Raw genomic sequence first — 60,948 nt, forward strand, 5'->3', positions numbered from 1 at the left:
TCTTTCACCTGCTTCTTAAGGCCTTGCAGTTCCAGTCCTACATGCTTGATCGTGTTCATCTGTTCGTTTTGTTCTCTCACATCCGTGGGAAAACAAAAATGTTGCTCTTTTTGTAATTCCAGATGATACTCCTTATGGACTCTTCTGAATTGTGTGTGTGTTCTACTATCTCTCATTTGATATTGTCTCATCTGGTACCCTTGGGCTCCAGTACCGTCTCCCCTGTGGTGCACGGTTCAGTCCTTCGATTCTAAGATCCTTCTTCTGGTTGTTTTTTCAGCCTGCAAGATGTTTACTAATTTAATTATGGCTCCATGATTTTTTTGTAATACATCTCTTGCATCCCATCTCACTTCTTAACACGTCTTAGAAACAAAGAAAGGTAACTTGACAATAGTAGGTGTAAAATGAAAATGATAAAATTGCAGTTGGGAAATTTTAATTAAAAAAATTACATTCGCTCTTAAAAGTTATTTGTGTCAGGTCCTTAAGATGTCAAATGCTGGACTTGGTCCTGAACTAGAACAACATAAAAACAAAACTTTAAATGCTGTGTTTCTAAGTTGTTTGAGTTTAAATTTGGTGATTTTTTTCATGTGCATGACGACAACATTTTCCTTCATAAATGCCATATACTGTATGATACAGAATGATATATAAAGTGTTCGGATAATGCTTGGAGGACAAAAAGCTCAGAGCCTCTGGAAAACATGATGGTGTATCCATCTTAACAAGATCATTATGTAGAGGCAACAAATAAACTGCTTGTGATGATGAACACACTGTCATATCTCTGTACCCGAGCCAGAGGGCAACACACTCGCGCACATCCATCTTCTTTAACTAACGCTGCTTATGATGCACGTTTACTGAACACACCGGCATGTCGGCATCCACACCAACAAGCACACTATGGTAATATTGCTAACCTCCTGTTCACATGCTCACCAAATCTTTCTTGTGTGTAACACAATGGTGTGGTACCCTCCACCCTCCGGGTGAGGCAGAAGTCATAATCAGAAGTGTGCTTAACAGTCGGCGTGACAGACGAATGCTGCTTCAGTGTAAGTAAAGAACATGTAAATAAGCGAGTGAATTATTCAAGACGGAGACCAGCTTGCACATGCTGCTTGCCCTCACTTGCTCAGCTACAGTCACGCTGGGATAATCTCAGAAAACAGGAAGGAGCAGAGGGAGAGAAACATCTCCCCTCAAGGTGTAAGCAAGCCAAACTCATCCAAAAAACAAGCTGGAGATTCACTTCTGGACGAATGAGGATGTTTTATGAGGCTGTCAATTTGGATGAAATATATCATGTTCACAGCCTGTGTTTTTGAATAAGGATGTCAAACTCCCCACATCCTGGTCTGACCTAATCTAAAACAGTAACTAATGTCCCAAACAAAGATTGGACTCTCACTTAAAAGGTGGAGCTGCTGTTGTGTGGTTACAATTATACAAACATTACAGCAAGATATGTACTGTTTTGTTTCAGTCTGGAAAGCTTTTGGCCATGACCTGTTTTGATCTCAACTGAGGTGGCTAAATGTAAGGTAAGGTAAGGTAAAACTTTATTGATCCTAAAACATATTTTGTATCAACATTTTTTTTTTCACAACCCTCTTAAATATTGGCTACTAATTGAATAGTAAGTTATTATCTCTCTGACAGCCTCAAGTGGTTTGTTTTTCTGTGACTAAGACACAGGAAGTGGAAGTTGACTGATATGGACATATCCAGAGGTGACTCATGGTGACGTCTTATTAACTTAGTTGCGCAATGTCGGGTTCATCTGAAGATGACAACTGAATGAGGATCAGGATTTACAGGAAATGTTTTATTAATGAACATGTTTTCCTCAAACTGTGTACCTTTTAATAAATTCATTAATACGATCAAAATTCAGCCTTAAATGCCCAGCAATTGTTTAACCACTCGTACTTCATATATTTTCTTTGTCCAAACAATAAAGTTTAAATAATTGTATTTATTTATTATTGCATAATATTGCTTTAAATAAACATAAATACGTAACATATGAATAGCAATATGAAGACATAAAACATATATACTATACATACATATATATATATATATATATAAAACAAATACCAATAAAAGTTTAATTATACTACATACATATTATAGTAATATAATATATAATAATATAATATAATATAAGTATAGTATTATAGTACATACTTATAAAAGTAAATGTAATATTTCACAATATTACATAATATAACATGATATAGTAGATAGATATGTACAGTATATACTGAGCATCTATTTGTACGTATATATATACTCATACACATATACACACTACAACATAGTCCCTGTAAATATGAATGCTCTACCATATACTGCTATAACTCATCACACTTTTTCTACCATATGCTTGTTTAGAAACATTTCTTCACCTTTTTTTAAACATATGTGTTTTTGTACTGTGACCTTTCTGTATGTTCTCCCTTTGTTGCGTGAGTTTACTCCGGGAACTCCGTTTCCTCCCACAAAGGTTGACTGGGAGTTTGGGGAAATTGTCCGTGAGTATGATTGTGTGTGTGATGGTTGTCTGTCTTTGTGTGTCCTGCAACAGACTAGCGTCCTGTCCAGGGTGTCCCCCTCCTCACGCCTGAAGAAACTGGGATAGGCTCTGTCCCCCCACGACCTCTATAAGGGAATAAGCAGCATTTGAGACTGTTCCACCAAGTCACTGTTCAGCTCTATAAACACATGCTTTTCATATGTATCCAAACCTTTGTCTTTTTTAATTTATTCTTTCCTTTCCATTGACATTCCCTCTATTTTTTTGGCAATAGATTATTTCCTAATTTTTAATGTGAACAGATCCATAAACGGGGTTTATGTGATATCTGTATCCTTTATTGTTTATGTGCTCTTGACTGTATTGTGCATATCTGTTACAAAGTGTTTTAAGGTTTTTACCCAGACCTGTGTTTTTCAGAAAGAACTTAATAGATTAATAGGTTTTCCGTGGATTTCCCCTGCCACTGCACCAGATGAGATAAAGGGGGAATCATTAATGTTCACAGACACTATTGGTAAAAAGATAAGGAAGGATTTTTCTTTTTATGTGGGCGTGTTTTAAGGTAGACTAACCTGAAATGAAATAGTTTGATCCGTCCTGTCTTTCCCTTGCCCTTGCTGCTGTTTGAGCTACTACAGATACAGGAACAGAAACACACCACCTCATTAAGTAAACTCAAAGGTGTACCAGAGTTGGACATTATTTATCTGTGTGTTGCCGGAGTTTACTGTCTGTGGCGACAGCATTGATTAGATACAATAAAAACATTAACGCAAGAAGATGTAAATCTTCCTGCTGACATTGGATTTCATTTTATCATGCGATGTTCGTGCGATGCGATCTGTGCTGTTTAATGTCCTTGCAGGTTTTAATCTGTTCTACCTATTTGGGGTGTTCTTCTCCCTTGAGGCTGCTAGAGGCACTTTTTTACACCAGTCCTGCTTCAACCTTGTAGAGTTGGGCGCCAGCCAAATGGATGGGAAATGCATTTTCATGAGATAGAAGACAGGGAACATTAGCATTAGCATTATGTTAACATGACTTTAACACTAAAAACAATGTTGCATAACTTTTTTTTTATCTCATCAAATTGAATTTCAAGGGGTTTATGGGCCATCAACAATTTGTAACACAACATTTTTGGTAGGATAGCTGGATGTTTACTATAGATAATATCCATGCTTTTTTTTATGTAAAATACATTTAAATCTGAGCTTATTTTGGTGAGACAAGCCGAACAACGAGATTTCTAATAAAAAAGAAAACATTTTTCCTAAAGCAATTTATACGATATTGCCTAAACTCCCATTCCACAATAATGCATGCCCTTGAATAAAATATGAAATTCACCTGTTCAATGTATCGTACAGTAAAAAACATTCTCGAAAAGTTATAATTTGATTGGCTCGTGAAATTTAAATAAAAACCACCATTGGCCATGTGAAATTGCCAGAAAGTGAGTGCATTGACGCTACTCAACTTTGGAGGCAAGATCTTGGGGTTCATTCTGCAAAGAGGAGGTTGAACATTAAATTGCTATCGCTGCCCTAAAGATAAGCAAAGCACGACTACAACTTACAACAAAATGTATGCTTAAAAGTGATGCAGGGTAATGACACATATACATACATGTTGGAGAATATCAATGGAAATATATAGTCAGAAATACCCTTTTTTTTAAAACAACCTGGATGATTAAGGCAGCAGTATTCATATAAACATAATATTGCACTTTATTAAAGAAACATTCAGACGTAAATCTAATCACGTGATTTCCTCCTATTATTAAATGTTCCAAAAATGTCCAGTAAAACAACTGCAGAGCATTTAAGATGCAGGAACAGAAGGAGTGTTGGTGTTCAAACATCTCAGCCTCAGGCAACAAAATAATGACAGTAACCTGATTCCATTTATATATTTTGAACATTTAAAAATAGAGTACCTTCTTACTACCATCCAAAATGGTTCTTTCGAAGAGGAGATACGAGGATCAGATGTTTGTTAAAAATCCATCCTGACTAAGGCGGTAGATTCTTAACTATTAAATAAGTCCGCCCTGTTGAGTTATTGATACTTCAAATGTTCCATCGACTCCTTGCTGGTTTAATGATTTCCTGCATGGATTAAGGGAAGAAGTCTAAGGTTGATTCCCGCTGGTAATAATTGGGTCTGATGCATGTGGAAATAGTGGAAAAACACCTGGAGTTGCTGAACTCTGACCCAGATAGATAGAAAGTTTTGGCAGTTTCTGGAAACAAGATGAGTTTTTCTTGGAAGCAGAATCCATCTGGGAAATATGAGACAGAACCATTCATAACTGACTAAACACATGACACAATCAACTCTTTTTTTTCACACTTCATCTGCTCATGCAGTGTTGGTCATGCATATCTTACTGATATTATGTCGATTCTTCCACATATGTTAAATTGAGCTGGTAGTTATCCAAGATTAACTGTCTTTTTTCACTCTGCCTTATTACCATCGGGAACACCTGCAACAAGAATCGCCTGAGAAATTGCTCACTGGAGGTGATAGAAAACACTCTGTCATCTTTACTCTTATCTTCCCTGCTTGCAGGTGAAATACGTCTACCTATGTTCTCGGCACTGGTGGAAGTGATTAGTCGAAACATGTTCGACAGGGATCGCCGCTGGGAATCACATAAATATGGTTGACAAGTTTATAACAAGCATTGCTGGGCACAAGAAGCTAGAAGAGATGAGAGAAGAATTAGGTTTTCCGTTACTTTTCTACATTAATTGTCACATGTTTGGACCAATTTATGATATATACTTTAATATTCATCAGTTATTTTATGTAGAATTGATACGGAAAAAGTCACAGCCATTATTTGTCATGGTGCTTGACATGTGAAGGAGAAGTGGAATAACCTTTAATGGCAAAGTGTTCTGGGTTTAATAAGTATTTATAATATAATTAAAGTCCATCCAGTCAAAACTCTTTAAGATAAGGATCACTCTGACTGATGTGGTTTTCTTTGGTCATACAGTCGTTTAAGAGCTCAACAATATTTCTCTGTTCAGCATGATGACAGATTTCTTATTTGGTTTTCTTATCAGGGATGGTGAATCGATTATGACCACCGTGTAACCTGTTGTTTTAACACTAAGAGGAAGAAGTGGGAAGTTATCACTTAAAAGAAGTGCAACACTTAACTTCCCTTCATAAAATAAAAAAAACTCCAGAAGTTTCATATCTGTAGGTTTCATTTCCTTGAGATACTAATAACATTAGTTCATGCATGATATATTGTTCCATTAAAAATCAAGTACTAACATATCCAATGCACATTTGAGAAATGGCAAATTAGACAAAAGAAATTACATTTTTTCACAAATGTAAAAGGTTACCTGATTACTACTAGTTAGTTTCTTGCCGCCTGTAACTCTTTTGACATTTCAATACAACAACCACACCCACTTTGCTGTGATTGGTCAAGCCTTGAAGTTTGTCAGCCTGCGTCATCAATCCAGGAATTTTCCACCTCCAAGTGACTTGTTGTATAAACAAAGCAAGGTGTGATTACAGCTGGCTGGAGGAGGAATGAAGCCCACTATTGCGTCATTATGGACTCCGCTCTCGTAACATCTCGTTCGCCGAGATTTTAGATGGGGGAAAACTTTATAAAGTAATAAATTCAAAACATGGTCATGATGAGGGACTTACTGCTTGTTGGAGAGGAAGACTTCAACATTTGATACATGTGAGTAGGTAACCAAATAAATGATGAATTGTGTGACATGATTTTTTTTTTTTTATTATTCTATCGGAAATTTGAGAATTAATATGAAACAAAAAACGAATTGCCATATAGTTTAATTATCTAACTACGATAGATACAATACAAAATTAAACTCGTTGAAACAAATAATAGTGGGAGGGAAAATGCAAACATACAAGAGAATTTAGTGTAAAAGTATATAATGTAATGTGACAGAGAGAAAGAGAGAGAGAGAGAGAGATTAATTGAACTTTTTATAATAACACTGAACTCGGTAAGTGTTAGAAAACAATTAATTAATACATTTGGTAGTTTTGGTAAAGGTTTAGACCAGACCTGGGCAAAGTGCGGCCCGGGGGCCACATGCGGCCCTTTGACTGTATTTATGTTGTCCTCGTAATGTCAGAGTATGATCATGTATAAATGGTTCTAATGCATTAAAAAGTGTATTTTGTATTTATTATTCATTTACATTTTCACATAACACTTATTTACTTTTCCCCTCTTTTTTGTGTGTAATTTTTTGAGTATATATTAATCCCTCAAAAAAAATGTAAAGTTAGTTGAAGAAATGTTTTGAAAAAAACTCATATAAACAAAACTAAAATTGCAGCTTATTTAGCTTAATAAATGTCACGGCCTAATGACAAATGTCCTTTTTTAGGGATTTTCTCGTCTTTCTTTTCACTTGACGGCCCCTAACAACATTCACAGAATTTAATGTGGCCCTTGAAGAATAATAATTGCCCACCCCTGGTTTAGACTATGTGTGTGTTTAGTATCGTGAAATAATAACATTTTTATTCTAAAATACATTTCTTCCTGATTTCTGTTGACTTTAATTGGCTCTTGAGTGCCGGGCACGGTGACGTCAGCGAGAGAGAGAGAGAGAGAGAGAGAGAGAGAGAGAGAGACCTCTGGTAAAACGCAGCGCTCGCGCTACAACATCCGGGACACTGGGGCTCCATGGTGATGCGGCGAGCCTGTTGTGTGTGAACGAGAGAAACCAAAGTAAAGTAAACGGGGGAGGGTCGCCTGCGAGGGGGGGCGGCTTCCAGTCTTTCACTGAGAGTTTACAATGCGTCTTTCACGGACGACGATGAGCCAACTTCGCCGGTCGTCTCTCAGCGGCGTGAGTCCCTCCTGAAGCCCCCCCTGAAGAGCGAGTGTTTGACGGAGGCATGACGCCGAGCGCCGCGCTCCCTGTTCCCGGCTCTAGCGGGCGATGGTAGCGTGCTGTGGGGGACCGCACTTGGAAGGAACATGGTCGAGAGGAGCAGCAAATTCTTGTTGATCGTCGTCGGATCCGTGTGTTTCATGCTGATCCTCTATCAGTACGTGGCCCCCGGGGTGATCAATTTCGGCTCGCCGCACGGCTACTTCACGGAGGAGGACGAGGGGGACATCTTCCCCACGCCGGACCCCCACTACGTGAAGAAATACTACTTCCCCGTCCGGGACCTGGAGAGGACCATTGATTTCCAAATCAAAGGGGAAGACGTGATCGTGTTCCTGCACATTCAGAAGACAGGGGGGACTACTTTCGGTCGGCACCTGGTCCAGAATGTGCGCCTGGAGGTTCCGTGCGACTGCAGACCGGGCCAGAAGAAGTGTACCTGCTACCGGCCGAACCGCAAGGAGACCTGGCTCTTCTCGCGGTTCTCCACCGGCTGGAGCTGCGGCTTGCACGCCGACTGGACCGAGCTCACCAACTGTGTGCCGGGGGTCCTCAACAAGAAGGAGAACAAGCAGAAAAATCTGAGGTAAAATGAGAAAAAAAATCACTGTTTTTTTTAATGTGATGCTATTTGACATATCTTGAAATATTTTATCACGTCTACACATTATTAAAATGTCACTAATATTTGAAAACAAACATTAATTTGTTACAATAAAATACATCTGCCTCAGGGTCCAATAAGGACACTGGAAACTTGTGGAATTAAAAAGATAGTCTTGAAATAGTTACATTTTCAACAAAACCTACATTCTGAGATGAATAAAGTATCTACTGTATTTATTTGACTCATACTAATAAAGCTTTATTATTTAGAGCCTTAGGGTGGATTTTACACTTTAATTTTATTATTTTCCCCTTTTATGTTACTATTTGTACATTTTGATCTTAATCAGATTCATTCACAATATCCATCTCATGACCAGGTATTTCCCTGAAGGTGCTCTATTCACACATCTTAATAAAAATGTACTGAGTTTTAAACCCTGAATCCGATAAGTAACATGACTTTAAAAGACAGAACGGTATGTCTTCATGACATATGATGCCAATAAACGGTGCTGAAAGGCAAACAATTGAACGCTATCTGTAACAACCAATTGTTGATGGGTGACAATATCGGCGCTCTCTTTTCAGAAACCTAAAAGTGTAAGAGCCGGGGCGAGGCGGGTGTAATACATCCCGGCAACATTTCCACTTAGTAATAATCGCTCCCTTTGACTGCTACGAGGAGTGTTTTTTATTAAGTTAGATTCCATTTCTTTTGTTCACCCTCCTCCATTGTTGGTGCAAACATATTGCAATTTTCCCAGACGTATTGACAACTGGATCAGCTTCCATTTCACTGCACCCGTGCGGTTAAAGGCTATGCTTGTTGAAATGGTTTGTCCAAGTCTGGTCGATATTTGATTTTGGCTGCTGTTCGTCTGCAGGATCCAAGGTTTTTTTTTTCTTATTGGACCGAGGCACCCTGAGAAGAAAATATGGTTGTTGGTAAAATTCAATTGTTTTTTCTCGACCATGTCTGTGATTTGCAGCAGACAAGTGTCGACATATTAGTCCGGCTGCTCTGCTTCCCAGGGCTCCTCGGACTTGGGATCAGCATTGATGGGCTGGGTCGGCCAGTGGAGGGGGGCGATGGTAGAGGGGGGACCCTGCAGGGGTTTGGCTCCGCTCTAATCCGGGTGATTATTACCGCTGGGGCGCACTCACATACACACACAGTGTCCGTGGTATTTGTTGCTGGCGTCAGTCCTGACTCTCATAGTTGTTCCTCCACTGAATCCTGGTCAAAGGTGAGGATGTGTCCGGTCATTTCTGCGTGTCAACTGAGTAGAGGCGAGCTTGAAAAGGCGCCTTTCATCACTTTGAAAGAACGGATTTCTAAGCGTGCACTCACCTGAATAACGCATGGAGGCTGGGCAGATGGGGTTTAGTTTGCACATGTTTGGAGTTTGCCCTTTGTTCTTACATGAGATTCTCAGCCAAGAGAAAAATAAGTTTTCATCGGGACAGTGGGAAGTAATTATCTGCACTTTCAAATAACAATTCTTGACCATAATACATCTCTGTATATGTATACACTGTTCCCTTTGTTGGATTGTTAAAATCAGATTAAGTGACTTGTTAAAAAATAGGGTAACATTTAAGGAGCAATTATTCAGAGCAATTTAATTCTAATTGGCTCAAATTATTTTTATTTAGCAATAATGCGGAAGATCTTATTTGTGATTATAATGGCAGGAGAGACTCAATATTATTGTCCTTTGTTGTTTTCCTCTCTCTTTGTCACTGGTATTTGAATAAAAATACATAAATGGTTTAATTGTAATGTTTTAGGAGACTTGTCAAATGCGTTCTTATTTATTTACCCGCCTAAACACAGTGTCTAAAAAATCAGCACCAAAGCTCTACTTTTGCTAACCAGATGTGATTTTTTCTGCCACTGTGCATGTGTCTCAGAGCCTTTGCCAAAGCATTATCGGGAACATTTGTACGGAGAGTAGTAGCAGCGTGCCTGAAGAAAGTGTGAAAGCGATCATCTGTGTTTGCACAATGGCGCTGTAGAACTTCTTGGCACAACTGCGGCTGTGTAGTTAACAGATCAGCTGTGCTCGCTGATGCTGTGGTGGCGGTAAACAGCACCTACACCCAACTGTGACACTTGACCTTTCCTGCTGTGTTTGATTGTGGACAAGTCAAAAGAGGAACACAAATAATGGAATCTGTGTCCACTTCAGAGCCAGGCCAATATTGGTATATGCAGACATCTCTTTATTCACAAAAAAACCCAAACAAACTATGCCAAAACATCTACTTTAAAAGCTGCTGGAGTTGATTGTGTTCTCTTGTAGTCCATTGCCTTAAAACATGGGTTTTTAGTCATTTGTTAAACCACCTGTTTTAAATGGATCGCATATTAAACGGTGCAAATACAAAGGAAACAATGCTTCCTTTTCATGCCGATTAAAGCAAAAATCATTCTTCGGCTCTCTTAAGGTTATTTCTGACCCCAACCCTTTTATAGTTTTCAATCCAATCAATGTTGAGCTCAGTGCTCACATGTCTTCTCTTAAACACCAAGTAATGGCTTCATAAGCTCAGCAGTTGCTCTTTAAATGTTTGTCTGACATTTGTGAGCCGTTTAAAACCAGCCAGATTGTCTAAAGCCAGCACTGAGTGGCTGTGTGTAACATTTACAAGCCCTAATGTCTTGGCTTTATTATTTATTGATTCCACAGATGAGGTTTTTCTTAAAAAACGTACCACGAGAGAGCAGTTTTGAGAGTGACTGGAATGAATAGGATGGTTTTTCCTTTCCTTACGAAGTGTATAATAGAGTAAGTTGTGTGGAATAAATTGCTTGGATGGATTGTGTTCAGCTGGGTCTAGTGACAAGTGTGTCGGCCTCAAAGGAGGCAGCATTACGTGGAGGTGAAGCAGCGGCAGGATGACTAGTTGCTGGTAAGAGAGCCGTCGTCATCTTTTGATCAAGATCCAGATAAACATTGGGAGGACAGAACAAGTTGCTTGTCCTCGATGTTTAATCAGATTCGCAAATATTTTTTAAGACAAATTGTAGAAATAAAAATGGAAGTCTTTGTCCAAAAAAAACTTCCAAACAGCGCTGATGAAAACCATCCCAGCCCCAAGGATGCATTGCTGGGACAGATTAAATTTAGATGAGAAACTGTCCCGATCCATCCCTGAGCAATTTATGACCGTGATCATGCCCTCATGGTCTATTTAACCGTGTGCAATCCTGTGGTGATCTGAGCTCAGAGAAACCTAAACATCAGAGGGAGAAACTGACTCAGCAGACACCTTTTAAATTGAGTATTCATACATCCAGTTTTAGACGCACGTCTTAGATACCAGTTAGAGGGTCCTATCAATTTGTAAGAATTAAAGGACATGAGAATAACATCCTTCGAGTGCGTTTCTGTTTCAAGCTCATGCATTTTTATCTCAATGTTTCATAGGATATCTTATAATCCAAGTGATGGGGATAATTTTACCGCCTCTATCTGGGCTCTGTCACATCACTCCTTGTTCTTTTTTGTCCCCCCCTCCCGCCTTCTTCACTGGCTTCTAAAACACTTTCCCTCCCTCGCCTCCTCCCTGTCCTTCCACCTTCCCCGTCATGATGGTGTCACTCTCTAATCAAACGGCAGGCTTGCTTTCCACTTGCTGCCTTTATTGCCAGAGGCGGGGGGGCTTCTCTCTGTATCTCTTTCCTTTACTTTTCTTCTCTCTCTCTCTCTTCTTCTTCCTACTCCCCTATTTCCCTGCCCCGTCGGCGTTCCCTCTCTGCTTTTTTTTTTTTTTTTTTGCCGTTGTTCTTTCTTCCCCGCTCTCTCCCAACTCCCTCGGAGCGTGACTACCGCATTAGAGGAAATGTCTTTTCATGGAAGATTTGCTGCAATTTCCAAAATGGCTGCTTTGCCTAATGGACAACTGCCTTGGTTCTAATGAATGATTACATGTTTGAGCAGAGTCGGAGGTATGAGGGAAGTGCAGGATGGATGTGAGGAAGGGTCGTGTGCTTGGGAACGATGGCGACGCTGAGGTGGAGAAGATGTTTGGTGGGATCGTTGAGGAAGGGGTCAAGCAATTAACATGGAAGTGGTGGGCATTTGTCTTCGTTCAATAGGTTGGTTTAAAATTCAGAAATATCATTGGGTAGTTGGCTCCGTAGTATGGGGGGCCGATGGCCGTTCAGCATATCTCCAGATGAAATCCAGGAAACTTGGCTAGTCAAATTATTGACATATATTCTTCTTCTGTGTGTGTGACTGTGCACACCGACGTGTAGCCACGCAGGTCGGTGTTAATCCAATCAGATTAGCCGGGTTTAAGCGCTGCCGACCAGGCGCTCCAAAGCCGGTTACCAGCTCTCATCACGTTCAGAATTCCTGACCAGCATTCCCGCATCCCTCCAGCTGGTTATTCCCTGCCGGGCTTACTTGGCTCAAATCTTCTTGACTTACAGGACAATCCCTTCCTTCGCCGGTAAAGAAGCTCACGGTCGGCGGAGATAAACGCCCGACTGAGCGACAAGGGTCAGTGTATGAGTGACATGTTTCCTCTGCTGAGTAAACACTTTAAATCAAAGGTTTAAATGTTCTGATGAAGGTGTTTTTAAAAAGAATCTAAAGGGGAGTGTGAAGTGTGACTTCTATTTCATGATTATTTTTTTTATTGCATTTCAAGTGAGAGAGTGAAAATTCAAATGTCACTCATTGTCTACTCACGCTCATGTGGGATTTTCAGAGTAATCTGTTCCTTTTAAGAGTTATAGTCCATCATTTAAATCCATTTTAATGTCTTCTTCATCTTCCTCCCAAAAACCACACTTAAAAACATCCAAATACCTCCATGGTATAAAATATCGCAAGCACTTCCAGTGTAGCCAGGAGCCTGAATGCGCAAATATAGACAATATAGAAATATAGACAATATAGAAATATAGACATGTTTTCATGGTTTCAAGATGGAAGTTACGGACAAGCAGGAATATTGATGTTTTTAAGTGTCTTTTTGGAAGGAAATTAACCTGAGCTCCAGTTGCTATGTTAAAAATGGACATACATTTTTGCCTGTAACTCTAATAAGTAAAGGATTGCTCTGGAATTGTTTCCAACCCTCAGTCGACATGAGGAAAATAAGCGAAAATTTGAATTTTGGGTAAACTAACCCTATAAGAAAATGTTTATTTAAAGATATTATTATATTTCTAATGATTCCTAATCATTTTTTTTAAACACTGACAAAGTCCATCTTCAGCATCAGAACCACATGATATAGATTCCCAGAAGGATCCGTGTCACACCGAGCAGGACACTGGAATAGATGAGTCATTTGATTTCAATCTTGCAAGAGCACTGGATGATGTCATTGTGCTTTAACAACCTGTGACTTTGACAGAAACTCCATTTTCCGAACTTTGATTTCTGCATTGGCTCGTCATGCAAGCGCTCCTCGGACAATTCGCCCTCTACCTGTCACAACGTATCGAACGAACGAACGGACGGACGCCGCACTCATACACTGGCTCATAAACAGGATGTGATATGGCTACTATCTGTTCGAGGAAGCTGTCGACGGGCCTCTGTGCTTCGACGCTGCTCCTCACTACGAGCCTTCACCTCGGGGTCAGAGCGGGGTCAATGGGACGTATATAACCCAGCTACACCATGCAAAGAGGGATGCTAGTGAGGGACTGTTGAAACCTTCATTGGGCCTCTATGACGACACACAAACGCACCCTTTGACTTTGTGCCATATCTATCGTCTGCAGCCATTTTGCAGCAGACCGCTGTTTGGCTCGTGTTGATTAGAGCTACAAAATGGCCTGATTAAAACCATTTGAGGTTTTTTTTGTTTTTTTTTAAACTCCTTACTCGCTGCCAAAGGAACATCTGCAGATTCTTCAGGAGTGGAGACGACACTGAGCGGAGCGCCTTGGCTTAGAACGCAAAACCACAGCGGTCAAGTTGAGTCGAGGGCCGTCGCTCGCCGTGGATCGGGGCCCCAGATGTTTCACCTCGTGAGGACAGGACCCGCGGAGTAATCCACGCTCCAGTGAAGCGACGGGTTATCCCCGCTCTCCGTCAGTATTGATCGGTCATTATCGATCTCCAGGTTTTTTTTTCATCTCTTGATGAACAGTGAATGACACTAAAGGAGCTCAGGCATGTTTGTATGTTCAGCAGAAAGCACTGGACACGGCTGAGAGGCAGCACATCTAATTATTTTACTCTTTTTTTTTTCTTTTTTTTTTTTCACTTGCGCACACATGCTCTTTCACTAAAGTGGTCGGGGCCAGCCGACAAATAATGGTGAGTGATTAGCAGACGGTCTCCGGCTGGTAATGAGGAGCGCCACGCATCAGCAGCCACACCAACGGGATTACTGTCTATTGATTAGCCTAGCCTAGCATTAGCCGCGGCCGGCTAAAATAGCCTGACTGATTAGCGGGCATTTCTATAGTGGTTAATGAGTGCCGCGCTGGAATGCTAGCCATGAGAATAGGATTACAAGCTATTAATCAGACAAGAAGGTAGCGGAAGTCATTAGCCGAGTCTGCTGCAAAGTCAACAGCAGATTCAAGTTTCTCAAAAGAAGTTTTGGTCTCATCAGCATCTTTCCCTCACAACTTTTTCTCACACCCATCTTTTCTTCTTTATAGTACATAAACCTATAATTGCTACCCAGAGAAATGTATTTTTTATACAACCTATTTTAAGGGATCGTTAATTAATTTAAATGAAAGTCTATTTGCTTTGCACCATTCCTGGTTAGAAGCATGTTTTATGAAGGGAAAAACATAAAAAATGATGCATGTAAATTGTACTTCATGAGATTCCAAGTGCTTACACAATTAATTAATTAAGCATTTAAAGAATTATTACACCAAAGAATATGAGCAGATTGAAAATGAACAAGACCGACCCCTTTTCCGATATTTTTAAATCGCAGTATTGCCTGCCCTCCCATCAATATGTGTAGTATTAATTATACATTTATATATACTAAAAGCTATTTGATTTTAACATTTTGAATAGAAAATGTGTTCAATAAAGGCGAATCCTTAATCTACAAGTGTACATTTTATTTTATTTTTGTGTCCAGAGCTTGAAAACATGGAGGGTTTTTTGCACTGTTTTCCTCACAAAATCGTCACTTTGTTTCTAGTATATTTTTAAACAGGCTGCATTAGTTTTTTTTTGGCATTGATGTGGTGAACGAAGTTTATCTTCGCTTTACTTTTCTTTAAGTTGTCAAATGGCTGGTAGAAAGTTAATATTTCAACACTTCTATTAGATCAGTATGGGTATTGGTCCATACTTAAAGCCCAGGTTTATTTATATAGATATTAAAAATCACATGTTTTGAGTCACACTGAAATGTGTACAAAATTTGTTTTCTTAAACATAAATGTGCCTTGATTTTTTTCAAATAAAGGTTACATTAATATGTATCCATCACAATATTTTATAATTGATTTGGTGCACCTTTTCACATTTCAGTCAAATGACATTCAAATCTTGACTGAGTCAAATTCATTACGGCGTATTGTCAAAGGTTAAAATGGTTCCCGCTGCACTAGAGACATACTTTATTGTCAAGTAATCGAGTATCTCACCCCAAAAATAAGTGCTGGCTATGAGTACAAATAGAATTTTCTTTCAGGATAAGAAAACGATTTGGTAAAAACCTAAGCCCGCCATCTCTCTGTGACACGGCAACAATTTTGAATTGCACAAAATTGCTTTGCATGTCACTTTCTGTGACAAGTCCAGATAGGATGTGGTCAGGGCGAGGGAATACTCATCATCTTTCCCAGAGCTCAATTTTAAACAAATAAAGTGTATCAGTTTTTGCTCCTGCATTTGTTTATCAACCAATGCATGTATTCATGAGCTGATAATGTGTATCTGTGCGAGCATGAGATGGTCGACGGAGGTATGTGAGAACACATGGTAGAGGCTGACAGCCGTGTTAATTGAATTGTGGGAAAAATGCAAATCCTGTACTGGCTATTTGAGTCAGGGGAGGAGTTTTCACTGATTAGGAATCTTTTCTTAAGGCGCTGCCACACAGTAGGCTAACTTTTACCGAAAGGGACTGAATGATACTGTTGTCTCTATCTTTTTTTTCCCATCATTCCTTTCTGTTTCTGCCCATCATCCCACCATTTGACTTAAAGCTTTTGTCCGGTGTGTTCATGTGTGCGTGCCACTGGAAGAGCTTGAGTGCTGTTGCCATTCATGAGAGAAAAGAGGATATTTCTCATCCTGCTACACTTCTGGTCTGTCTGCTTGGCTCCAGGGCAGCGTCCAAACATTACCACAGTTCTTTTTCAAGGCTGCTTTAGTTGTAAAAAAGTGTGTTGGATTGTGCATACCCTGGTTTCACTCGTGCGTTCAAGCAGGGAACGCACTCTAGGTTGTGTGAATAGTTTGTGTGAACACAAGTCAAGGATTTGATGTGTGTGTGTATTTGGTAAACCACAGACTAAATGTGCTAGTAGTGGTCATGTTGCTCGGTAATAATAACCTTCTGTCAAAGTCTCCTTTTTCGCCTTACTTGAAAGTGATGCTGCCAGACCAAAACAGCATTTCCCTCTGAAGAATATATATTGAAAATGCCGCAGTGGTAAAATTGTATGCATTTCTTTATGCCATGTTCGATTTTTTTTTTTCTATCTGAAGCTCATAGTGTGGGATTTTTTTCCTTCTCCCGTTTTAGCATAAGCCACTATTTAAATCGGATCAGAAGTTTTGTTTTTATCGTCTTGAATATTTTTAAAGAGTCAAGTTTTCAAAGCGAAAAATATTAAACATCCAATAATTTTATGTTAATGTTATTTTCATGAAATGGAAGTTTATAAGTTAAGCTTTTTTAACCAGCATTGTGTTTCTAAATATCAACTTAAGGCTACAATATTTGTGCGCACTATAGTACATGAATCTCTTCTTTATTACTTTTAGAGAATTTTAAAACGCTTAATTGTTAGATGGTTGCTACGCATAACGCATGACTGTCCTTTATTTACTTAATTTTGTTACATTTTCTGATGAATATGAAAAAAGATTTCTACTGCAAAATGAGCTTTATATTGCAATGGGTGCATGGTACTTCAGAGCCATCCCTCCTGCCTGCGCTCTGCACCCACCACACTGGACCACTTGTATTCACGCCTGTGTGATGAAATCTGGTCGAAATATAACCTCATCCTGACCTCAACTTGAAAAACATCACAAGACCCTTTTAATAGGATGCACTTTTCCGATATTCAGATAAGAGTTCGATTGAAAAAAAAAAACCAATGTCACTGAAAATGCCGATCCAGAATGTTCTGTGCTCTGGAATTCTCTGCCTCCATCTTTCAATGCAAGTTTTACTATTGCTTTACCATGTGTTCTGGCTCATCATGCTCGGTCGGCTGTCAGGAAAAGTTTGCTTTCTTCAGCCTCTCTCTCACCACCCTGTCGTTTTTTCTGCTCCCTGTTCGTGTCGTCTTCCTCCAGAGAGAGGAAGTGATGTGTCAGGAGGTGCTTTTATCCGCCAATGATCTGATCGGATGTGAGACTAAGATAAGCACAGGAGTGGAGTGCTCGCTCTCTGGCTTACCCGGGGGATCTGTACAATAGAGGAGCACCATTTTTTTTTTTTTTTTTTTACAGTCTGGCACTGTTTTTTATTCATGCCATCCTGACATCTAGATCTTTTTTATGCAGTTGTACATCCTCACTCAGGAAATGGACCACCTGTTTCAACGTTTGTTTCATGATGTGGGAATCAGATTCCTCCACTTATGGAGAACAGTGTTGACATGAAGGCGCAGAATATATGGAAAATAGATCAAACTCTATCAATATTATAAAGTAAAGGATTGAATTTTAAGGGCTGCAGAAAAAAAAAAAAAACAATTTTAAACATGTTCTTTATTACATTAAGCAGATATGAAGGTTGAGAAAGTGATTTATTTTTTTAATGAATGGAAAAAAAACGAAAAATGCTTTACCATTATATAATGCAAAGCTATTATTTCTCTTTTGGTATTAGTTAAATTTGGTTCTCTGTCCAATGAAAGCCTAGCACTGATTTATGTCATGAAGAAAATTTGTTTTCACCAGACACCACTGTGTTTGGCTGGCGTGCTGCTGGTCATTTTGCATGCTTATCTTTACGATGCAAATACACTCAGTCTTTCATGCAAATTTGCTGTCGCTGCTCTCGCTCTCACCGCCGCCAACCACGCACAGCCGGGCCCCAGTGGCTCGCTGACTTTCTTTATGGATGTCCAAAAGTTTGACGGTCTCTTGAATAAACCCCCTCCTTGCCCATGCCTTCCCCTCTGTCTCTCCCCACGCTCTGTTGTCTTTTGTCCGACGTCCCTTTTCCGCTTGACCAGCCGTGCTGTGACTCTTGACTTCAAAGAGCGGCGCCATTCATCAGTCACTCATCAGTCATAAAGAGAGCCATTCAGCAAAGCGCTAAAAGAGAGGGAGTGGAAGTGGAGTGAGTGTATAAAAAAACAGGGGGAAACAAGTGTATGAAAAGGGGGCACGAGGGAGAAAGGGGATCCGCTCTTGACCGCGGGGAACCCAGGGAGTCACAAAAGGCAAAGAGGACACACTCCCACACATCTACACACTCGCTTGGGAAGTGTTGTCACCATACCAACTTTTCAGTAGTACCACCATCAGTGAATCTTTTCGAAACTTTAATAACTTTTCGTCTCATGATTGCACCTTTAGGTACACAACTTTATTAAATAACAACCTCATCAATCATTTAACATTCAAAGAGTGGTGATGGCTTAAAGCCTTTCTTCTACATGTGTAAATAAACTAAACCAAAAACTACTGTATATTGAAAGTAATGATGCACAGCTTTTATACCTAATGACAAACTTATAATTCATATTATAAAGGTGCAAATAAATAAATGAACGATATGATCCTAGGAAGTGTCTCATAATGTTGCTAATATAACAATATCGTCACATTTATACATTGTTTAAAGGCCTGTTTTTCATGGTTAATAGTTACTCTGCATTCAGCATTAAATCCAAATTACCTCAAAATGCAACTCCGACTAGCTGGCCTATCATGTGCAGAAGTGTCGTCTTTTCCTGTGAAATTACGCTAGCCATGTTTTGATGAACATTCCCTGTGGGTTCCGCTAAGAAAAGCTAGAGAAATATTGGTTCTTCTGACAACCCTATACTCTGGAAAGTTTAAGAATCAAGTGGCAATATCCTTAACATATGAGAAAACAGAAATGAAGAGAAAAGTGGTTAAACTAATGAAGTAAATCATGCAAAAACTATAGTTAATTATGTTCTTTCTTTCAGCTGGAGGATTGATCTTAACTAGTCATTTTTCCAGCAATACAGACAAATACAGAACAGTTCATGGACAATATTTTTTTATTATATATATCAACTAGGTTTGATTATCTATTTTGGATAAACCCAAAATACAGCGATCAATGTTTGGGCAAACTAATGGTAAAAGTTTAACACATTTAACAAGCAAAATCACAGTTTGTTGGCTAAAACTTTCAAAAACTATCAATGTCTTCTCCTCATCTAACACCTTCTTTCATCATACAAATGTATTCAATATTCTCTTTGTTAGTGTGTGGAAAATCTGGACTCTATCTGTCCAACAAACTGCCAGTATTTTTTTTAAAATCTCTTCAACATGATTCTTAAGTAAATATGAATAAACTTGCCTTTTTAAATTGTACCAATACCATGGTTAATTGTACCGATTGTTGTATCCACCACAACTACCATCTAAGCGGCCCTCACTCAGCCTCCTTCATTCTTGTTTATGATCTGTAAAGATATTGCAAACATGATCCCTCTCCACTGCCTATTCATCTCATCTTTCAGTCTTGCTTTTCACTTGAGCCTACAACACAAAGGATTTATGAAACTCGTACCTTGATGTAATCCCCACCCTGCACCTGGATATGTACACTCAAGTAAGCATATTTTTTTTTCGGGTGAAAAAAAAAGCCTTTCTTTTCTGCATGGCACCGCCCTGTTTTCTGAACCCTCAACTTTTTGTGTTTTCATCAACTATGTGCTCAGTGACATTATCACTGTTCTACCTTTTTAAGGTGGCTCACAAACAGGTGTTCAGGTCACTGGGAAATGCCACTGCTTTTCTTCCCCTCTCAACTGGAGACCAATATACACATGTTGATATTATTTTTCTTATATTTCTTTGATTGTGGACTTCTGTTTGGTTCATCTCTTCTGACTCCTCTGTAGTTGATGGGTGTTGGAGTACACAAGGGGGTTTCGTCTTTCAACAGTATTCTATAAGATTTGTTTTTTCCTATCTCAAGTCATTAGTCATTACAGGTCACGCTTTGTGTCTGTCTTATTTTGTGGGCGTTCAATTTCAGCATGTAGAAATAAAGACCTATTTTGTGACTCACAAACATTTTATACAAAAAACATTAGCAACTAAGGTTTGTATAAATCATCAAGTTAGATTAGGAAGATTGTTAAAAAAAAAACTACCAATTATTTGTTTGGAAAAAATTTAAATATTTTTACAAACAATTTTTCTATTAAGCAGTTTTATTCCCACACAGGGTATTTTTTGTTTTGTTAAACAAAGACGTATTCTTTTCTTGTATTATTTCAAGTAAAGTAAAAGGTTTAAATCAAAAAATATTCTTTTCAGGTACCAATACCGATCGTCCTGAACAATAATTGAAATTTTTTTATACAAATTTTATCGGATCAATTCTAGCTAAAAGATAAAATGACTTGTGTTGCCTGTCCTGGCAATTATACACTTTTTGCATATGTTGCATTAGGCACAGGGGCATTTAAGCTAAACAAACATTGTGGCTATCTTGTTAACTTGCAGGGAGCCATCTCAGTGATGTAAAGATCTATGCATGTGAACCTGTATATAAACATTACAGAAAATCACCAGCAGCATTCTCAAGTCATCGACATATTACAAAAATATTTTTAATGTCTAATATTAGATAACTTGCGATATAAGGGTCACCATAATAAGGCAACTCGTTTGAGATTCTCTAATTCCTTTTTCCCCCCATACTAGTGTTCAGATTTACATTTGACCTTTTAAAAAACCAAAATGGCCTTGTCTAGATAAAAAAACAAACCTGGAAGAATGCCCTGGCTAAGAAAAGCAACACCCAATTAGTGTGAGATGTGGTTTGCTAGTAAAGTTGTGTTTCTGTCTTAATGAAAACGTAAGCACACACACAAGACCTTCATTTATGCACGGAACAACCCGCCACGTGCCACCACACACCATGGACCACAAAAAAAGGTTGACGAAGCAGTTGTGTAAGATACCAAGGCTTTAATAAAGCTACGTGGGTGTTTGGATAAAAATGCCTTATTATAACTGTTGTTGTTGTTATTGTAATTACTAAAATAACAATCTGCCCTTGTTTTGTGCAGCTATGCACCTTGTTTAGTTCTATAAATGATCTTCAAAGCTACAGAGATCAATCTTAGTGAATTATTTGCAGCCCAACATTGTGAGTCAGTGGAGATCTTAGTAACCAGCCTGCCACAGCATGCCTCAACACACACATACACACATGCTTGCACAGATGCATACAGCCCAGCATGAAATGGAACCACGGCACTGAAGACAAAGCTGATGTAAAATTAAAAAGGTCAAAATGTAGATAAAAGTTTGCTGAATGGATGAATCTGGTAAACTTGGAAAATGGAAACAACCAGGAATGGTGTGTGAATGAGTTAAAAAGCAGCAAATCAAAGGGCAAGAAGGTGAAGAAAAGTATCTCTTGGTGTTCCCCTCCGCCCCCCAGAGGAATGTTAATCAGTATAAAGAGGTCAACTCTTTTCAGGGAGCGGCAGGGTGTGTGTCACCAAGTCGACCTCATGTTGTCAAGACATGGTCTTTTCTCATCAGTCATATTGCGATCTCTTGGGTGATGCTCGGCTTTCCGTAAATACTAGCCTACGGTGTTGGGGGTTTGTCCTGCAGCATCGGAGTAAAGTCCTCCCTGAGAAAGAAGGAGTAGAGTTTAAAGGTCAGGGGTGTTGTTCTGGCCTTTCTCAGAAGTGCTTTGAGTAAACAACTGCACACAAGGCCCCATTACCGTTAGTGTTGCAGCCTTCTTTACGACGCAAGCACACCTGATAAGCATATGCCGTCTTTGTTTTCGATCGTCGCCATCGACTCAAGAATTGAAGTCACTAATTAAAATGTCGACATTTTTCCAAGTGCGAACACAAATGAACACAGTTGAGGAAACTACCCTTAGTTAGAAAATAAGCAGCCTTGTTGGTATGCATCTTTCCTATCTGACCTTTATCTCTAGCCGTCTCAAAAAGTGCACTTTAAGAGGTGTCCAGATGATGTGTTGTTATCCAGCAACAAATATTATTTTGTAACCTTATTATGTGTTGCCGTCTTCAGAGTAGAAAGAGGGTGTATGGTATAATTTTTAACGAACGTCTGTGGTGTGTCCCTCATTACACCATGTGAACATGTCAGCAAATATATTAATCTGTTAAAATGTTAATCAAAGTTCTTGTATGATAATCCAAATATTGAACATGTTTGTGATGGGCTTCTCTGTTGTGCAGACAGATGTTTTTCTGCTCGTTCCAATGAAAGAGGAGCCTATAGAACTTATTTACTCCGGGATTCAGTTTGAATAGATCCTACAACAGAAAACTCCAGAAAAGCCTATCCAACAAATGGATTGCACACTTTCAACCATTGAATGGACAAGACCTGTATTGCCAATAAGAACTTTTAAATTAAACAATTAAATCCCAATTACAGACTAATTGTTATTGCTAAAATATTCAGTTTAAGTGTGTGTACTATACTGTGGACGTTAATCAAAATATGCCAGCATTTAAAACGGTTTCTATAAAAGAAGTATTTTCGTGAGGTGTCAACTGGATGTTCTCCCCATGGATATGGATATGTCATCTACTTCCCCCCATGTTCCTCTTCACGCCTGAATCAGAGAGCTGCCATCAGATTTATTTCAGTCACTGGCACTCACAAACACTCTTTTTTTTTTTTTTTTTCCCTCCCATTGCACTTTCGCCTCATCACCTCTGCTTGTGATTTCTTCGTCCTCTTGTGCAACTCCACGCCTGCTTTGTGAATTCCCTTCAGCGCTCAGTCCAACTTGGACTGGCCTCTGGATCTTGGCAGGGGATTTGGACGGGGAAGAACCACTCCTCCTCTGCGCTCCACTTGTCCGTTGCTTGTCTTTTATTGTCTCTTACCTGTCCATCTGGTGACCACGGAAGGCTTGCTCAACCATGTTGAGCGTGTGTTGGTCCCGAGAGCATTATCCTCTCAGAGCACACGTCCCTCATTCATTTATAATGAGTTGTCAAGCCTTTCTATCCCCACAGATGCACAAATTCTCAGCTTTTTTGGCATGTTGTCACTGTCACTACCAACAAGTCTATATGTCAACTCTCTTCTGGGCTCACTGGTGTATTTATTTAATAAATAGGTCATCTACTAGTTAAATGTTTGTCCTTGTGGCCGGCTTTCTATCTTGTCTCTTTACCTGTCCATCTTTTATGCCAGTCCGCCCGACTTGCTCTGCCGTTTTCCCAGCAGTCATTCTGTCACATTAATTCGTCTGCCTTCCTTCAATGAGCAGGGAAGTGGCATTTTGAGGTATCGATCTCAGACACCGATTGTTTAGGGATTTTATTTGGTTCCATATTGTTTATACGGTGTCATTCACACTGTGGCACGTCGCTAATTATTTCTCCTTTGTGTCCCTGTCGGTCTTTTTGTCTCCTCCATCCCCGTCCTTCCATCAACTTCTGCAACAGGTAAGACCATGTTTTGTGGTGTTTGTGTGTGAGTGTGAGTGACCGAATGTTTGTGCAAATCTTTCAAATTGCTGTTGAGTTTTGTTGTTGTTGCCCAACTCTGACATTGATTCACTAAATTAGTTGTTCATTAACTTTTAGGATTGGAAAGTCTGTGTGTCTTTCTACTTGCGTAACATTAGTTTGTCTTCTGGTTATTGGATGCTCCTCCTCCATTTGTGTTTGTTCATCAGATTAAAGTTGTTAAAATCAGAATTCTTAGACCGCTATGCAGCTGAACATAACTAGTTCTTAGATGTTATTTCCCTCTTCTAACCCTGAATTATCAAAGTTGAATAATGTTTGCTTAAATAATCAAATTAAGTATAAATGTGCCTGGTTAATGTAACATTGTCTACCTGATATTACCTGTTCGGGAAACCAAATAATCATTTATTTCCCTCCATTCAACCTTTCCATTGATATTTAATGTATAACCCTTTTATGAATTAAAATATTGATCTCAATGGAACAGCTGGTTGCAAAAGTCTCTCTTATACAACACACACAGTGGTGACTATGACTATTTTAGCCAACTAGTCACCAACTATTAACAGTTATTTGAGTGATCCGATCATATTTTTAGTATTTATTAAAGTTAGCATGAGGTTGCTTTAATTATGTGCAAATAAGAAAGATGGGTATGTCAATGAAAAATGAATATTTTTTGCTGCTGAGAGGCTGCTTTATAAAAAACTTCGAGGAAACGTGTTTTACAAAAACTAAATTCTTGAAAAAAAAAAAAAAAAATCAAATAAACATTAGCAGCTCACCTGCTTCTTTTGCACAAGAGCTGTGTTGTAATTTATATTCAGTGTTTCTGTCAGAGAACACGAGTTGAGAAGTTTCATCTAGTATTGCGGGCTCTACAATAATGATGAAGGTGTTGAGAGTAGTAATAAGAACTTGTCTCCAACTTCACAAAGTATTTTCATAAAGGTGTGTTTGGAAATTTTGCCCACTATAATAATGAGGGAATACTAGTGTCCTTAAAAATGTCTCTACTTGTTATTGGACCCGTTCAAATGTCTTAAACTGTCTTCAATATTTCATAGTCTGACTGTTTACACTCTTTACTGACATAACATTGTGCAACTAATTGTATAATAAGTGTTTACAAGTGTTGTGTTACACATCACTTTAACCAACTGGGATTTTGTTTGCATTGACCATGAGAACAACTTTAAATATCATGGCTTGTTGATTCTTCAAAGCCTGATCGTCTTTTCTTCTCCGCTCCTTATCTACCTGTGCAAATTGTTGTCACTGAATGGATTCTTAATACAGTCTCTGTCTCAAGTTGTGAGGGACAGACAGGGACATGAAGGCAGAATGGGGAACCGTGTTTGTGTGTGTGTGTAAGCGTGTGTGTGTGTAACGGTTGTGCTACTGTCAGTTAGAGACAGTTGTGTGTGTTTTAAAGATTACTTTTAAACAGCGTTGTTAACTCAGCCAGCTTTGTCAGAGTCCCCCTCCCGTACAATATCATCCCAAAGGCACACATACACACACACACTTTTAACATATAAGCGCACACACATAAAGCATTGCAGTGCGTCTCTGACAGCTCCCCAGGCTGCTATCCTGGAAAGACGAGACGGGGAGCAGTGGAGCATGCTGGGATAGAAGAAGACCCGGACATTCATTTTGGAGCCCCCCTAGCTTGGTTAATACTTAATGTGCTCGACGCACATACAGACACGCACATTGTTATGGAGAGGCACACTGACTTTTCGCCATCCCACACCAAAATACAGACGCACAAAGCGACACAACCGCACACAGGCGTGCACAACTTGCCACAAACGACCCACACACTTTTAAGGGTACACATGCCTTCAGACACACACACAATCTCTTTTATGTCACACGCTCAGAGACTCTCACAACCACAGTAATTCCATATGAGCATACACTCACAAATGTGTGCACAAGCACTTGTGCTTACACACACACACAACCACTAAATAAAATATTCAATAGCTCATGAAATAATGATGAACATTGATGGAACGAAACTAGCTAATTTAATGGGGGGCACATTCAAGCTTTGTTTAAAAAGCCCATGAATGGATCTGTACGCACACGTAGCCCCATGACTTACTTATTCTTGCTCACCGTGATAAACTTAATTGCCGCGGGAGAGGAAAAGTAGCAGTTTATTGGCTCCTCTGGGACTGTTTCTGAAAACCAAAGAATGTTTTTTATTTATCCCCCCTCCACATCTGTCCTGTCGCCGAGCATCTCGTGGGCGTGCACACTTCCACGTATCATTGCGTGTTCATTTATATTTCACAGAGTCTTGATATAAAGGATACATGCATGTGCCCCTTAAGTAGGGCAGCTGTCTGTTGTGTTTGTGTGAAAAAAAACTATTTCTGCTGCAAGTGTGAAGAGCAGCTGGATCGCTGTAAAGATTTATAATGCTGACTGCTGTTTTTGTAAGAGGAGGTTGGTAATCAGTTAATTAAATCAGCTAATTAAATCAGTGTTTGGAGGCGAGAGTGTTTTTTCACATTTAGCTTATTTGAATGGTGGCGAGCAGTGGGCGGGAGACGGAGAGAAAAGCCAGTGAAAATATGAGGCCCTGTTGAAAGGCTGGACATGATCTCTGATAAGAGCGCAGGACCAAACAAGTCGGTGTCCCGGACTGGTGGGACGTGAATACGTGTTCGTCAGAAAGCAGTGGTTTTCATATGTGCTTATCCAGAACACTTCATTAACCTGCTCCCATAAGACCTGAACTTCCGTCTCCAACTGCCACATATTCCTAAAGAAGCCTATTGTATGTGTAGTGCTTGTTTTCCGTTGATGTCACGGATTGGAATCAGAATAGCTTCTGAAAAGAGAGATGCATTTCACTGAATTGCTTTCTTTTCTCATTATTTACCTGATCCAGCGCTGATTATTCCCTTGGCTTTGCTAAGCTGTCAGTTAGAAGTAGTTGCAAAATAAAATGTTTCCCTTTTTGTATTCATGAGCTCCACTTTATGCAATTAGTTGAGCCGAGAGGAAAATATACGCTTCTTTGTAACATTTGCTTTACCTTTATAGTGGAGCAAAAATAATGTTAAGAATTAGGCAAAGTGGCAGTGATGGGGAAACTGAATGATATGGGATAAAGATACATGGCAAGTGACAACAAGTAAGTTTGACCAAACATAAAATCACAACCAATTAGAGCCTCATAAGTAAATATTAGCACAAACCTTTTCAGTTTTCAATTCTTCTCTTTAGGTATTTCTATAATAGATATGTTGTCACCATCTTTGCACCGATTCTATGTCATTAGTATCTTGTTAAAATTGAACAGACCTGAATCCATATACTTGAAGCAGCATAAAACTATTATATTTGACTGAAAATGACTTGAAGCAGAATCTTTAGTTTGGATATGAAATCTATAATTTCTTGGACTGAGATGCCGTTTTCAGATCTTGTATCAGACAACACATTATTGTCAGGGGCTTTGTTACCACTCCCAACATTCTCCAGTGATTGCATGACTCTCTCTCTCTGAATGCAATGAAAAAAACATTCCATTACTATCCATCATTCCCTTTTGAAAATATCTACATGAAAACAAACTCTCTTGAGGCAACTTGTAAGTGGGATTTCAACACTTAGAGCAGCCTTTTATAAATAAAACGCCTGCAGAGAAATTCTCCACATGCCTTTTCTTCAAGGTTGACCATGATTCCATTTTATTTATTGGATGTATATACTTATCACTAATGGGTTATGGCTAAAAGATGGATACACACATGCAGTGGGACTTTTTGTGTGGTCGAGTATATCCATTGTTAATAATATGAATAAATATGCACTCTTCATTTTGCGGGTAATTGATCTTGTGTTTTACTTGTTTATAATGCAACCACAAACGGAGCAAAGCAGCAAAGGTTACAACAAAAACCCAACTGGACTCATTATAATTGTCTATTCATCTCTTACTGTAGCACCTTTCAGTGATTAAAATGTGTTTCAGTGTCTTTAAAATGCAGGGTTTGGCAGTCCGTTCCCTGTTCTTTGCCAACGATTCCTGCCATATGGCTGCTTCTGTACAGGTGAATGTTCAGTGATCTCCTCTCATCTGCTAACAATGAAGCTGGGCTCCCCCGCTGGGTGCCAGATTGGCACACCAGCCCTCTGTTTGTGTCTCTTTAATCTATCCCCCGCATTATGATATAATCCATCCCCTGCCTACCTGCTTTGACAGGTGGAGGCATCAGCAGGGTGTCCTTGACCTCTTCTTCATAGTGGGCTACCATGGGACAGGATAAGACCAGATCAAATCCTGATGGTGGAATTAGTGTGGATTTTCTCCTGTTTTGTGTGTTTTAGACTAATTCAGAATAGTTTCCTTTACATCAAACTTAACAAACAGGTAGTACTTTCCTCCCTGATACCACTCCAGTAACCTAAGTGCAGACTTACTAAATCCATATTTGGAATGAAATGGTTATATTTATTGCTCTTGCATCCTAGATTTAAGCAGATTATTAAGATGTTGCAATCAGTTTCTCTGAGGCAATACAACAAATGTGTTTCTTTTGGTTGTATTTTTTCAAATGAGGCGCGTCCTTATCTTAAGTTGCAATGCGTTTTTAGGTTTTTATGAATTACTGTTCTGGCTTCTAAGATTCTTAATCCACTTTAAATCTTGGATTTTCTACCCAGACAAGTGGTGATCAAGGAGATTGACCGGTCATATTTAACCTCAATAAACTATTTAAATACAAACACAGGGATTATGTGTAAAATATAAAACAGAAGTGCAAGACTGAATTTGAATCCTGCTTCATATTCGTCTCCGTAAATCATCCAGCAAGGAAGTGGTTTTTATTAATTGTGAAGTTGAATGACGGCTCATGGCATTGCCTGAAGGCGAAAACGCTGATTCCGTTAGTGTTTTTTCCGGTTCTGGCAGTATAAAAGAAAGGCAGATGATGGATTATTGGATTGAGAGTACAACTATTGGTATTAAACTCAGGACAGTGATGTTCAGGAGAAAATCAATCCATTGGCTTGAGGTCGTACAGCCACAATAAAAATTCTTATTGACTATTTCCTCTTGGATCACAGCAGAAGTAAATACCAGGATAACAGATACATGATTAAAGTTCACAACTTTAAACTGATAGTGTTTTGCTAAAACAAGGAACTGTCTTTACCGCTCTGCTCCAAAAGAAGATTTTCCATCATAAATTGTAACAGTTCTCTGCTACTCATTAGACCCAGAGAAGCACAGACGGAAAGAGAAGCTTCACGGGAGTCTAGCCTCAGGATGCAGCGTAGCTATAATAATAAACAAAAGAGGATTATGCCATCATATACTCTGAGTAATTCATTGCTGTCATCGCATTGTTAGGGCCTATTAATTTGATTTAAAATAACATGTTGCGTGTGAGACAAAGGGATGAGAAATATTCACCAAATGAAGTTTTCTTGGTGTTTTTAGATACAAGACTGTATGTTTGTCACTTTTCAACATAAATTAAATATTGTGTCACAAGAACATTATGGTAATTTTTAGAAAAATATATTCCGCTTTAAACCATTTCGAGGGGCATGGCGTTTAGTCTGTTTGCCTTATTATTTGTTTCAAGTCCATGAAGTAAAATAAACTAAAAAAATTAATTAAGATGAGGTTTTTTCTGCTAAATCAATTACAAGCCTTAGACAAATAAAGGAGGTGAATAATAGCATGTACAGAAACTGCTTCTGAATGTACCCAGCTTTTATTCAGCGACTCAACCCCAGCCTTTTTCCAATATATATCCCATGCAGCATATTTCCAGTCCTCTTTCTATGGATTGTATCACAGAACGTTTGCTTGTTTTACATTTAGTAAGTATTTAATTTATCTTGATTTGTTTTGCCAGAAAGCATTAGGCGAGAGCACTGTATTGTACTGCACCCCTAAATCTGTTAAATGTGTCACATTAATAGGACCCACTGAAGGCCTTTGGCTTGCCTGGACAGCCTTGTAGTTAAACCTTAAGCCTTTCCTGAAAGTACGGCACATGTCGCCATAATCACTTAATAAACGCCACTGGCTCCACAGCTTCAGGCTTTTGGAAATATTCTGCTATTATGTATTTTGAATGGTTGTGCGTTACCTGCCAAAATTGGGTCTGAAATGTGTTTTGTCCTGTTTGAATAAATTCAATTTATGCATATCTTTTGTTTGGTTAAATAAGCCAAAGTCAGCTGGGGAGGGTGAGAAATTTCCCCTTACCTTTTCCGGCATCCATTCTCAATTTCCCATTTCTCCAGTTCGATTAAATTGTTTTTTTCTCAATATTGTCTCCAGATACACACCCTGTTAAACATGCTCTTTATCCTCACTGCCTCAAACTGTGTAAACAAACTGCTGCTATGCGCCATTTTCTAAATTTGTATTAAAAAGTAAATATGTTGGACACTGTAAAAGTCCTTCATGACCATCACAGACGTCCCCTGGTCCAGACAGGATCTTGACATCATCTTCCAAATCTGCTTTTACAACTGGTCCCTACAGATGGGTTTTAGTTCAGTGGTTCTGGGATCTACGTAATTGGGTTTTATTTCTCCATGGCAACGTGTTCTCTTGAATCAAAGGTAATGGCTTATATTTCCTTTTTTAAATTAAAACAAAGACATTCGTTTTGTCATTCCTGCACTATTTTTACGAATAGGAACACATTGTAATAACTTGCGAAAAAGCTATCAAGGTCGAGATATTTTTAAACGTGACATGTTCTAAATGACTAAACACATTTTGCATCTAAGGTGAAATTAGCTGACACCTTAACCTTTCACACTTCACAAGAGCACGGTCTGAGAGAATCATCTAATGTTCACCCTAATATTCATTAAAGCAAAAAAAGCAAACTCGCTAATGAGAATGTGATTTCCAGACAGCAAGCTGGAATACTGTGAATACTGGCTGTTGGAGTTCTCTAAGTGTAACCACAGTCGCAGAACTGCTTGCAGTTTATTTTTCAAAGTTATCTATCTATCTGAAATAAATACAGGCTGCATTTCGGCGATCTCTTATCAAAGACATATTCTGCTGTGCCTTCTACAGTGAATACAATATTATGCCTTTTTATCTAGAAGGTTAAAAGGATTGAATACTGTGTTTGTGTAGTGTCGATTTATTTTCACATCCTCCATAGTTTAGCATAAACTCAATAGACTTGTGCGTTTGTGGTGAAAATTGTAATCAGGGTAATATTTAATTTATTTCACCACCATTTTCAACAATTGTTTATTTATTAGAGAATTTGCCATTGTTCAACTTCCAGCAATTATTTGACATTTAAATACAAAAAAAGTTAAAGACACATGAAACAATACAACAATAAATTAGTAAAATAAAGTATTAAAATGCAACCTCTCTCATTTGACCTTGCTCAACCTCTTAAAGGTTGTTAGCCAGTTAACCTATAGAATGTTGATTTAACCTAGTCTTCATAAGAAGTTGTCATTATATTTTAAGACACTACCAGACACATTTTAGTCCATTGGAATCATAAAACATTGAGCATTTATATTCATAGTCATGGATAAAAGTGGATGGTTATCAGCTAATAGTTAACCAAAACTATTTTTGTCAGTTAAGGGTTTAACTTAATCAACGCAGTATTCACTGTTATCAATTTACAACCTCATGATTTGGCGGAAATATCCTGGAGAGTAACATAACATCCATGATCTGAGCAAATTTGTATTATCTAATACAAATTAAAAGGTTGGTTTTCTGTGTCTTTATTAGCCCTGTGCGTTCTTGGGTTTATTGATACAATACAGTGAAACTGTTTTAGTTTCAACTTCCCGAACCACCAAAACAAAAAAAAATCAATAGAGCCTTGAAGCGAGACGGTGAGTTTTGAAAGAAGTTGCAGAAACTGCAAAAATAATCAGTCGTTTTGATTAAAACACAAACTATTTTGGTGTGTTTTGTAACCTCCTCCATCATCTGCTCAATCATCTTCATTGTTTTGCTACTGGTTGAAGCAGAGAGAGGAACTGGTATGGAACAGATTGGAAATCTACTGTAGATTTCTAATACTGCTCCTCTAATGGCCTACAGTGGGGTAATGTGCAGAGGATTAACGGCGGGATGAATGCAAAAGAGGTCGGATCGCGCCTGAGATTACAATGAGAAGCTTTGTTTTTCCAACTATTGAGCAGAGGGTTCCACCAGGATCCATTATTCTTGCTTTGATGTTGCTGTCTCAATGAAAAGTGGTTGGCGGCAGTGCATTGTTTCTGCAGCAAAGGGGATATCATTGCAGTGCTATTCAGCATAATTCAGCGTGCCTCTGAGCCCTGCTCGCTCTCACACCCTTGATCCACCTCCTCCCTGTGTCCCTGTGACTCTTAGCAATTACCTGTGGTGTTAAATCAGGCTTTGACAGCGATGGCTAAATACAGCTTCCACTTTCTCCTTATCAAACTTTTAGCTGAACTCTCTCCAAGTATAACGAAGGCTGATGATAAAGTGGTTACCTGGGCGACTTGTGTCCATGGCACCATTTGTCATTTCTATGGGCTTGTTGTCAAGGAACAGATTGTCACAGTCCAGGGAAGTAGGGGGCCTGTTGCAAGATTTATTGCATGTGGTGTGAGTAGCATTGCAGCAGTGCTTGGCTGGTGTCACCGGTATGAGCCTCTCTATACCCTCATGTGTGCAGCTGGACGAGTACATAAGTCAGACTGACAAATCCTTGACTTGAAGCTCGCAACATCATTTCCCATCAGTCCCCTTAGCACAGATGCGCACGGCGGAATCACAGAGCTCACGCACGCACACACTGAAGGGGAAAGCCTTGTGAATCCATCCCAGCTCCAGCTGTTCCCGCAGTTAGGGACATGGTAGATATCTCTATTGAGGAGTGGAAGAAGAAAAAAAAAAGCTCCTGAGATATGAGCATTGAATGAGGAACGAACAGAGGAGAATGAACAATGACACCAGCAGTGCTGGGAAGGAGGGATCGTGCACTTGGAACATCACAGAGCACATTCTGCACATTACTGGATGTTGCGTTACAGATTTAAGTGGGAGTGGAGGGAGTAAGTTGCACACACATCAGGGCCAGTGGGGTGTTTTGAGGAGGAGAGGGGGCTTGGAAAGGTTGATGAATGCTTGTGGAATGCCCCTGGAATGCTGGCTGGGGCTCTTTAAAGGAGGCCCTCTCAACGAGAGCAGATGTGGCCCCAAGGGAAATCATAGGATCATCATTTCACTGCTGCTTACCACTTCTTTTTGTACACGTCATACACGGATCCAGTCCCAGATCCCTTTGGAACATCATTTAGTTTGTGACTTTCAAGGGGGGAAAGTTCAAGGGGGAATTTAACCTCCATCTGCAGAGGAGTGGTTGAATAAAAATTTGCAGATGGTGTTATTTAGTTTGTACAGCAGATTTATGTTTGGCAGTTTGAAGCAACTGCCAGCTGTTACTGTGTTGCTTTGGAGGTTAAACACAGAAAGGGTACAGGGATTTACAGATTCTTCTGTTGCCGTTGTATCGCAGCAGCGCTTCAGACCATTCCAAGTGTTTTTCTTTATTCATCCAATTAGTTTTACATCTTTTCGTCCACTCACGGCAGACTGACCTCGGTGTCATCGTCACAGGTGTGTCTAACCCATGGTAGTTGAAATGGCCGAGAGCTTTTGGGCCCTTGAATGCCACACTGTCACTCCAGTTTTTTAATAATGTTTTCAGACTCTTTGAGTTGCACTGGTGTGGTTGGATTAACAGATAATAGGCTGAGGCGAAAGACGGGGTGAGCTTTCAACACAGTGACCCAGTGTGGGAGGTATGCAGTCAGGCTCTGGTCGAGGCGAGATAGCCAACTGTTCCCTCCGCTACTTCCAAAAGATTATAAAAGGAATACAGTATTGACTTTTTTTTTCAAACTGTTATTTCTTTATCAAGCGTCTGCTTTTTTCCTGTCCATATTGTAACCCTATCGTTTTGTTTTTATTTTCTCACTCGAGCTGTAATGGCTTGTAATGGCATTGCAAATTCAACATGAAACCCCAAGGATTTTTGCAAAAGACATGTGTAAGCATGTTCGATCGACGCTCCATATTGAGTCGTTTCATTTACAGTGTATTGTTCCCCTGACACAATCTCTCCTGAGAGTCTTGGGCATAATCTAGTGTTTTTTTGTTTTTCTTTCTCATCTGACTAGGACATCCACCCCTTGATGTCATTTTTTTCAAACCCTTAACACATCTTTCTTACTAAGACATGCATGCACGCGTGCACACGCATGTTCTCTTTTTCCCCTCTTGCCCTTCTCTCAGACAGATCTGATCCGAGGATTTGTTTGGGATTCTCTTGGATTCCCCGTGATTCCCTCTCTATCTCTATATATATGTGTGTGTGTGTGTGTGTGTGTGTGCGCTGACATGCCTGTGCTTGTTTCAAAAGGCTGGGCATATGGATTTGATTACAAATCTTCAGGAACCAAGATTGTTCACTGTTTGCATTGGTGCGGGGCTTTACTGTAACACTCACATCGCCGCAGTTATGTAGACATTCCATCGACTAATATCCGCTTCAAACCCCTAAGACTGAAATGTCTTGATTACATGCCCGGCCCTACATACCATACGGCCCTAATCCTGTGAAGGATTCCGTTTATTGAATTTTAAATCTGAAGTCTTTTCTTATGTAGAACTACGCAACTGTGCTGTTAATGATATTCTGACCCTGTGTGTGGTCGGACTGAACATTCAGTGTGTATCTTTCAAACCTAAAACGAAGGTTTATTATTTATTGTCAAGCAATACAAATATTTATTTCATTTCCATTTGGTCTGTGTTGACACAGGAGGGATGTGTCATTTATCAAGACAGTATATAAACAAAATGAACACAATGTTTAGCAGATATTATCACGTACATGTTAGGCTCACTGCAATCGAACAGGGTGAAAGTAGAGCACAGACCAGCTGCATGGTTGGGCTGAAGGACGAATGGATGGTCTGCTTATCTTGTTGTCGTTGAACATTAAACATTCCATACGTTGTTGTTTTTGTGGTGCGTTCATATATTTTCTCAAATTAGCTATTTAAAGATTGTCTTACAATATTGTAAAACAATATTATTCATTGAATTTATTTTTATTTATTAGAACTGAGCCGCGTTTTTTTTATATTAACACACCAAATGCATACATAAGGTCAACTTCTTTCTTGATTCTGTTTCATGCAAAATCAAATGTAAATATAACCAATGCTTTTTAAAATATGATTAATCCATAGTATCTCTGTGGTTAAGATTATTGAAAAATTCTAAATGGCAGCATTAGTGGTGTACTTCTCAGGACCAAGAAAAAATGTTCTTGGTCTTGGGAATCTTGATGGGCGGTGTTCTTTTGGGAAAGTCTTGGCCTTTACTTGACCCGTCTCGATCTTGTCCACACTCTCCAGTCCAGTGTAGAAATGTGAAACGGAAGTTGGATCGTTTGTAAAAGACGATGCAAATCAAGGCACTTGAGCTCCAAAATCGTTTGGGTCCGGATTGTTGAAATGATCAAGCATTTACAATCGTTCTGTCGTCTTTAATTTGTATGTATATTTTTCTGTAGACTCGTAATGTCAAACTCCATCTTGTCACAGGCAACATGAATGGTTATTGAAGCTGACGCACCCTCACAGACTGTCCTCGGCTGTTTTAAATATCTTTGTGTCGATGCTTGGTAACATACTTTCCCGCCTGGTTGGTGAGGAGCTTTGCCAGGCTGACAGCTGCTCCGACTCCACATTCCTCCACATGTGATCTGGGATTCAGAACTCTGAGGAGAGGCGTCCCATGACACATCGCAAATGCACACAAAGCGAAGCACATGTACTGGCACAACGACAGTCCGAGGGTGGGGGCGCACAAGCTGGGAAGACTGGATGTCACAGGCCTTTTAATCACAGGATGCCTTCTTAAGTTGCTTCACACTGGAGCCTAGAAAATCAAACTGTCATATCAATGCTTTTCCTCTCCACCCCCACTCCATCCAACACCCCTAAAATCTTGCCATGTCGCCACCTCCTCATTTTTCTCCCAGAGCCTTTTCCTGAAAAGCGAATTTAAAGTTCTGTGTCAGGCTGAGAAGGCTTTTCAATTATTTGCGGTGTCATTTTGCAATGCCACAAGAACTGAAGCTGAGTGAAAAGGGAAGAGGCTGGGTATTAAGAGCAGGGAAAGATGCTCACCGAGCAGCTGTTTGTTAAAGACTGAATGAAGATTTAATTAAATTTCACCCACAAATCAGGGAAGCAGGTTTTGTTACTTAGTGCTTATTTGTAAGACAAACTCACCAGCGTTTAAATTCTCTTGTTAGAGGAAACGCAGCCCATCGCTCAGCCTCCTTCTTTCTGCTCTACTCCTGTTTTGTATCGATACTCATTAATGATTCGTCCACCGCCCTGGATTTCTTGGTTTTAAATTAAAGGTTTGATAAACTTCGTACCCATCAAATGCTGTATGTTACGTCACCCTCCTCATTTTATATTTTCTCTTGCCCAGCCAATCGCAATCCGCGGCTCAGTAGATGTGCACTCCACATTTGGTTGTTCTCTTTCACAGTTCACCGGAGATGTTACCTCAAATCACATCGGTCACGTTGGCCTTAATCATGAGGTTAGCAGCAGCCAACTCTGTGCGTGTCTGTGCTGCTACCTCCATTTGTGAGGACGTACGTTAAATTATCGTGTCGATCCATTCACCTCAATGATCACATGTTGATTTTATTTTTGCTTCATGGACCTTTTAAGTAAAGCAACAGATAAGCTATTTATGGAAATGCCCTTATTGGCTTATTGGCAGAGTTCCTCTGTCAGCTCAGAGTTAACGCTGGCAACCACTGTGGTAAGCTAAATATAAACGCTGCAAACGAGGGATGATTAACCAGGGAAGTGCCAGATGACAGACATACTTACTTCTAACGTACGTGACAATGAAGATTGATTGGAAGGAGAAAACGATTATCATAATTTAGCCTTTAAACTCACTTTTGGATGCCGATTCAAGAGTCCAGGTGGTAAGTGTTTATGATTATATCACAAATGTTCACGTTAGTTTAAGGGTGTCCAGTACTAAATCTAGTTTAATATGGGCATGTCTCATCAAGCATGGAAATGTGTGTTAAATAAATGATTAGTTTTGTTAGCTAGGGGTGTTCATTCTTTCTTCACGTGTAAGAAAAGCTTCTTACCAGGTATGATCTGCTGTCTTTCTATTGCAGTTGTGCTGTTTAGCCACTAGAGGGTTTTGATCCCATTGAGACCCCTCGGACTCTGAGACACCAAAGTGATTCCACGAGGACCCCGATTACGAAGGCACGCACAGGCTAGCAAAGCCGAACTGTATTCATTTTGTAAGACCCTTTTATTCGTGCAGGCTTTTCCTTGACATTCTTGTGTCTGTCTCTGTGTTGTCTTGACCTTTAAGTGTTTATTTTATTGGGTATTTTTTTTATTGTTTAAGCGCTTTGTGACCCTGGTCTTGAAAAGCGCTTTATGAATGCTAATTACTTACTTACTTACTTTAATTTATGATCATTTTAAACCCTTTATAAGTACATAAATCACGTTTGTGTAATTAAAGTTGTTGATCTTGTCGCATCTTTCAACGGTGCTTCATAAAAGCTTGTGAGTCGTCAAAATCCCGACCTCAGACTGCGTAAATTTCAGCAGCTTTAAGTATAATAGTAAAGTCTGCTTGTGCTTGATAATTGCTGTACTTAAGTTTCTACTTTCATCTATAGGTGTGAGTCAGAATGTCAAACATCATTTTTCAAAGGATGGCATAAATATGGAATCTAATTGAAAGGCAGTGGTGTGGTTGAATGAACAAGTTTATATTTTTGACCTTACATTTCTGTGACTTTGATGAAGATTCTAAAGGCAACTAATGTGTTGATTTAAGTGTGTTTTAAATGGATTCTGAACCTCTATTGTACCCATCAGTATGTGTCTGTTACAGTACAACAAATATTTACATTAAGAAAATGTGTGCTTTTTTTTCTGAAAATGAAATCTTGTTTAGCATAATGACATCCACTTTGCTGTGATTTATCAAGCATTGAGTTTTGCAGAATTATTTCTGATTATTATATGACACATTTTATGTATACTAATAATAGCGGTCTGTGATTATATATGGGATGTGGCAATAATTTTGAAAAAGAATAGCTGGTAGTAATATATAGATGACAATTACCTGCGGTGAATGTAAAAATATGAACTTGTGTATTTTAAAATTGGTTCACTGAGCCTTGATCTAGTTTACATAGAGCGTTAACTTTCCCAACACTGTTGAAAGGTATATTAAAGTGGTATTTCGAGCACGACGTGTACATTAAAGCCTTGTCTTATTAGCAATAGAAGAGCTATTGTGGCTAATGGAATGAGGAGAAGATAAATAAGAACCGAAGGCAAAGAAGGATGCCTCAGTCCCGGCGCTGGTTGGTAGCTCGGCCATGACTGTGAGCTTGAGTTACACCAGCAGACAATGAGCTTCATTCAGCCCCATACAGGGACAGAAACAGAGAGAGGCATTCTTTCTCCTGAGATGTTGTTGCTCTTGTTGCACAATATTTTCACTCTTATTATTTCATTACTCCCACCCATCTTCATTTGAATGCCCTCCACCTCATTCTGGTGTAACTTTCCCCCTCCTTGTTGTTTTCTTGTTTTTAAACAGGCTTGTGACAACGCCTCACATCTGGTGTATGACACAGACCAGGGTCTCGCATTTGTTTGGGCTTTATAATGAAGGGAATTGAAATAAAATCTGGCATAGGTCTTGAAGCTTTGATTCTCTGGATTTTTTACTCTTTTTACTCACGAGTGTTGGGTTCTCTAGCAACCTTAAATCCGAACCTTGCCTTCAGGCGGTGCTCATTAGCCTTTCGGGCTCTTCTAAACAGGTGGGGCATGTTTGGCACAGCCCTCCAACATGCAGTCGGATTTAATTGGGCTTGGAGCACTGCATCCACGTACACACACAATGGGGAGACCCTGCACACATCACCCCCCTTTCATTTCACACCTTCATTCTTAAAGAGCCCATTGTCTCCTTCATCTCCCCAGAGTAGAGTTGTGGTTTCTTGGACAGAGGAGTGTAAATCCAGCCCCCAGGCTTGTCTCCGGGCCTGGAGGGCCCTCTGACTGACTGGCTCAATGACCACCACCAGTTTTCTTCTGTCAAAGAACAATGGCAGCCTGTGCCAAGAACCATATGAATTCAATCGTTGATATGCAGTCGAACCTCCCAAATGTCACGAGGGTATTGTTGCCCCTGGCTCTGCCACCCCTTAGCAGTCTTCCCTGATGCACTTTTACATCTCCACGCCCCTTACCTTTTTATTCTTCTGACTGGCATTTTTCCCAGTGAGACACTGTTTGCCTCTTTGTGTCTAGCATGCTGATTCTTTTTCTTTTCTTTGACCATCCAAGACTGTCTTTATTTTTTCTCTTTTTTCCTTTACACATTCCAAGGATTCACAAGAATGCATTCATTCTTCTATGAAGCTGACTTGACATTGTGTGTGTTTGAATGTATGCATCAAGGTACAGAAGTTCATGTACATGTGTCTAATAAATAATAATAAATGTATCTCACTTCATACAGTCTTAGAAACAGCAGAAAACAAACCTAAAAAAGGCTTAAGGGGTTAAGAATAACAGCAAATTGTTTATTTTTTAATTTCCCTGTGCATCAAGTGTAATGGACCATTCTTCCACGGCGAAGGTGTGCTGACTCCATCAGTGTCAATGTCTTCTTGTAACCAGTACAATATGAGAGGATCATTGAGTATTAATATTTAGCAATTTATTGGTACTGTGTTCTTCACAACCTCACGACACAGACGAGCCAGTAACCAGGTGAACAGGAGACTTCTTTACTGCATTTTCATTCTTTGTTGCATTGACTTAAGGGCCGAATTTGATACTGTACCAGTTTGCACACCTTTTTTCTTGATAAACAAACTTGATGAGGGGGCGGGGCAACACACTTTGTTATGAGACCTGAAGGGGATTGCAGGTTTTTTTCTTTTTTTTCAAGCAAAATGATAATAACATTTACAGAATCCCTCACTAAATTTGAGTTATCCTGACTCAAAAGTGGTTATTTTATGTTGTACCACAACCATTAAATTCCATACACATCTATTATATCAGTGCAGATCAGTAATATGTCCTACTTAAAGTATAATTCATATTCTGTTTATTTCGGCAACAAACCATTAAAACATACATCCAAGGTCACTTGTTCATGGAAGCAGTGAGATATTGAGCGAATACTGTCCTAAAGTGTTCTTAAATGTTTCTAAGTGGAGTAGAGAAAAGGGCAGGTGGGAAGGGTTGAATGTTAACCACCTTATCACGTCAATTTCACACTTTCACCTCCAGAAACACACACCAAACACAATGCACAACACCCTGTTGCCTGCAGTCTCGTATGTGGCGACTGATTAACAGCCGAACAGGGGAAGGGAGGTGTGGGTTATACACACACTCGTACACACACACACCAACATTAATCTGTGCCAGAGGGGAGGTTTCGTGTGTGTGTGTGTGAGTGATAATGAGTGTTTGTGTGGCTGAATCTGTAATAGGGCCACCTGTCTACCTATTAGTCAAGGTCCCAAGTGTTTTAATCGTTGTATAAGTGAGGAACATGTCCTTTCCTGCTCCCCATTTATTCTGTTTTCTCCCATAAAAGAAAAAAAAAAGAGTAGGAAACAATATTGTGACATCACACTAACAGCCCTTCGTCGGGTTTATGAGGATGTGTGTCTCATACCCTCACCTCACTTGGTAGTTGTTTGTGTGTTCATTATTGTAACGAGAGATTGTAGAGTTGAGTTTTTGTAAGAGCTTTACCCATATGTCAGCCTGTTGGGAAAGTCATTCTCTTGACCAGTGTAGCAGCAGAGAAACGATCGTGTTGCCACCAATACCGTTACCTTGAATGACCTCCCTGCATCCATCACCCAATGTCACAATTGCTGCTTCTATTATTGGATGTTTTCAAAGAAAACCCAAAAGCTAACGCATAATGCAATTTCCTTGCCATGAACGTAACTAATAATGGTTATTTAATTTGTGCTCACGGTTCTAGTTCCATTTCAAATGTTACTACTGTCACAAATATTCAACTGTTTGATTGTTAATGAAGTTATTTAGTAAAGGATCTTATTAAAAGTACAGGGTAGGTCTCTATGTAAGCATTTTTAAGAATTACAGGATGTTAAAAATGTTGTTTTAATTTTCCTTACATGCGCATATCATCTCCAATTGCCCTAAGGAAACTTACAAAAAAGTTGGTTATTTATACTTAAACCAAAGACTAACTCAAAGCTTGGGGCAATTTGATTCAAGAATTATTTAAGCTTTAATAGCATGGGTATACAAGTGAGTATCAATTTGAATTAATGGTTACTTAACAAAAGTTAGAAAAACAAAATATATCTGACGACGATTGAGAAATGTTCACTGGGCTGTCCCTCATTAACTGTAACTGGCTTGGACTGAAACAACTTGAAAAATGTGACCCTTTACACAATTTGATTTGCCTCTGGTATGTCCGTTATTGTTGAACTCAGTAGGAGCAAATATCTCTGAACTGTAAAAAAATTAAAATGTTTGTTTCTTTTAACAGCTGTACCCCCTCCTCTCACATTCCGCTACAATTCTCTTCCACAATCTGTTAGACAGCTCGCTGGGCTGTTGCCAGCGAAGTTACATGAGTGAACAGAAGGAAGTGCATTCCTGTAGAACATTACTTTGCACTCAGGGGATTCCCGCCCGTCTTTCCCTCGCTTGTCCACTATATTGGTGTCCATTCCTGTACTGTTAGGTCCAACATGAGCACAGGTTCTTCCCGCTTTCTTCACTCTTCCCCATCTTTTCTCACTGGGTTACCACAGCTATGGATTCCTTTTTTTGGTTGTTGTTCTGAGGTGCAATGAGCCGTATATCATTTTGCACTCGCAGCATAGGTTTTCACACGCTTTGCAGTTTCAGTTGCACGTCAGTTTGTGCTTGCAAGTTTTTTTTTTAATATGAGCTTTCATGCAAGTCAGAGGTTGATTAAGATCCTGCGGGGACATTGATACGTTTTGAGTATTCAAAGTGTTGGGCTCTTGTTCATTGTACCATCCTGGGAATGTGAATGAGGATGAGGTCCAAAGCTCTTTTTAGCAGAAACTGAAACATGAAAAAAATATGATATGTTCAACTTTTTGAAATCTTAAAAAGAATTGTGAGTTTTCCTCATAAAATAGTTTTTTTTTTTACTTATATGAGGTATCAATAGGTGTTCTTAGACATAATGTTGCTAGGCATGGTTTCGTTCTATATGCAGTGGATCGGCGACGGTGATTGTATTTATTTCCATCATGGCAAAACGACTGAGTAATTTTTATTGACCGTTTCACAACAGTTTACAGTGTTGCAATTACACATTTCTACAGATAAACAATTCTTGACTTGATGTTGTAATGTTTTCAATTTTCTGAGTGCATACACATTGCATCTGTTATAAACTCACAAGCCTTTCTGACTCCAATCTCAAAAGCAGATATAAAAGTAGAATTGACCAACTTGAAGACTACTAAATCAATTCCGCTAAATTTGGGGCGTTTTCCATTCGTCTGTAACAAACAAGCCTCTTTGTCAAGTTGAAGAGAATACACATGAACAGATGAATCATCATTATTTTATGATAACGAAGTTGACTGTTATGCTTCCAACTTCAAAATAAACTTGGACGTCCTCTTAATAATATGCCTGTTGATGCATTTTGGGTTTTTTTACTTTCTGACCCAGGATGTCAACTATATTTAATTATGGTAGAGTACATACAGCTGGCTCGGCCTTGCATGAATGTATCAAATGTCTTTCAAAATCCTGCAAATGAAAATGAAGACATTGGTGCAGACAGTGTGGACATTTTGGATGGAAATATTTAGACATTTTATTTTAGAAACTTGACATTCTTCAAAACTATCAAGTTTCACCTTGTTTTGCCAGATCAAACCATTTCTTCTTCTTTTTTTTTCCACTCTTAACCGCATTCTCCTAAATGTCTGTGCGACATAGTCTGGGACTTTTTGGTTATTCTCTGTTTTTCTGTTTGGTCTGAGTCCTGTATATAACCGAGGTTTAAAGTCCAAACTTGCCCAGTAAGCTGTCTCGGTCCAGAGGCTGTTATTGATCGACTAACCGAGTGGGAGTCGGAGACAGTAACAGTGCAGTACACTGCAGAGACGGCTCACAGGAGCACCTCGAGATCTTGTCTTATCCAGAGGGTCTATTTCTGTCTCTCAATGCATCATTATTGGCCCAAAGACACTCTGCGCAACAAAGAATGGGATGATGGATGTTGAGCAGAGGGAAAATAGCCGGGATATGAGGCAGAATGGGGGGTGAAAACATTGATCAGGACAGTGAAGCCACAGGTCTGTCGCTGTAGAAAATGGATAATACCCTGACAAACAGATTGTTACACGATGACTAACAAGATCTAAAGAGTACAATTGATCACTACAAGCAGTGAAAACACAGGCTACACTAAAGATTCAAGTCTGGACTTGTCGCTGCTTTCTTTTGGTTCCTGAAAGTGACGTGGATGGCTTACATCATCCCTAAACACATTCCAGCGGACCAATCCTTGAAGTGCAAACGGAGCTCTACTTGACTTTAAGTGATCAGACAAGATAGCTGTCTAGCAGATATCTGCGCTGCATTAAATAGACATTTTTTTTGCAAAAAATGTTGAGTAAACAAGAGTGTCTTTGGACATGTTTGGTCAAGTGCAACTGGAAAGAGCAGCTCAATCTCTTAATCAGACCAAAACAACATTCCTGTTTCCCTCATGTACGCTTGCCATGCTAGTGTCTACATGCTAACACTTCTTCCTGCTCATGAGCCTTACAGCCTTCTTCTTGAGTGATGAGAAGGCCACACGAAGGCCTGCCATGTGTAGTAAATCGATGTTGATCATTTTCAGTGGACAGCTGTGTCGGATTCATCCTGCAACTTTTCATTAATTGGGTAAAGATGGAACTCTATGTGGAAAGGGCCCAAGGGGTCGATCACATACCAAAATGATAAACATTAGCTGCTCTTGTTCATTGTGCCTCCGTGGGAATGTGGACAAGGATGAGATCCAACGTTCTTTTTAGCATGAGTTAGCTCCAATCTTTTGAATCCAAGTCGCCCACCCATGAAAGCGAGGGGTCAAATCGGGGCATAGAAGCACAATTGAAATGTTAGTCCGAACATAAATTCTATTGATTTATTGTCGCATCTTTAACAGGAATGTTATAGCACCAAGCATTTCTTAGGTCCATGTTAAAATACATATATCTCCTCCTTCATTGACTCCACATTATAAGACATTATTGTTTTTTTAAGGCCCAAACATACGTACACTTACCTATCTTTAGCTGTTTGAAATTTGTCTCTTGTAACTTTGCCAATTGGTTGTTTTAATGCTTATTTTATTTATACATGTATTTTCGATAATCCTTAAGCTGTTCCAATGAATGTATGGTGTTGTACTCCGAAGGAAAATATGTCTCACATTAGCAACTGTGAACTCATAACTGTGAAAATGTATGCACCAATAACATTATGTCCGGAGAGGGGATTTTGCTGAGCAAGCCTTGACCCGTGTGAGCAAATCTGGCACTAGCTGAACCTGCAGGGATGGATAATGCTGCCAAGCATGCTGAAAAGTGTGGCATAGTCATCCTTGCTCCTGGCCATGGGACTGGTTCTAGTTAGAAGGGATGGCATTTCCCCACTAGGGTAGAAGATTTATCATGAATGGGAGGGATGAAACATTGTTTTGGCAATGCAATGTGGAATTTTAATTCATAGCCATTCAAAATTGAGCCTTAATAAAGATTCCGTTGACGGATTATACTTATGTCTTGTCGACTGATAGCTGGGTATGTGCATAAACAAATATGTGATAACTTCAAATAATGAATGATTAAAGTAGATCATACTTTTATTTTTAAGTCCCAGAATACATTGTTGTTGTTTGAAATTAAATAATTCTAGGCACCATCATTCAAAACAATGTCATTCCTCATTTTATGACCGAGCCTCCAGGAGTTTACCAGTCTTTGGTTTCACAGAATTCTAACGAAATCCTGGCCTCGAAGGCAGCACACAATTATCAGGCAAACACAGGGTGTCTATTGAAAGAGAGATGGGCCGGGGGAAGACAGCTGACAGAAGGGGAAGGATTTAAACAGAAAGGAAGAAAGGTTAAAAAGAGGTGGAGGTTATAGAAGTGGTGATTTGTGACTGACAGGAAACCAGCAAAGGGCCCATTTTCCCAGACCATAACAGTTCCAGGCAGTGTGTGTTTCCTCCTGATAACGCCTGCATTTACTTTCCTGACTCTAACCAGCAGGCTTTTAGGATACAGAGTGATCTGTTATCTTGTTCGTTTGTCACATAAGAAATGAAGATAAGTATATTCTCATTTGGACAGAATCTGTATATTTACAGTACCCACTGAAATTTTAAAAAAAACATGAAGGGGCCTCTGAAGTGCAATTGAAACGTTTATCCTTTTTATATAGTCTAAAATAGTGATGAGAAAAAAGTTGGATCAAAAATTAAAATGAAAATGCTGCCAGTGAGGCTTATTTGATTTAACTTTTGTATTCAGCATCAATTACCACTGTTTTGCAGAGATGAACAAACACCTCCAGGATTAGAGCATTAAAATGTGGAAGATATTTTTGTTAAGATTTAACCCACTGGAATTTTCTCTGTAGATGTGTACAATTACTCACCTACTTACAATTAAAGATAATTTGCTCTCCTTTTTTTACTGAATTGCATGAAAAGTCTACTTCATGCTCCTCGACTAATCTGTTGTAAATAATGCAACACAATAGGAAATTGCAGGCTGAAGTGTTTACGGTTGTTCTTATTTGTTTACTTTGGAAATTGTATTTCTTGATTGATTAGCACAACAGTTTTTTTTAGGTGAAAAAGGAAATAAAACAAGGAGGTGATTGGTCAATATGTGTGAAAGGTTTATTACTATGTTGTTGTGGGTCTTGTTTGCATTCAATATGCACACGTGGTATAGACCACTCCTGTAAGATACAGTTTGGACTTTGCATCTGAAAGTGTATCAGAGTTGTTTGTCAAACATCAACCCGAACATTGTTAAAGCTGATTTTTAAGAATGTTAAATAAAAATAGTTGTTTCATGTTCATTTCTTATGCCTGAAATATCTTAAAAAGTAAAGCAATTCTTATATTATGGACCTTTATTGTCTACTTTTATAACGTATAAGGTTTGACTCGATTTGAGGTTGTTTTCAACAGGGCTTTTGCAGTGTAGATAGATATGAGCTAATTCCCAGTTTGAAAAGGAAATTGTATCAAAGATTCCCTTAGTTCTACTTTTAAAACAGTGGAGAAGCGCTCTCTGAAAAAAAAAAATGTTTATACAACTTAAACGACTTGTGTGTCTTATCTACTTATTGGGTCATTGGAGCCTATCCCAGCCAATAGGGCGTGAGGCAAGGTAACGCTAAACAGGTGGGCAGTCTGTCACTAGACACACAGATATACACAACCATTCATGCACACACTCACACCAACAAACCTTCTCCCATGTCTGAATCTTTACCACTTTTAATAGCAGACCAAGAGAAACACCTTCCAGTTAGCTGTACACATGATGGTCATTAAGTTATGGCAGATTACTGGATTTGTGTTGACACTTTAAACTCCTCCCGAGTCCGAATACTTTTCTAAACCTCCGACAAGCCGCCGCGTTCAACACCTGATGAGTGCTAAGATGGGAACGCCGACACCGCAATTTGTTCGCTGATGATACAGCAGAGCTAGGAAACATTTTTCAGAAATGTATCTTGTGCGAGTCTCTTCAAGATGTGTTCTCAGTCTGTTCCAGCTGTCTGCTGTCGGATAAAGTGCCCAAAATTCCAACGGATGAAGTCTTTGAAGTGAACGTTACATATGCATCTGCTGTGACTAAAAGCAACATCACCTGAGAGTGAAGAAACTAATATTGTGTTTCCCCCGGGGGCTGAGGCCAGGGGAGTGTGAAAGTGTATGAAGAGGGGTGGTCACTGGCCGGTTCATCAGTACGTTTGTGTTTGTGTAGGAGTTGACAGATTACCAAGAGGGATCTGAGAGCAGAGCAGACATTGTTAGGGGAGTCTACTGCTCCAGCTTTGCGGCCAGTCTGACCCAGCAGACTCAACACGCTGGAATTCCATTTAAGATCATTTATTGGGGTCTGCTGGCTGTTAGTGGGTGGGTTTCATCCTGCGTGTTTGTGTGCTTGTTATTTATTTATTTAGCCTGGTAATATGCCTGAGGCTTCATTATAGCGGGGGCCATAACTTTGATAAATTACTTGGGCTCCGGGCCCTCTCTGCTTTCACAGTATTAGAAAACTAATTGAAATTCTCTTCCGCCCATTCCTTCGTTCTTTCCCCCTCTCTCTCTCTCCCTCTCTCTCTCTCTCTGCGGTTCTTTCCTCTTTCTCCCATCCTGAGTCGAGAGCCAAAACAGTGCCGTGTTTTTCACTGAAAAGGAGCCAGGAGGGGAAAATGTCATCACTGATTTAATAGGCATAGTCTTGCTCACACACACTGAACTCTGGGGAGTGTAAGGAATGCTGATAATGTCATCATAGGAATCTCCGTAACATACCCCGCTCTCCTGCCGGCTCCGGTTTGGCTCCTCCGAATCCCGTCTCTGCTTTTCATTAAATCTAGGACGACATTTAAGTTTAGGTTGATGGGATTTAGAGTTTAGGTACTTTATTCTAGAACCAAAGCTTCTACTGTCCATGGATTCGAGGGTGTGTTTGCTTCGTTGCCTGGAATCGCCCAGCTGCTCCTGGATTTGGGGCTTAGTTGTTTCATTGTTTCTGATGCCCTGCTAGATCTGGATTTTTTTTTTTTTTTTTTTTTTCATTTGCACAGATCACTCTTACTGCTCGCCACATTCAGGGTGTGGTTGTTTTGTCGGGCACAATCTCTCAGACCGAATTAGATTTTGGGTTTGTTTGCAATAAAGTCTGGGATCTCCTCCATGAGTTGGGATTTGGTCCCTTTTGTTGTACACAGTCTCTCAGCTGTTGGGAGATTTAGCCGTTTTGTTTTCCATGTCTCCCTTCTGACCTTTGGATTTGGACGGATTAAGCCGTTTATGTTCTATATCAATACCTCGCTACTGTTCGGGCTTCGAGTTGTCTACCTAGCTGTCTACGTTTTGTAACGTCTGAACTAGTTTTTCAAAGTTTGTCTCCTGCCCTCGTGAATTGAAAGCTTATATTAAACGTCTACATTTCAAAAAGCGCTCGATCTTTTCCCTTTAAACTTAAACCAGGGTTGATTTTTGCATTATTAGTGGTGGTTCTGTTGTATTTCTCTTGATTGTATTGGTCTTCTTGGCCTGTGGTTCTCTCTGTCTCACCTGGTCTCTTATTACTAGATAATTACTTCTGTTACTAACAGTGTTCTTGAAGAAACTGATTAATTTTCCGATGTAATGCATCGTCCTTATCTCAAAGTCTTCGTCATGACTTTGTTTTTGGTAGTAACTTGGTCTTGGCTAAGGTGTTCTTGACGACAACAAGTGTATTTTTAAGAAGTATGAGTGGTTATTGGTCAACCTCAATGGCTGTCCTTCCACTTTGACATACTTTTTCACGTCTATCCTTCTCAGGCTCATAGTCTCCAAGTATTGGTCCCATCCTAAATTCTTCGCGCCACTTATGACTGATACTGATCACCACATGCCAGCATTACTACCCTCGGAAGGGTTGTATTATCGTGCGGTGTGAAGCGAGGGATATGACAGGAAGGGTGTGTGTCTCTGCAAGGTTTTTTGTGTGGACTAGAGATTTAGCGGCGTCCTGTCAGCACACACAATCTTCTGTGCAAACATTCCTGACACGATGCAAACCCTGTGTGTCTTTCAACCGGGCGGCATCACTTTGGCAGACCCACCTCTGCCCTCAAATCACTGCATGTTGCGCCGACGCCATCACACGCCTGTCGCTGGCGTGTGGTGGTTAATGAGGACGTGTTGATTGATTAGACTGCGGTAATTAGGAGTTTGAAGATTCTCCCTTTGGTGGGGTTTTTTTTTCCTCCACATAGAGCCAGATTAACATCTGCAGGGTGACTCATCCCCGTCCCTTGAACTCGGTGTGAGAGGATATTGGGTGTCTGTGTGTGACAGAAGGATGTTTTGCAGTGTTCGCTTTGTGTGTTTGCGGGGCGAGTTGTGCTTGTGTCAGCAGTTGTTTTTTTTTTCTTTTCCTGCCCCTCGGCCTGAACATTGACCTGATGAATCAAACTTCTTTTGTACTTTTGCTTTCTGTCCACTTTTTCCTTCACGCACCACAGGCCTGTGTCTGGATGCTAATAACGCGCTGGTGAAAACTACAAACCTGCAGCAGCACTTTCACATCGTTTGGAGGGAAATTACTTCTCTGCAGTAATCTATTGTAAACAGTGCCACCATCTGGCCAGAGTAGGAAGTGAAATGGGTTTCTTGCTCTTAATCGAGATGTGATGCTTTATGGTTGATTTTCTTTCCTGAAAGTTACTCCTTACTAATCATTTTGGGGGTGTCTTCCAGTTGAAGGCGATTTTATTATCTGCGTCAAGACCTTAGAGGTTTTATACAGTGTTACACTTATTATCCTGCCACAGTTTATCAACTCAGTGAAAGGTTTTTCATTTTCACAAGTCGCTTTTTTCAAAACTTCACAACAAATGAAAAGTGTAACCAAAATACATCTATTTTTTAATATATAATATCACAAGATTCCCAAGAGATTAATCATGTTTGATCAATAAAGTTTTATCTTACCTTACCTTAAATTAATTAATGATAAAACAAGGTATAATCATTTTTAAATCATTTTAATCAAGAAAAAATAATTTAGATCAAAAGTTATAAATTAAATGTTTAAATATAAGATACCTTTTTTATTGAATGAGTGAAACTGAAGATGAGCCATATTCAGTAAATGTAAATTACATATATATATAAAAATAAAAAACTAAATGGTGATAAAGCCAATGTGATAGTAATTTAACTGGAACCCCTGCAGGTAATTTCTCTTTGACCTCTAAAAAGAGTGGTCAGGGGACCAGACTGGGCCTGTGGGTCGCGACGCCAGGTCTTATTTTAATCAAATCTGCTCCTGTCAAACCCGGGTCACCCTCTGCTGACCGTCCTTAGTATGCCCTTTTGAAATCCCTTTTTTTTCATGGTTATCATTTTTAACACTTGTCTTTCTTTTGTGCTTCCTGACAGAAAGTTCTACTACATCACTCTGCTTAGAGACCCAGTGTCTCGCTACCTCAGCGAGTGGAGGCATGTACAGCGGGGCGCGACTTGGAAAACCTCTCTGCACATGTGCGATGGACGGACGCCCACGCCCGAGGAGCTGCCATCCTGCTATGAGGGCTCCGACTGGTCAGGGTGCACCCTCCAGCAGTTCATGGACTGTCCCTACAACCTCGCCAACAACAGACAGGTGCGGCCAACACAATTATGCAGCAGATGTGATTTGCATTAGCGCCTCCACATGCTTGTTTTGGACTTCGCGCTCAGAATTTAGCAGTGCGTGACAGAATCTGGCTTACATGTGTTGGAAAGATCTTTACTGTTCCGATTGGCTTTGAGCCTGATGGCGGGACTCTGGCCACTCAGCCTTTGGTTGATTTGTTAATGGGAATTCTTTTTTGCAGGATGGCATAGACTAGAAATATGTGGCATGATTCTGATGAGGTTTACTCCAGAGACATTCTGCAGTATATTTCATTTTCAAGGATGATCTGTTATTGTATATAAATGAGAAGACTACCAACATGAAGTAATAATGTAAATAATAACTTGGATGTATTAAAATGTATATAGCCTTAGCAGTGAGGAACAGACGAGGGATGGATAGATAGAATTATGTATAACTTGAATTAATCAGCTAAAAAAAACACCATTACGATGTTCTTTTTAGGTTTTATTTGCTTTACTGTTTCTGTTTTATGTTACACCATTTTGGTTCAAATGATCTGCATGCAGTGAAATTGAGCTTTGCCTTTACTTTTATATTTACGTGGCAGGTCATTTTTTTTAATATCTCTGCCTTTAATCTGAATCTGAAGTGTTTTTTTTGTTTTAGTAGCCAATAGATGCTGAAAAATAAGTTTTATAATTTGGGTCTGAGAAACATTTCAGGTTTTTTGTCTAGTTTGTGTAGATCCATGTGAAGAAAGTGATGATGGTTGGAGTAGCAGGCTCTCCCTAATAAGTGGCCTTTTGAGACACAACATGTGCTTGTTCAGCATCTAGCCAGGATACCCTCAGGTCCGTTCCCTGGTTAGGTGTCTTCAAAAGGAAGAAGAAATAGTTGCTGCACATATTGAGTATTAATTAAAGAAAATAAAAAAAGTTTATTGTTTAGTTTCCTGTTTTTGGAGAACCCTAATAAAGTATAAAGGAATGGATGTTTTTCAAGATGTGACAATTTGTAATATCTCTGAAAATAATGACACTGCTTCATGAAGCTTCATCAAACCATGACTACTCTACAGGTTTCTAATAAATCATTCTAAAATCCAATATTATTCCGTCCATCTTAAACATATTCTCTTCATGAAGGTGCGAATGTTGGCAGACTTGAGTCTGGTCGGCTGCTACAACATGTCCACGGTGCCCGAGAAGAAGAGGGCTCAGCTCCTGCTCGAGTCGGCAAAGAAGAACCTACGAGACATGGCCTTCTTCGGTCTGACCGAGTACCAGAGGAAAACCCAGTTCCTGTTTGAGCGGACCTTCAGGTTACGCTTCATCAGGCCCTTCATGCAGTACAACAGCACCAGAGCCGCAGGTGTGGACCTGGACAACGCCACGGTTAGTACGGCTGCACTTTTTGACTTTTGACGAAACACGTCTTCAGTTGCGGTTTTCTGTTTAAAAAGAAGAAAAGTGGCTGCTTCATGAGTAGATTTCATCTTTTAATTTTACATGTATTAATCTTGTGTTTCACTTTCAGTCTTAATCTACTTTCACACAGGAACTTTAAAAAATATATATATAAATATTTTACATTTGAAGACGTTTGTTTCCACTATGGCTGGGTACTGATCAAAAATTCTCGATATTGGTACTGATACCGAACCCCTCACTTCAATACCGGTTCCTGAACTATACCAAATTTATAACATTTAGAATTTGAACATAAAGAAAACTAAATTACACTTGGTACAAATCTTTAATCAAATTTCTCACCTTAAGTAAATTTCACCTGAGGCTGCTTTCTTACAAAAAAACAAAACAAAACAAATAATTTACCATATTTTCCAGACTACAAGGTGTGCCTAAAAGCACTAAAAAGCACTTTATTAAAAAAACAAAAACAAAAGAAAGACGAAACATGTTTCAATGCGCTGTACTACCAAAGCATTTCGGTCAGTACCAGAAAATACCAATACAGTCCTTGTGTCCGGTTATGTTAGATGGTCATTTATACTCATTTTGATTCATAATTTTCTCAATATAAATTGAGAATATGTAAGAACTGTACAACACATAATTCAACAGAAGAAATCAGGAAAAGTTGTTTTTTTTTAAAAAAAAGAATAATAATAATAACAAATAAGTCATGTAGGAAGTATAATTTAAGCGAACTGCTCAAATGTAGGTCACACCGACGAAAAAAAATAGTCTGAAAATGTGGTGAAATAATTGTATAAATAGTCCCACTGGATCCTGATTTTAATGCTCATTATTCTACAACTGGCGACACTTAAATTCAGACTCACGACCTTGATGTCTTCATAAGCACTTTACTCCAGTTACACATATTTACGCTAACAAGGATGATAATTGCTAGCTCTTCAATCCATAGCATCCCATCAAGTGAGAGTCAAAAGGATGTTTAGCATCCATACTTGTGCAGCACTGCAAAAAGCCCACTTATACCCCAGTGGCTCTCATATCCTGGTGAGTCATGTTTGATTGAATCTGCATCCTCTCTTTCCTGACAGCTTTTGTGCCCGAGATGAATCTCCGCGTTGACAACTCCAGCTCAGCGGTGTCTTTCTAGCGCCGCGCCGCCGTCCCTCGCGTTCCTGATCAAACATCTCTAATTTTCTCGCAGCAATGCGGCGCGTCACTTCTATCTGTTGTCGCTCGAGAGTCATTGGTTCTGCCCTCAATCACGGCTTCCAGAGGGGATTCTTTTAATGAAACACATCCCGGCCTCCGTGTTCTAAGTCACTCACACCAGAGGCTTGGGCAGCACAGCCAGGAGTGTTTTAGCGCTTTGACAGAAAACATCTTCTTTGTCCGTCTTCTCAAACCAGGGAGTGATAAGACAAGTGCTCAGATACTCCAGCAGTACCTTTAACTTACAAAGCCAACATTTATAACTTGATTGTGTATATAAAGTAGAAAATACTCCCTTTCCTTCCTATTTTATTCTCTAAAACCTCTGAAAATGTATGAAAATTTCAAGTCAATGGTTAAAATAATCTCTTCATATTGTGTCGTCTGATATCATTTATCCCTACAAATCTACTCTTAATATTTATTATTTAATTTTAATTATTTTATTTTAATGTTATTTATCGATCCTCTATAATACAATTTAATTTGAGTGACATAGAGTAGACTGAGATAATATATGGAATCATTACAATTGAGTTTTAAATTCCATTTTACTTTCACTTTGTGTTTTTAGTTATCTTGATTTTAGTTTTAGAATCCACTTTTTAAGAAAGTTCATTAAAATATATAATTTATATTCTGTTTGAATATAATGATAATATTTTGTTAATTTGATGATATTTAATATGCATTTCTTCATAAATATTTTTCCAATATTGTGAATATTTTGCCTGAATTTTGTTTTTCCATTTGTGTATTGTGATGAGTTTTCGAAACATTTCTTAAAGAAGCCTAAGAAAGAAGGTGATACTTTATTTGTCATGATTCATCATCTATTCGCAACCTTTTTGTGTGTGTATAATTTGTTATAATTGCAATCTTTGTTTAAGAAAAAATGTACCTTTGACTGGCCATTTGAATTTTTTCATTGCTGGAATTTTGCCTTTTAAGTATTTTAGATCTATATTTGGTTTATTTCTTTGGATTAATATATCATCCGATTGGAGCTAATAAGATGTGATTTTATCTATAAAGATGTCTGTCCTCTGTCCCGTTCAGGTCCAGCGCATCGAGGAGCTGAACGAGCTGGACATGGAGCTGTACGACTACGCTCGGGACCTGTTCCAGCAGCGGTACCAGTACACCCGGCAGCAGGAGCGGCGGCAGCAGCGGATCAAGAACCACATGCAGCAGAACCACCAGGGCCTGGGCCTGGGCGTCAGCCTCTGGCCGTCGCACAGCCGGCAGAGCGCCGTCTCCACGCCGGAGGACGGCGACTCGGAGAGGGAGGAGCGGGAGGAAGGTGAGGAGGGGGGACGAACAGAGGAGGCGGGCATCAGGCTCCCCACTGAGGACTACATGAACCAGATCATCAACCGCTGGTAGCAGCAGAATAAACACCTGGTGTGAAGACACGCACACCAAGCTGTGCTCGTATCAGCGACCTTACTGTACGACGGTTGCTATGGAGACCTGGGTTTGGACTTATGCATCGATGCCCATTGTTATTAGCACCCCTTCCCCTTCGTTCATCATATTACAGACTATGCTGCGATGATTTTAAAAGTTGCTGATGGCCTAGTATCTTGCCCATCTCCCTCCTCTGCTATCGCTCCTGTATCTTTTCTGTGGCCTGACGTGGAGCATGAGAAGTCCAACCCGAGGCTGTGAATCCCCACGACTACTGGTGGCGCTCTTCTGTGGTCAAAGGAGCGCCGCCGGACACACAGGGAAGACAACGATAAAGCTTTTCTTCTTCAGCCGATGAACTCGCTTCAGCCATGATTATTGACAACAGTCTGGTTTGTTTGTGTACGTGCTTTTTTTTTTTTTTTTTTAAGCAGATTTGTAATAACACTGAGACCAATGTTGCTGCCTAAGGGAAAATGATTCCTTTTATTTCTTCGTATGTGTTTTTTGTTGTGATCGTCAAGCTAATGGATCGCACCACAGCCATTACTGAGGGAAACTGTCCTCCCGATGTCGTTTCTCAGCCTCTTGTTTTTCGGCTCATCCCGCAGCCAATTATTATGGACTGGATCTGACATGGGTGGGATGGAAGGGACGTCTGGCGGAGGTGGTGGTTGCCAGGGTCCGTGCTGCGTGAGCGACAAGCGCTTCACGAGCCCAAATGCTTGAGATTAAAGTTGTGAAACCGCCGGTCACCATGGCGATGTGATTGCGAGACTAGCCTTCTCGGTGTCTCGCTATTTTGTCAAAGTAGGAGCGGCTTTTGTGAAAGAAAGCAGCCTCTGACAAGAGGTCACAGAGCGATGATGACCGGGGGTGGAACAGAGCGGACATGTTTTTAATCCATTCCTCCTCAATGATCACACGATACATCTGCAATATGCTACACTGACTACTTGTGTGTGTGTGTGTGAGCGCATGTGTAAATAGTATGTACAGTCTGCCTCCGATTGTCGTGTCTGCCTTTGTAAATAGTGCGAGTGACGGATGAATGACTGACTGGTTACACAACCAACATTGATATTAGCCATTATTAATAAAGGAGGGGGAGAACACGAGCGGGGGTCACAGCAGAGCAGCTGTCGCGGTGATCGCCCCAAAATTCTCCTCTTCCTTTTACTCTCTGTTTATCCTCCGTTCTCTCATCGCCCCGTCATCAATCTGCCTGAGGATTGTATTGTTCTAAATGTTCAAAGTTTTTATTTATATTTTTTTATACGCCCATATCTTCACTAAAAAAAAATCCAAATAGGGTTGGGTTCTAAAAGTGTGTGCATTTTTTGTTTTGTTTAACACTTCAAATGACAGATTTGCCTCCAAAATAAGCCCATAAAATAGCTTTTAAAATCAAATTAGTGAATATATTGATGGATACATGATTCCTTCCATAAGAAATGACCTTTAAAGATTCAATAAATGACCTTTCAGGAGTCGTACACCAAAATCAATCAGCTTCCAAATATGATATTTAACCCATTGATCGCTGAAGCCCATTGGTTTTATACGTAACATTTAATGCTAGAGAACGTGGAGGACGTTCATGAGAATTGGTTTAGTGTAGGAAAAATATTACTCATTGTTAATGCCTTTGTTTTAATGGAAGTCTATAACCGTACTCAAAATAGTTTATTAATTTGTGTAAAGACCCATTGTTCTCTTGTAGTGCTGTTTTTGGTTTACTATTTGACAAAAATAGATAAGTATGTATATTTTCTTTTGTTGGTTTTCTTTTTAAAATTAACTCTTAATATTTCTGGGTCATCTGACTGAATATTTTGCTCAAAATGTATCATTCAAAACCCTCATTCCTACTACCTGAAATTCGTCAAAAACACCTTTAAATGAAGAAGTTGAAAAACAAAAAAAATCAGCTGGCCTGAAAGCTTGTCTTATTTTGTGCGAGTTGCTCGTCTTGCAACGTCAACTCTGCTCTTTTAGAACCCAACTCCAAATGTTGCAATAAGATCGAAAAAGCCAACAAGCGCCAGGAGAACAGAATGTAAAAGTGAAAATCCAACATCACCGGAATGTAATTGAGATTTTGTAGCATTCAGGTAAACGTGCGTCTTTGGCCTTGAAGGAGATGGTCATCCCAGACATCTTTGTTAGACGTTAGTAAAAGCGATTCTCGTTGTTTTTGAATGATTGGAAACGGGCAGAGAGGGATGATGGCAGTTGTTGGGACACATTCACAGTCATTATACTGCTTTTTCCTGTTTCTGTCACGAGAATATGTTTAAATGTGAAGACACAGATCATATATTTTTATGTTTATAACTATTATTTTAATGTGAGGGGGGGTCGTGGTCTCTTGGATCTGGATTTAGATCAAAATCAATCCAACAAAATTTACATTTATTCCAGGCAAACAATATGTCTCGCTTATTCTCAATATTTTGCTTTCTAAAAGGAAAACCTGCAAATAATAATAAACGCAAGGTTTGTTTGTTTAGAGTTAAATTAATGAACTTTTTTTTTCCTCCATTTACAAAATTTCTTTGAATGTTCTGATGATTCTGCACTTTTTTTGTTTTGAAGAAGCATCATGAGATCAAATCGAGTGAGGTTCAGCTTGTGATGGATTTATAAAGATTATTATTTGTGTCAAACATTATAAAGTGGAAAAATGTTGATCACATTGAAATTCTGTTTCGTTAAAAGTCTGAATCGTCTTTGTAAAAAAAAAAAAAAAATGTTGTCATATTTTGAAGAAACAAGTCTGGCTATGTTTGTGATCTTTCTGTTCGTACTGTGACATTACGACCATCACTCTCGAGGCGACTTCTGTGAATTATTCCCCAATTTACCACGAATATGATTCCAGAAAACTACAGCTCCAAATGTTCTTATACTCAGTCTGCACTTCTGAAGTCTTAACAGCGTCTGAAAATGAAGCGGCCAGGTGTCTCATGGCTCACTCCTCATTCGATGTTTTTAGTTTTCAACCATGTGTTCGTGAGCGAGAATGATTTTTGGTTTTGGGTTGTTTTTTGTTGTTTTTTTGCAGTGTGCTGTCTATCTATGGCTAAATGCAGCATCCTCCTGGGTTTGTCTCTTCTGATAGCAAAAATGAATCATCAAGCCACCAATTAAAAGATCTCATTTTTACAGACATAAGCGTCCTCTTGTTTGTCGCTGAAAATCACACACATGTCAGCATGAGACTCACTCAACTGATCTTTTTTTTTATTATATTTTTGAGTCAAAAACGTGTGTATTCTGATATCAACTCGATTCTTAAAATGTTTCACACAAAAACAATATCACTTCTTATGAATGTATTGTTTTAAGAAAGTAAAAGCCCATTAACTTGGTCAATCAAACTTAATTTAAAAATGAAAAGACTTTCATTTAAATATGAGTTTAGACTGAAACAAACTGATGCTGTAGAAATGTTTGACAGTAAACATTTAAATACTTTTTTTTTGTTCATTATTTTTACCAACAACAAAATCCCTGTGTTGTATTTACAGCACTGGCAATAAAGGTTTTCTGATTCTAAAGACGGAAGATGGCTGCCGGAGTCCACTGCATCCTCTCGTCCTCAGTCATCACCAGGATCTCGCAGGATTTCATTTTGTTCCTTTACCTGCGGAGAATGTTATGACTGCTGCCACCTAGCTGCCAGTTTAATTGCAACACAAAAATGAACAAACGCTGTAAATATTTGATTGGTAACTGTAAATAAGAAAATAAAAATAAATATTTTAAACACACTTTTGTGAACTGTAAACCATAAAAGAACTATGGCAAAAATATATATATATTTGAAAACCACAAAAAAAACAAATTGATAGTGTTGTTGAATATTAATTCATGAAAAAAACTGCGACAAATGGCTGTACCGTTATTTTCTAACACCCCCGACCTGCCAAATGTTGCCCATGGACCACATTTTGCCTCAGCTTTCAATATCACATCCAAACACTTTTGGTGTGAATGTGTCAAAATATTTGCAGTTTTTTTCAAGTTACTGGTATCAGTGACTTTAGTGAAAAATAAATTATTTAGAATAGTTTACTTCAGAATTCGTACTTTTTTTCTTTTTTTCACTCTTTGACTTTGGATGGAATTACCGTGGCAGCTGGCAGCAGGACGGCGAGCGAACACTTCTCGCATGCGACAGATCGAGAGGAGCTGTGAACTGTCTTCACTTGAGATTTTAACATCTCTACGTTCATGTCCTCAGAATATCTTCTCCACTGCTGTTCTGCTGAGAATCCATCACACGCTACGTTGCTTTAGAACAACCGTGTTGAATCAGAAACGGGTTTTAAAAAGAGATTCTTATTGATGTCGACGTCGTTCGTGTTGGTTCTATCGACGTCCACGACTCCTGCTCACTCCTCTCACCAGACGTGTCAGTGTCACATCCATCACTCTGGAGACCCTGACCTGGTGGAGCAACTTCGGTGGCAGTTCTTTCCTTGTCGTCACTGATCTACAGCTTCATCCAAATCCACTTGTGCACGAGTCAGACATTCATTAAAGTTCCACGAGTTGAGCTGACCAACATTCCTCAAATCTTAGGTGATTTACTTTTCATACATTAATACATAATTAGTTCTAAAGTTAGGTTTGTTAGTAAGAAATACCATAATAGTGACCCAGTAAAGAAGTCCGCAGACTCACACTAAGAGTCACTATCCTGGGTGAATATAACTATTTGATTTTTGTATTATATTATTATTTTGATTGGATTCTTGAAAAAAAACATGTGTTTTTCTTATGAGTTTAAGTTGTTCTGTTGCTTAGTTATGTAAAAATGCCAATACAGGAAATCCAGTCCAAACTTGATCAATAGTTCAGCTGAACGCCCAAACAACTGAATCAATATTATCATCAATATTCTTCTTTTTTTTTCAAGTTACCAAGGATTCCAGTTTTAACTTCAAACTTGCTGTCATCATCATAATGTGAGTTTGCAAATGAAAGTCAAACCGGAAAGAAATTATAAGGTAAGGTAAATTGTTTGTCAAATAAATGTTTATGTCAAATGATCCAAAAACATCCTTTATTTGTTCAGGCTTTTCCTTGATATTCTGGAACTCCTGTTGTGTTATCAGTTTTATCTTGACCTTTAAAGTATATACTTTATTGAATATTGTTTTGATTGTTTAAGCGCTTTGTGACCCTGGGCTAGAAAAGCGCTATGCAAATAAAAATGACTTACTTACTTACAAGTGTGTGTGTGTGTGTGTGTGTGTGTGTGTGTGTGTGTGTGTGTGTGTGTGTGTGTGTGTGTGTGTGTGTGTGTGTGTGTGTGTGTGTGTGTGTGTGTGTGTGTGTGTGTGTGTGTGTGTGTGTGTGTGTGTGTGTGTGTGTGTGTGTGTGTGTGTGTGTTTTTTTAAATCCATGTGTTATCTGTATTCAATCCTTGGCACTAAGGTTGCGAACAGACTGAGCAATAAAATAGTTTTTCTTTCATTTTATTCACCTATTTAAAAATAACATTTTCTCCTTTAAATCTAAAGCTTTTCATAATTTAAAACGCTGTTTGTTTTCGACGTCAAACTTTAAATTTAATCAATCAATGAATCCACTTTATTTTCCATATAAAACTTACTAAATCATTTTCAAATCCTGTTGTGATCCAACAGTACAAAAGGTATTTTATATATACAGTCTTAATGGAGAGGGTTTTATTTTCATGTTTAATTTTAACTAATAGGTTTATCTGGAACTAATCGTATCAGCAAGTGTTGGTGCTCTTGGTAGATGTTTGTCGCTGTTTTCCAACATCTATTTAAAAAAACAATTATTTTAATATAATAGTCAGATTAAGCATTGTAATATATTTTCATTTTAAAGTAGTCTACCCGTTGAATTATACTATTTAGGTCTTTTAAAAAAACGTATTGAGCTGTATGGCTTTAGGATCAATAAGAGCGAGTAAGAATCTCAGCGTCTTTATGTGGGACAGAGGATGATGATGAGAGGAAGCTTTATTTCCTGACACTTGAGCAGAGATGAATGCAGGGGGGGGGGGTGTCTGGCAGCTGGTACACGGTCTAATAGACTCGACACAAGCTCTAATCCCCCCGTAGCTCCGAGTGACTGTCATTTTAAGTTCAGCTGGACCACGGCAACAATAACAGCTCAGATGATGAAAAGCCTGGCAGCCTCTCCGTCAGTGCATGAGGGTCCGAGAGAAAGAAACATCTCCGTCACGAGGAGGTCAAACTGTCATTGGACGATTATAGGTCCCGCGATTCTCTCCAGAGCAGCTTCTGCATTTAACATTCAAATAGACAAGTTACATAAAACATAGTTGAGCTTCAGTCTTTCTACACTGAAGTAAAACCCTAAAAGTAGCAAAGTATTAATTC

At 39.3% G+C, this 60,948-nt stretch overlaps 1 protein-coding gene across 1 annotated transcript; it reads left to right on the plus strand.

Moving 5' to 3' along the window:
* Window positions 1–7,279: 7,279 nt before the first annotated feature.
* Window positions 7,280–57,736, plus strand: hs6st1a (heparan sulfate 6-O-sulfotransferase 1a). Its single transcript, XM_087780162.1, has 4 exons — window positions 7,280–8,062; window positions 50,297–50,519; window positions 51,644–51,892; window positions 54,209–57,736. Exons 1-4 carry the CDS (start codon window positions 7,563–7,565, stop codon window positions 54,533–54,535), a joined length of 1,299 nt encoding a protein of 432 aa, XP_087636288.1. The 5' UTR covers window positions 7,280–7,562; the 3' UTR covers window positions 54,536–57,736.
* Window positions 57,737–60,948: the final 3,212 nt, after the last annotated feature.

Source organism: Callionymus lyra, chromosome 18, assembly GCF_982586985.1.
Source record: "Callionymus lyra chromosome 18, fCalLyr1.hap1.1, whole genome shotgun sequence".
Classification (NCBI taxonomy): domain Eukaryota; kingdom Metazoa; phylum Chordata; class Actinopteri; order Syngnathiformes; family Callionymidae; genus Callionymus; species Callionymus lyra.

Coding starts and splice junctions, on each gene's coding strand:
- hs6st1a (XM_087780162.1), top strand. CDS start 7,563: ATGGTCGAGAGGAGCAGCAAATTCTTGTTGATCGTCGTCGGATCCGTG. Junction 8,063..50,296: donor AACAAGCAGAAAAATCTGAG/GTAAAATGAGAA, acceptor GCTTCCTGACAG/AAAGTTCTACTACATCACTC. Junction 50,520..51,643: donor ACCTCGCCAACAACAGACAG/GTGCGGCCAACA, acceptor CTCTTCATGAAG/GTGCGAATGTTGGCAGACTT.